Genomic DNA, 64,425 nt, shown 5'->3' with positions numbered 1-64,425 from the left:
GGCCCTGGCACAGACTGCCCAGAGAAACTGTGGCTGCCCCATGTCTGGAAGTGTCCAAGGCCAGGTTGGACTGGGCTTGGAGCAACGTGGTCTAGAAGAAGGTGTTTGTGCTCATGGCAGGAGGTGGGACTGGATGGGCTTTAAGGTCCATTCCAACCTAATCCATTTTGGGATTCTACAATAATTCTTTCTGTTTATCTAAATACTTTTCTGAAGCTGAAGGGAAGGTACTTGTGTTGATTGGTAGAAAATATTTTGTTGTAAACCATCCTGTGTCACCCTACATTAGCCAATTGTGTCTGTGTCAGAGGAGCCTTAAGCCCTGCTAGCTCCAAATCCAAACAGCGGAGAGGAGCAGTGACCTCAAAGCTGTCACAGCCTGGAGGAACTGGCCTCAGCCTCAGAAGAATGAGCTCTGTTATTTTCTCCAGCAGGTGTTTTCAAATGCCAAGGCCCTTACAATTTCCATTTTATTCATTGCCTGTTGATTTGATCCAACCCCCGTTCATGTTATAGTTACTTCATTAGTTGCCTGAGGCTTTAGTTCAAATTTTAATTTGGTTAGCAGGGTTCAATTTTAGTCAGTCTTGTCCTTTCTTTTTATGCAGTTATCTAATAATTTTTAGTGGAATTCACAAGGAGATGCAACTCAATCATAACAATAAGCTATGCTGAGAAAGTCAGGGGGAGTCCAAGGGAGGCATCTGAGAGTTTCTGGCTCCCCAGTTCTCTCTGTAACAGTTTATCTGTGACTCAAAATCAGCATGTCATGTGGGTGACACATATAGAGGTGGAATATTTGACTCCCACCTTGAAATACAAACACTTTACAGCAGGTCCTGCACGTACGGATACATCCTGTGTGAAAGTAAGTGACCATAATCCAGGTACTGAGGAGGAAAGAAAGGCCACCTTGGGCAAAGGTATTGCTTCATTCAGCAGTTTTCTCATACCTCTGAGGAGGTGGAATGAGGGAGTTTATTTTCTTGTGAGCTCTTCTTCCCATGCTGTTGCTTCCCAATGTGCCAACTGCATTGATTTGCACTTCAACACAGGCAAAATAACAGAGTAGTAAATAGTAAGATATGCTACAGATGAAAAGATTCAAAGTTACAGGTCCTATGCATGAAGCAGTTTCTCATTTTAAGCAGTTGTAAATTTTCATTGACATTAAAGTTAATTCTGTGAATCTATACCTGCTTAACCCCCCCAAATTTCCATCTGCTCAGAATGCTCCTATATAATTCTTAAGAAATTAATGACTCATCTGAAGTATTCTAAGGTCTGTGAAGGTTTGAGTGAAATACAGGCCTGTCTAGTGCATAGCAGTGGGAATGGGTGGGGGAAAGTGTTCTTCAGCAATGCTATTTCCCATTCGAATCAATGAATTTTTACAGTTAACTTGACAAAAAGCATCCTATTTCTTTAGAGCTTTTATATGCACAGAGCTAAAAGGAACCTCATCCAGGTTGTTTCAGTCTGTCCAGGGAATATGTGTTCATCTTGGTGGTGTTAATTCAAGATGATGAGTTGTTTTATTTAATGATTCAAGTGCCTGCCTGTTTCTTCCTGGGTTTCTGTAAAGCTTGCAGTAGTGCCCTGGGTCACAGGTGGAAGGAAGGATTTTCAGAATAAGCCTCTCTGTTATTTACTAACCTTGTCGGGGTCAGTCTAGGGGCTACAACAAGAAGATATGTGAGTCCGTGCCTGTGGAAGTGAGGGATCATGCAGGACAGGAAAGATCAGACTGAAATTCAGAAGGGAAGTCTCTGGGGAAGTCAAGGGACTTTTCAAGTTGAAAAGGTCAGCCTGATTGCACCTTTGAGGAGATATGGAACAAAAAGGGGCAGGAGTAGAGGCTGGAAATGGCAGCAGGAACCCAGATGTGTTCTCCACATGTGCCTTTGAGGGGCCCACAAGGGCTGGAAATACATCTGGTGGCTGTAACTGGAGGTGGGGGTGGAGAGACCTTGGTGAGAGTGAGAAGGGGCTGAGGGGATGGTTTAGTTTGTCACTGTTACCATGGAAAAGGCTGTCCTCAGAGCCCAGCCACTGCCTTATGTAGGTTGGCCTGATGGACGGTGGCAAACACAGCTCTGAACAGAGTGCCCAGTGCCTTTGCTTCCAGTCAGGGCTGCCAGGAGGCAGCAGCCAGGAACAAGTGGAAAGGGAGCTTGAAGTCACCTATTAATCTGGAAAAAGCAGGTGATTTTGGGCTGGTGTGTGCTGCTCAGACGGCAGATATGCAAAGGCTGCTACAGGACAAGAACTGATAAAGGCTGTCTGCAACAGATGGGGCTGTTTCCACACTGCTGCAAATATGGAAGGAGGTAAAGGTATTTCATGAAAACCCATCTCCTACTGAGCAAGCAGCATCCTTGAAGCAAGCACTCACAGGATTTTGTAGCCAATGTAGTGTCTAACTTTAATGGCAGAATGTTATTTCAGTGTTAAATATGATATTTTTCTTTGTCTTTGCTGGCACAGTGTCTCTGATCAATGAAAAATGAAAGACATCCAAAAAGAGAAATAAATATCTTTGCTACCACCTGCAAATGTTTTTCCTGCTTTTTATTAGCAGTATCTCTCTACAACAAAATATGAACTTTTTTATATTTTATGGGGTTATTTTTAGGATTGATGCTATATATTTCACATCAACTTTTCTGTGGGTAATGCTAGTCAGAAATTTTACAGAGGATAAGGTCTTTATACTGTCATTTTATACTGTCACACTTCTCAGGGAAACAGGATTTTAATGTAAGAGCTTAGGAGAGATACAATCAATATTCTTGCAGAATATTTGAGATACTATGTAGTAATTTAAGATACAGAACTTTTATGCATCTATTTACAAAAATGACTTGACAAAACAAAGGAATCTTTAAATACTGGGGGAAGTAAATTGTGTAAATACTTGAAGACTTGCAAAACATGGATTTATTGATGAGACTAGAAAAATGAATCCATGAACACTAATCAGTAAGTTAGTTTAGCTTTTGTACTGTTAAAAAAAAATACAGCAAAACTCAAAGATCTGACAGACTGTTGAAAGATAGGTAATATGTTAATTTTCAATTACAATTATAAAACCAAAACCAATGCAAAAAATGAGTCTCAAAGCAAAACTAACAACAAACACAGGAAGAAACTTAGGCCTGATAGTTACTCTCTTACAAATTAAAACAGATTTTATGGTACAAGAACGATGTCATGAATATTTCAAGGCAAATCCGGCATAAATTGAGCATTATTTATAAAGAATAAATAAATACATGCTCTTAATAACAGAGTTGCCAAAAAGCTTTTGAAGAATGAGTGTATGAACTTGTTTTATGCTGAATTAAAACTGATTTATTAGCTGTTGAAGAAATTCTACTTTTTAAAATTTAAACAATTATAAACCTCTAGTAATAAAGCTTGCTGCCTTTTTAAGGACATGAGCTTGCTCCCTTTTAAAAAATTTTTAAAATACTACATGTGACCTAGGTTAATTTAAATGCAATGACTCGTGTGAAGCTGTTGTTCCTTTATCTGTATTTTGGATAAAGGGGGAAAAGCATTAATAAAGGCCCAGGTGTGTCTGGGCACTTATTGAATAACTTAGAATTCTACAAGTCCCATTGTGACCAGGCTAACCTGTCTGTTTTCTTGTGCTATGGATAAAATACTTGGATTTCATAATGTAGGAGAATTAATTTGCAAAAAAAAAAAAAAAAAAAAAAAAATACAACCAACTGATTTTTTAAGAACAAGAACCCTAAGTATCACAAAAAAGAGCTCCTTGAATTCACTGTTTTTGCTCTTGGCTGGCATTTTTTTCCTGTGAAAAGTAATTATGACTTGGTTTGTAGGCTTTAATGTAATACACAGTTCATTGCCATGGAACTGAAGATTTTCCTCATGTAAGCCTGTACTATTTTATCCTCAGAATTACCAGTCATGGTCATTTTAATTTAAATAGCCTCAGAAAAGTACTTTGGTCTGCTGTCATAATACTCCTGAAAAGCAGAATAATCATTATGACATTATGCAGTGGGCTCTGTGATAAGACATTGGAGCATTATCTGAGTTTCATCAGGACTTGAGGGAAATACTGCTAGGTATGGCAGAAAACTGTGGAAACCGATAAGGGTTAAAGAGAAAAAAAGAAAAGGTTTTTACCTGCATTCAGAAATCATGCACTTATAAATAACAAACACTCAATTTTAAATTCACTGCTGTGAGACCAAATTACACTGCAATGCTTTTCTAAGAGGGTTTTCTTCCATGCATTTTTTTGTGACTACTTATATTTCTGTGGTATATCGATCTCTCCTTGGTGAGCTCCTGGTGAGCTATTAAAGATCTCATTTCTCTTTCTTCTTTTTCCTACCCACTGCCTGCTCCAAACTGAACTCGGTCATTAGGTGAGCATCAGTTTTCTTCACTGTGGTGGTCAGTAATTTTTCTTGGTATCCCTTGCCCTTCATCAGTTGGAAATTGTGCCATCTATGCCTTCTCATAAAGGAATTTGGTGTGCTGTTTCAGCACCAACAAACAGAAACCCTCAAGCCGTGGCTGGCAGACAGATCCTCCTTTTTATCCTAGTGAGCAGAATTATTTCTCCAGATAGGTGTGGCCAGTGGAATAGAAATATTACCCGCAAAGTCTTCCTTCAGGGCTGGGACAGGTGGAATAACCTGTTGAGAGACTTTTAGGTGAGGCTGCAGAGGAAGGGAAATCCTGCACTTGACTAAAGCCTTCCCTTGCCAGGCAGTTTTCGGTTTGCACTGATCCCACGCTGCGTCCTGTGTCACTGCAGTCATTTACTTCAGGAAACACTTTGCTTCCAATGATCTTCCATATTTGGGTGCTCTGTGGTAGTTCTTAAACTGCAGAAGAAGCAAGGAGCACCTTTTTCCTGCAAGTTAGTGCAATGAACTAACTAAATTTTTATGTTACTTTGGAGATGTTTGTTAATCAATATGGCTTGAAATGAGTAACAGAACTGACAGTGGCAACTGGTGCTGTGTGGAATGCCTGATATTCTTTTAGTTACATATTTATTTCCTGTGTTCCAAAAAGCACAGTTTACCTTCCTTGGCTTAATTCCCTATGGGAGAAGAAAAATCAATAGAAACTAAAGCCCAGTTTTGCAAATAACTGTATTTGGGTTCAGAATACTTACTCAAATTCCTAATAATTTGGAAGAGCAGATCTTCATGTAGAAAGAGAGTAGATAGTTTATTTTTATCTCAGCAAAAGCACGCTAGGCATCATTGCCTAGGAATACCACGGCCATGATTAAGTATAAATTATACTTCTGCAAGTAACTGCAGGGGGTAAGAGGCTCAAAGTATTGGCTTTTCAGCAAATTTATTTACATTTATTAGGAAAAGAATTCTTCTAGAACAAACCTTTCAGAGAAAGACTGCTCCAAGAAAAGGTTTCTTTACTTTGGTAATCATAAAGAAAACCACAATTTTTTGTTTATACTTTCAGATTTTCCTTTTATATTGTGGTATGCTGTTTTAGAAAATGGCAGTTTTAGGATTCAGAAATCAGGTTGAATCTTCAATTGTGATATATCACCATAGGTGAACTCTGGTCACTGTATTGTGAAACCTCATTTTATTTTGAATACTCACTGTGTGAGAACACCTGCAGCATGCCAGGATCTGGTAAAGCTGTAGGAACTTGGGTGAAATTGGGCAGGCTGTGATGCATCCTGAGCTTTTCTTTGGTTGTGACTGCTCCTGAGCTTTTGACTGGAATCATTCTGCTTGGTTTGTAACACTCCAGAGCCATGTGGGCCTGCTGGAAATCAGTGGTGACATTTAAAGTTCCTTGGAAACATTATTCATCTCTAAAAGCCCAGATCTGAGGAGGTTCAATAACGGTTAAACAGTACATCATGGCTCACTGGTTCATATCTGCATTACAAAAGGAAGTCTGAATAGTTTGTGGTGCTCTGATGTGCTTTTTTTGACACTGTGACTGCTCTCTGTGCTGCTTTTGGTAGTACTGGGATCATCCTGTAAATGGTGAGAAAGTCAGTGGTGAAATACATGGAATGACAAACCTGCATTCCATTTTCTGGAAGCTGATTTTGGAGAACTTCCTTGTTGTCCCTGCGGTCACAACCTTTACATAACAGGTAGGTAAGTGGTGTTACAGAGAAGACAGGTGTGTTTAGTCTCACAGACAACATCACAGGAGAGTAAACCGCTACAAATTCAGGCCAAATGTAATTAATTACTATGATGCAAAGTATTTGAAGAGAAGGTAAGAAAGGAAGACATTTCTACAGGTTTAGGTAGGTTTGCAGTTGAAAATCTTCACTTTAATGTTTTGCTTGCCTTGCCAATGAGCTACATGAATGGAACCAGTTCTTGTTTTGCAGGTATTCGTAGGGGCAGGCTGTGTGTGGTGCTCCAAGAGCTTCCTGTGTTAGTATGACCTCTGTGTAACATTTCACAGCTCTGAACACTGCAGCTCCTGGTGACCTGGCTGTGACCAAGGTTCCATGTGAAATGCAGAACAGATTATGTTAACAGCTTTGATATCACTGTGTTCTAAGGAGGGGGATTAATTCACATGGTACCTCCATTGACCATAGAAGCTGCTGTGAGTATTATTAATTTAACTTTGAGGAATTCTCACGTGAAAATTTTCACTTTTTGCAAGGTAAAAGAAGTCACTATTTTCCTGAAAGTATCAAATAGTATGTTTCCTGTTGGCATTTGTGGGGATTTTAATGCGCTGAAACTGTGCAGTGTTCTTCCATTAACTTTGATTATACTTCTGTATAGTTTATTTTGAGCAATAACTAGAAAGCCAGTTTTCATTCAGGAAACAATTGGAGCTCACTGTGTCTTTACCTCCTATACACTTGCATAATTTTAATGAAAATAGGATTGAACTTCATTAGGGATCAGATGAATGCACTTGGGAACAGAATCTGTCTTTCCTACTGTCTTGGTTCTAGAAGACAGGTGTCTGCTAGGGAGGGCAGGAGCCTCCCTTGGAATGAAAGAATGTAGACCCCCTCCCTCCAAATGATTGTAATTCTGAAATCAAGGGGCTTTCAGGCAGAGATCTGGGGATAGGAATAACAGTTCTTTACTAGTGTGTATAACAAGGCAAACAAACAATAACTACAGCATTAACAAGAAAGCAGAAACAGGGACCCCGTGACAGCTTTCTCGGCTGAGATGGGATGGAGGAGAGGCTTTGTTTTCACAAACCCCCTCGGGCAGTCAGTCTCAGTGCTCCTGCAGGGCTCCGAGGAACACTCAGCTGGAACAGCAGGGATGAGCTGAGATCCTGGGCTGGTGGATGAGGTGGAGCAGCAGGGATGAGCTGAGATCCTGGGCTGGTGGCTGAGGTGGATCAGCAGGGATGAGCTGAGATCCTGGGCTGGTGGATGAGGTGGATCAGCAGCTCCGCGGAGGTGCCTGGCACTGCCACACATCCCGGCAGGGCAGGGGGTGCGAGGCCACCAATGAAGAGGGGAGAAGGAGAAGAAGCCGCAGCTCCATCTGGGTGATGGCAAAATTCCCTTCTCTCCATCACAACAGCTCTGCCCCCAGTGTGTCCTTCTCTGAAGCTGAAGAAAAGCCCGCCAAACTGTTCCCACCCTCCCCTTTTCCTGCCCCCTTCCCACCCTGGGCCCAGCTAAAATTTTTGTCTTTTTTCAAGCACTCACCAAGTATCCACAGTTAGGTTGTCCCCTTAACTAATGGGTAAAAATTCCACAGGCAAGCCAGAACTAAAAAAAAAGACACCTAACCCCCAACACCTACCCCAAAATGACAGGAAGAATGATGGTGATGAAACTAGACAAAAACAATGGAAAATGAATATTTTCATTATTATAAGACTTTATGTAAGAGTGAGCAATCAGATGTTAATAGAAATAAAAGCCTTTGGAGGCATCTCTATGCTATGTGACAATATTTTGTCACATATTACATTTTCTTTTATGCCTGATAGACTGCATTAGTTTCTGTGCTGCTGCAGAAGTGGAAGGATAGTTATAATGGTAAATAATATAAGAAGGGATGGTGTTTTCTAAGGGTCCTGATGCTCAGTGCAGCACATCTGGTCCATTGAGGTCATTCACAGATATATTTAATAAGAACCTATAGAATGTGCACAAATTTTAGAAAGTGTTTTCATTCACTGTTTTATTGCAGTTACTGTTAGTCCTGTTCTGTTTTTTAGGGAAACCTTGGATTCTTTGAGTTCCACTTGAGCTTCTCTGGTCTTGCTAATGCTGTGCAGGCTAATGTTTGTCACAGTCAATTGGCGTTTGCACACCCAAAATCTCTCTAAAATACTTTTTTTTTTTCTTTTTTTTTTTTTTTTGGTCTCATTAGGAAAGACTCTAAGACGTAAGGAATGAACTTCTCATCAGAGGCAGTATAAGTCTCTGAAAATATCTGGATGCTTTCTATGTGGAAAGCAAGAGAGTAGTGAAATAGATGTCATAGTGTGTTTGGTACATGCACTTTGGGGACATAGCTGTGTTTTGATAAGTGATTTGTGGTTTTGGGAAAGGGAGGAGACAAGGCAGGTTGAAAAACTATATGTGTGTCATTCCTGAGAGGAAGAGTAGTGCTCCTATACTGTGAAAATTCAGTATAGATCTTTTATAGATCTAGATCTTTTAGTGCTATTATAATGAGAAGAATGTGCTTTTATGCAGAGGTCTAAAAATTTTTAAAAAACTCTTTACAGCGTCTCAGTTCTGAAGGATTGTCTTAGATTTGAGACTGTTATGTTGGTCACAAATTCATTTCAGGTCTAATCTTATCTTTTGGGGTCTGAGTTTGTTTTTTTAATTAATTGTACATCATACCTTAACCCATTGGTTAAAACTCAGAACAAAATATGTCACCCACCAGGCTCAGACCTGGCATGGGAAACAGAATTCCAACTGTACTTTGCTTGGTGGGCAGCTGCAGGTTGCCTCTGGACTCATTTCAGGTTGTTAGTGTTCAGGAACACATAATCACAAATGATTATATGAAGGTGCTTTATTAAAGAGCTCTGGGTGTCAGGGGTACACAAACCCAAATCTGACCCGGCTTGGTTTTGAGCTGAAAACTCATACTCTACCATTATATAACGTATATATTAATTATTAAACTTACATTGTTCTATTGTATGCATTGATTTTACCCAAGCACGGATTTCTCATGATCCCCTTCAAACCCCTAACATTGTTCCTCATGTTCTTTAAACAATAATTATATCTAATCACATCTAACAATTTTATCATTCATCATATACTGATTACACAGGTGCAGTTTCACATGATCTTAGCAAGCATGAGGCCTAACATTTCCCAGGGCCTACTTTTCCCAGGGCTTGCCAAGCCTAACTTTCTTTCTAACCCCCCGAATTTTCTATGATTTTAAAATTTTTTACTATCAAGGTGAGCTCCTGCAAAGGCCAGGGGCACTTCCTGAGTTCTTGTTAAAATATATAAAAATTTCATACTGATATTCTTTCTAAGGAACTATGGGTGCTTTTCCAGAATATGCTATCCTATTGCAAGCAACATTATTTACTTACTTAATTATTTACTTAATGAATCACATTAACACATGTGACACACATTAACATACATACAGCAACAACTCCAAACAAAATCTGGATTTATCCAGTGGTAGGAATATGGTTTGCTCTTGTCTATACTCCTTCTACCTGCTTCTAAGGTATATCAGATAGTCAACTTCTTGAAACAGTTCTTTTAAGCCAGATGGGTTGTTAGATTCAGTTTCCTTTGGCTACAGCAGATGATTCTTGCCTGCTTGATATCTCCTTTTAATTTAGATTTCTTGTTTTTTTTGTAAAATGGGATGACAGAATATAGGCCAGTGGAAAATGTAGTTTTTGAAACTGTTTCAAGCTGTTCCCTCTCTCACTGTGTCTGCCAAAGAACCCAGACCAGTATGGGATGGAAGGGACCTTAAAGGTCATTTCAATTCCAACCCTTGTGCCATGGCAGAGATACCTTCAACCAGACCAGGCTGCTCCAAGCCCCATCCAACCTGCCTTGAATACTCCTTACAGAGACCCCGTCAAAGGGAGATATGTCCTAAAGGGGCTGGGAGAGGGGGCATGGCTAGGACAGCTGACCTGAACTGGTTGGAGGGACATTCTGTACCACAGAAAATCCTTCTCAATATAGAAAATGTGGGGAGCAGGCCGAGGGGGACAAGTGACAGGGTGAGAGAACCAGCCAGGATGCTCTGCAGAGAGAGTTGGTCCTTTTAGAGATGAGAAATTGCCCTGTGGCAAATGAGAAATCCCTATGGCAGCACTCAGGACATTTCAAATCCCCAACAGAACCATCCCACAACGTTCCATCTCATCCACTCCCTGCCAAGGAAAGGTTCCCCTGCTTGGGGCAGCTCCTTCTTTCCTTGGCCTCTGGCAGCCAAACCAAGTGGGAAGCTTAGCACGTGCCCAGCGCCGTGCTCCCTGCTCCTGGTGACTCCGTGGTGCCTGTCCTGCTGCTTGATGCTCTGAGGACTCTCACCAGTATTGTTTCCCCCAGAGATGCCCAGCACCCAGAACAATGTCCCCATCCTCTTTGTCACCTACGCCAGCCCAGTGGGACCCACATGGGGCCCCCTCCCACTGTGAATATGAACCCTAGCAGAGAGAGGAGATGAAAAACAAGCCTTTAATGACTAAATGGGAATGAGGAGTGTAGGAGAGGGCTGGGGCTCTGGATGTAGGTCACTGGCTCAGATTGTCTTCTGGCCTTGGTGCTGCATCACTGCCGTCGTCTTTTTCTTGCCGGCTGGGCCATGGTCCTGCGGGAAGGTCTCTTAGCTCGTGGGGGTGCTGGCTGGCGCACAGCTCTTGGCCTGGCTGCTGCCAGCTGTCCTGTTTTTGGGGGCACAGGGATAGTGATGATGCCTGTTGGCTGCATCTGCAGTGCCTCCTCCTCCATCTGCACTGTGTGGGATGACTGAGGCTGGGAGGCAGTGGGTGGGCTGGCAGAGGGGGTCAGGTTGGGGATGGCAGGGATGGTATCCTGGCTATTCCTTTGCTGCACCTCCACCACCGGCTTCTTGGGATGGTCGTCTTCCAGCAGGAATTCACAGAATTCAATGAACTCATCGAAGTCCTCAGCTGTCAGGCTGGGGACATTGGCGGCCAAGACGGTGTCCTCATTGTCCCCTTGCTGTGCCAACTCCACTTGATTGTCAAGGCAGCCACTGTCCTCCAGGTACTCAGAGAGTTCTTCCAGGAGAGCATCCAAGGTGGAGCTGCTGGGGCTGTCAAGGGCGGTGTCCTCACTCTCTGCAGTGTCAGGCCAGGCAAATAGATGTGTGTCTGTGCTGTCCCCTGCCTGCTCAGGAATGGCCTCTGTGGTGGCAGCTGATCCGTCTCCAGGGAGATCCGTGGTCATCACTTCTGAAAATGGAACCCCAAGAGATTGAAGCTTTCCTCAGCTTGTCTGCTGGTGCGTGGGCTTTTGCCAGCCCTCAAAATTTACCTTCGGGCTCCATCGTAGTTGTGCCAGCTGGTAGAGCCAGGGCAGGTTGATTGTGGATGTGGAACACATTAGAGCCTATGGGGTAAAGGGCCTCTTCCTGGACCACAGCTCTTGGCTGGTAGGGCAGCAGTGTCCCCATCACCACCTGCTGTACCCAGCCATAGGCAGTGGGACAGAGAGCAGCCCCGAGGGGCAGCTGCACCAGCTGGGGAAGATGCACCACAGAGGGAAGATGCACCACCTGCCCCAGGGTCCCTGGGACCCCCTGCCTGGTGGTGACTGGGGCCAGCTGGTGGGAGGCGGTGTGGAGCTGGACAGGCCCAGAGGACAGTGGCAGCCTGGGGACAGAAGGCAGCTCCCAGGCAGCTCCCAGGGCAGAGAAGCTCACGCCAGGCACCTTCACCACTGTCACCTGGAGAGGGAACCTCTCTGTTGGGGGAAGCAGAGAGTGGTGATGGGGTGAGATAGTAGTAGGCACAGCCAGCTGTGGGTACCTGGAGGGCAAAAGCCCCAGGAGGAGTGCTGCTGTACCTGCCATGGTGCTTGGGCAGCCTGGGGGTTGCCTGGGACAAACACCACTTGGGGGTTCTGTCGCCAAGGCAACTGCTGGGGCAAGCAGTGTTCTGGGGGTTCCATTGCCATGGTTATTGTTCCCACCAATACCTGCTGCAGCCAGTATGGTGATGGAATGAGATTACTCCCTAATTAGTGCCCACAGCCTCCAGCCTGATGGTGACAGGAGGAGATGTGAGTGTGCCCTGTCATGGTGACGAGCCCCCTGTTCCCTGACAGCCCTGTCCCCATGGCCAGCACCAAAGCTGCTGTCAGCTCCAGAACAGCCTCCCAGGAATGCCCTGTTGTTCCCAAAGGGAACTGTTTCCCGTGGAACAGCCCAGGTGTACCCAGGCCTCCTCTGGGCCTGGTACAGGGAAAGCTACTCCTTCCCCATTCACCTGCTAGGGATCCATTGGCTGCTCTGGAAGTTGCCAAGTTCCAATTCTGCATCCAAGGCAGTTGGAGAGCCTCTTCCCTGGCCCAGCTGGGGCCCCACAGCCTGGTCACCCCAAACACCAGTGAGGCACATCAGGCACAATCTTGCTCCACAGCTGCTGCTTGGGAATGTGGGAATGGGTCCAGGTCCACTGAGAGCAGTCAGGAGCTTCCAAATCAATCCCTCCTTCCCCTCCTGGGGTTCATATGCAGCTGGGCAGGGGCTGACACAAGGCTGGGCTTGCTCTTAAAATGATCCTAAAGAGGATTTTCCTGTGGGATCAGCTATCAGATGGAATTGGTACTGAGAGGAATGTTACTTGGGTCCAAACTCATTTCTGTCCAGTTTTCACAGCTGCTATACACAATTTTTCCTGAAGTAAAACACAGGCTTTGGTGGTCAATTGCTCTGAAGACAACCACAGAACTGGTAACCGCTCTAATTATGTCCTAGGCTGCTGCTGTCAGAATTTAGGTTTAAAGTAGTGTGGAAAGGCATTTCAACATCTTCTTTCTGCAAACTTTTGATAAAAATGCTGTGGTATATTATGATAAAGTAAGTTCTGTTTTATTTGTGTCTTAACTTCTTACCTTTAATGAAATTAATTTTTAAATGGACCTCAAGGTTTAAATCACTCAAAGTGTGATTCTTCACGGCCAGAATATAGTAGGTTTTGGTCTCATCTGCCACTTTAAAAAATGGAGGATGAGCTGTAAAATACCTTGGGAGGTATAGATGATTTTGATTTTGCTGTTCTGGATGGTGCATTGGATAAATCCTGCAGTGGTTTGGTGCAGAAACCCAAGGTCAGATTTCTGCTCTACCTCTAAACTCACAAGACGGTTTGATGTTTTATTTCATGACAATAAAAGAGTTTTGTCTATTTGTTGGGGTGTGTGGGGTTTTAAAATTTATTTTTAGTTAAATTCTTCATTACTCCTAAATCTTGTACCTTTTAAAAGTGACTACAGTACTGCCAGTATTCTTGGTGTGCATGGCAGGGCAAGGGCTGCAGTTGCTGCAGCTCAGCAGCATCTGAGAGCAGCAGATCTCACCACAAGCTGCTGCAGTCTGGACAGCACTGGAACTGAACTCTTTGAAACTTATGGTGACCACATCTTCTTGATAGTTAATAGCCATCTGTGCTTAATGGCTAATAAGTGTGAAAACTTAGCTACTGAACACTTGCCAAGTATACAGAAAAAACAAAGAGAACATTTTGGAGTAGGTTTTGTGCAGCCGTGGGTCTGCAGGTTTCTTAAGTTTTATTTTCTTGGCTTTTGATTGTGTTGGTTTTTTTCTTACTGCCAAAGCTCTGTAAAAAGGGTCTGGAGCACAAACTTTATGACCAACAGCTGAGGGAGCTGGGGGACCTCATCCTGGAGAAAAGGAGAGGCTCAGGGAGGACCTTCTGGCTCTGAACAAATCTCTGACAGGAGAGGGCATCTGGAGGGGTCAGGCTCTGCTCCCAAGAAACCAGGACAGGACAAGGGGAAATGGCCTCAAGCTGTGCCAGGGGAGGCTCAGGTTGAAGATTAGGGATTTTTTTTTCTTGTGGTGAGGGTTGTAAATCATTTGCATGGGCTGTCCATGGCAGTGATGGAGTCATCATACCTGAAAGTGTGCCAAAAAATGTGTGGATGTGGCACTTAGAGACATGGTGAGATAATGAAAATGGTGGTGCTGGTTGATGGTTGGCCTTGATGACCTGAAAAGTCTTTTCCAGCCTTAAGGATTCTGTGATGATTCTAAAAAATATTCAGTGCTATCACAGTACCAAAGCAATGTTTGGATAGTTTATTCTTTGAAACACTTCCTTTGATTTGTGGAGGTGTGGAGTGGCAAGTGCTCAAACATCTTTGAAACCTAAATCTGGCAGTTTGAATATCATTAGAAATTACTCTGATTTTCCAATATTTCATAATAAATTCACTGGATTTCATAACTGACAATAGTATAAAAGTCCATTATGAAGACGACCTTGTAGGAATCCCTATATATTGTTTGACTGAGTTGCACATCAAAATTCATAACTGTGTCAAAAACATAACTGTAAACCACAGAACCTACTCTGACATCAGGTAATGAGCAAAAATACATCCAAATGCCATAAACTTTTTCTGGGAATGAAAAAAATGGCTGCCTGCTGAATTTTGCAAAGATCATCTTTGATGATGATGAACTCAGAGTGATATTTTGTATGTGTATGAAATATTGGACTTTAGGATATTGTTTCCTATTATTTCCTATTTCACAATAATGATATAAAAGCTGTGTTTGAAGAACTTCAAGTTTTGGAGGAAAAGTAATGTTAAATTCTAAAGCCAGTTGATAAGGAAATTGTGAAAATTTTTAACATCAGACCCTACAAGATTATATTTATATTGAGTTTATAACTTAGGATTTAGGAATGTGAGTACAGTATAATTTTCCTTTCCTACCTAGATCTCTGCTTTGTCTTTCAATTCCCATGTTGGAATTGTTTAGGAGCCTCTAAAAAATTGCACAGCATCCTGCTAAAAACTGAGGTTCTGGGTCAACTTCAGGAAAAGATTTGGATGTGAAGCTGCAAAATAGATTGAATAAATGAAAATCTCTTCAAAAGAACAAAATGAATACTCAGTCAAACAGGCAGCAGGAAGTGGTGTTTAGCAGCACATCTTCAAGTCTGGCAAATTAAATATTTTATCCTTTTTTTCTTCTTGCCTCTAAGGAGGCTTTATTCTTCCATTTTGTTTCCCTTCTCAGATTCTTCTCTTCCTAAAACTTAGCTTTTTCATGTCAGTGTTAAAGGCTCTTTGTAACAGCTCTGATTGCACATTGTGTGCCAGATCATCTCTGTAACATAAGGCAAACAATTCTAAATAGCACAGAACACTGGTGTGTAGCACCTTGTCTAACATGAGTGGCCTTCGCTGTGTTGTGGGGATTTAAAGTTTTGTACACTTGTAACAGTTAGCAGAGCAAGGCCCTATGTAAAAACATTCACAAATAGAAAAGGGATTAAAGCTATTTGGCAGAGATAATATTGTGTATTGTTTGCAGATAGCTTCTTACAAGGAAAGAAGTAAGTGACTTAAAGTTACAGCCTTCAGGCTTGCCTGCTTCTTCTGAAAAGATAAATGTGGGAAATGAAAAAATAGAAACTTCCACAGATACTGAAGGGTTTGACTTAGAGCCTTGGAAAGAACTTGTGTTAATGTGATGGTGAAGATACACAGACACTGAGTGGAGAAATTGTAGGCTTATGTTCCTATAGTTGCAAGTAAGAATATGCCTTAAGTATGAAATTGTATTGAGTAAGATGGTGAAGGGTTTTGAACTGTAATAGTGTGATTTTATAGAATGAGCTAGGAGTATAAAGGTTATAATAAGAAGCATATGTGTATGTGACCTAGTAGTCTAATGGATAAAAGGCAGATGCAGTGTGGCAGAACTTGGCAAAGGTGATAGGTGATTAAATAAAAACAAACTCTGTGTCAACTGTCCATTGGACCAGACTTTAATATATAAAATGTTATATATTGTTGTGTAACAAGGAGATCATGTCTACCTGTGAGCTATGGCTGACTTGTTGCTCCTCAAAATCACATGCCTCAAGACTGATGTGTTATCTGATAGATTTGTGCAATAATTGTCTTAATAGCACCAGTAATCCCATCCCTTGTTATTCATCTCAACAATAAATACTGTTGTGGTTCACTCAGCTGCAGATAGTTTTTTGATTTGGTTAATAAACTGAAGTGTATCCAAAACTCTGGTTGAAAGAAGAAGCAAGCCAACACCCCTCCCCAGCCGCTCCCAAACCCAAACCCAAATAAACGAAGAGATTCATGAACAGTTGCCAAGAAACCATTTATAATTTTTTAATTTATATTTATATTGTGATTTCTGCAAATATTTTGATTATTGAGGTGCCTGGATACTAGTTTTCTAAATGTAAATATTATGCCTTCATTAGGCACATTAAGCATTTTGCTCCAAACATTCAGATTAAGTATTTCAATGTGCTTTTCTAATTGCATTAAAAAGAAAAAGATCAAATGCCTGAGTCAGTTCTGTGCATACCCACACATGTAGCTCTCATTAGTGTCAGAGTTAAGTGTAGAGGAAAAGAGAATTAGACCTGGGATACACCTTATTAAAATGTGTGTAGGTGTTTAAACTTAAATCTGTAATGGTTAGTGGACAAATGCCTGAAGAATAGTGTCTGGTGCAGATCCAAGGCACAATAATAATTTCCCAAACTTGCCATGTGTGGGATTCATCCTGCTTCCCTTCAGACATGTTCATGGGAGGCTGAACAAGTAGCTTCCATTCTCCATTTTCCCTTTGGGATGTCCCTGCCCAGGAACTGGAGCAGCAGGACACTGGCACAGGTGGCATCACCTTGGCAGCTTTGGGCTGGTGAATTCACTTTCTAGTCACTCCTTGCCCAGACTGAGACTAGGTTTGACTGAATATTGTTCAGTGTCTCCCTGTTAAATCTGTGCTCAGGTGCTGACTGTGCATTGCAGTAGGGGAAAGACAGCACCCACTTACATTCCAAAGCTACAATGAAGGCACTCAGAGGCAAAGATGTGCTTCATCTCCCACTTCAGTGAAATTTGAGAACCCAGAATTGTTGCTGGGCCTGTGCTGGTGGTATAATCTTGTGAATGTAGTGGTTGATAGATCATGAGTCTTCTGTATTATCTCTTCAAGTGGGGCTTTTGAATCCTCACTAAATTCTTTAAAAACAAGCAATAAACCTTTTTAGACAGGATTAGTTTTGCAAATTCAAAATCAGGGGTTTTGTCTGTCAGAGTAAGACTTGCTGCAGATACTGAGTTGAGTGAGCCAAAGAACAGGAAGGAGCCTCTAACAGGACTGAGATCTGCACCAAGAACTTTGGTTATTGGAAAAAAATAATTACACCTTACCAAAGCAGTTGGAATTTGTCACACAAGAAAATAACCAATTCAGAAAGAAGCTGAAGAAATGTAGATTTTTACAAGGAATCCAGATTTTCTCCTTTTCACGAGGAGTCCAGAATGCTGTCTGTCTTCCTCAGACTTGTTGGTGTAACTGAAGTAGGAGCTCACAGGTGACCCCCAAAGCTCTTCAGCAAACATGGAATATATATCCCAGTATCTTGACAAAGTCGTGCAGAGTGCAAAGGGTGAGAAAAATGCCTGACTCAGCTCAATATTAGAACTTGCAAAAAGTACAGGCAAAGAGTTGTGCTGTTCCAGAAATGGCTGGAAAGAACAGGCCATCAGCTGGATGTTTGGGGGTAATTTTTGTTGCTATTTATTAATTATCTAGGCCGCTCCTGCCATTTACAAGGCTTCTACAGCATGGTAGTATCTGCACAGGAAGAAAAGAGTGTGGTGAGAAGAGAAATATGTGGAGCCTCCAGCTGGTAAATTCAGCTTTGGGGCAGGAAGGGATCTTTCAGCAGAACAGAAGGCAATGGCTGAAAATCTGAGTTCTTTGAGAGAGGCTTCTTAACTGAAGACTAGGACATTAAGAGTAGCAGTTGGATGCGTTAAGTTTAACTGTCTCATGAACTAAGCAGGAGAACCAGCCAAATGGATTTATTGCCTTGTGTTAGTGGAATGGAAAAGAAAGGATCTTTCTGCTTTCAAAATGAGAAGGGGAAATAAAGACAGAAAAAACAACACTTCTTCCTGCCTGACAGGGAAGAAATCTAGAGGAACATTGAGGACAACAATTTCTGGGTCAAGGATTTGGCAAATAATCTTAGAAAAATGAAACAAGCCTTTATTGGTGTTCAGTATCTGAATAGCCAGGCAGCCAGGCTGGAGTGTTAGCAGTGTCTGTTAGGCTTTGTCCAGCACTTGTGTGTATCTCCAAATCACACCAGTCATCTTACAGCGGAAATCTAGAAATGCTAGTATATAAGGAGGCTGAACACAGAGTTGGGGAAAAGAGTAGGAGCAAAGAAATTGATGGATGAATCCAGTTTGTCAAGGGAAGAATTACTGTTATGGAGCAAAAGAGTGAATGAAACAAAAGCTGTAAAACTAACAAGAGAGCTGTGATATAAGATATTGCAGGTGCTTTCAGGTTAATAAGCTTATTCAGTAGTTAAGAAGATGACCAAAAGTTGTTTACTTGGTAAATGGAGTAGCATTTGTCTAATTTGATAATTAGTTTCAGTGAAAAGGGTTCTGAATTCTCCACTACATTATGAAATGGAAGTGTAATTATTAGTCCTTTCCTGTATTGGAAAACCAAATTAGAGCAATTTTCAATATACAGGATTATTACAGGCCGTTACAGGCAGGATCTTTTGTTAAAGAAAATGTTAGAAAAGAGATACTAACATCATGTAAGGACTGTGACCTCCTCCCCTCCATTCTTCGGCTTGTTTGGAGGTGCACTTTAATCAGATTCAAAAGACAGAGAATAAAGGAAGATTAAAATACACTGTCATAGAACAATGCAAAGTTCACAGTTTTATTAAGTGGAGCTAGTACAAAATCTGGATATTTCCAGTTTCATATTAAAAAATATTTTGAAATCTTAGGTGGATATAAACAGCATCTAACTTTTCGTTTTGGACTTTGCTGAGGTACCATAAACTGCTGCTGTCTCCTCCATTCTTTGCTTTTCACATCACTATGCAAATGATGGAATTAGCAACCTGTTAACTTGCTGCCTTTCAAATGTAATTAATTATTCCGTTTTGGTACTCTAGTGTTTCATGCTGGTGCTTTAAATAGTAGTGGACACATTTTGTGTTGTTTCCCTGTATGTCATTAACATTTAATCTAACTGTAAGTACATGTAGAACTGACATTTATTTGCCATGGCCAATTTAAACTGTCTCTAGCCCCATTGTTTTGTTTATTAACAAGTGACTAAAATAATCTTTAAAAAAATACATAAACCAGTAAAGATTACCCTTAGCAAAGTCTCCCATGAGCTTTGACTAGGAAATTGTTATGTATAAAGCAACCCATCAAATCATATTTGTTTTTGCTTTAGTTTAAAGTGCAGTTGAGTAATGCAGTGGATATTAAATCCATTGATGTATGCTTTACATTTTATCATAATCAAAGTGGTCCATGCAAGAGTAGCCTAAGAATTATAGTATTAATTTAAATGCAATACTGTCTATTAGGGAAAAAACCTCAGAGACAACCTAATGTTTTCTTATTCTTTCTATGTAGTTAATTTAATGCCTAATAAAATTATATGTTTTTCTAATTTTCACAAATAGCAATTTATGATTTAGGCCCTACGTTTGCTCTCTGTGCTGAATCAAGACTGGAAATGGATCCCTAGAAGTAGAAGATGAGGTTTTATATAATTTTAAAATGCTTTAAAACACCAGTTTATTTGTTTATTTTCTTAGTAACTTGCTGAGTCAGCAGTCTTTAAATTAACCTAGTAAAATACGTGACTGTGATTTGCTGAAGGCTGATGTTTGGGAGCGTGGGACTCGATGCTTGTGAGAGCTGTCGAGCAGAACTTCTGACCCCAGCTGGTTTATGCAGCCTGGGTTCTGCTGGGTTCATGGGGACTGAGGATCCTTGGGGCTCAGCAGGGACAAAGCAGGAGCAGGACTTGCAGTGTCATGGCTGGCAGATATCTGTGTCAGGAAAATTAATCCACAAACACCAGAGGTTTATGTCCAGAAAGGAGACAGAGGAGTCCTTTTACTTTATTCAAATAAAGGGAGAGGCCATGGGGCATTCCCCTGGGGTCTCTCAAATTTTTGGAGGGCGCAGCCTCCTTTTTTATCCTAATTCCCAGCCGCTTGTCCCTTCTCCCTTTCCCCATAGGCTGAGGTACTTGACAGGTACAGACTGCCTGGAACGCCTGACACCTGGGGTACCTTTTCCCCCTCCACCCCCAATGCATAATCCCTTCTTAACTTTTGTGGAACTCATAGTGTTCTTTCAGTGCCTCTTTGATCTTCTACTGGAATCCATCCCATTGTTTCTGTCGTCTCTCACTGATAGCTGCATCTTATCAACTGACCCACAGCTTGTTTGTAAAGACAAGCTCATCATTCCTCTCATCTGTGGTGGGTCAAACCTCTGCCGTGCTCCAAGGGATTGAATTCCAAGCACAAGCACTGCCGGGGTAAGGCTTTGGTCCCAGGGCTGTCCCAAGCATTTATGCCAAAGAACCAAGTTTTTGGTGGCTCCATAGCCAGACCAGCTTGCACACACATGGCTCCTTGTATAAACAACTCAAATTCCAAGGAATGTCTCATTCTGTCCTGGAAATATGTGTTTTTCAGAACACTGTGCAGGAGATATCACATTGCAGCTTTGAACATGGTCACAGGAGAGGAGGGGAAATACAGACAAAGGCAATTCTATTTTTTTAACCTTGTGGGCTGATCAGCAATTCTGTTTCCTTTTCAGCTATTTAACAGTTACTTGTGAAATCAGAATGGCTGGAGAAACTGCTGTGGGATCAAGGTTTGTGCATCAATTTTGTAAACTGTTTTAAGCAGAGTAACATGCTGCATATTTCAGCATTCCCACATGCTGTTTTTAAATTCTTTTGCCTCTGTTTTAACAGTAACTACTTTTCTGAGAATGGAATTAAGTAGTTTTTGGCAAAAATGTAGTAAGGGATTCTCTTCACCCCTCCTCCCAGTTTGTTTTCTGAGAAATTTCCCTGTTAACCATGGCACAAGAGAATAAGATTTACCCTTAATAAAAATCAGATTAATTTCCCAGTTATGTTGGTATCTTCATCACAGATTTAATTTATTCTTTTTCCTTCAAAAACAAAAGAACCATGCTTTTCTTTCAAAATAAACTGACAAAATAGCTTTCTATAAATAGAAGGGGCATTTAAAGCTGTTAATTTAAACTTACACAGCAAAAGAGAGATGAATCCATCTAATCTTTTGGCAATTAAAAATGAATGCTACATTAATTAGAAAAAGGTCTCAAATTAATTATTCTGAATTAGAAATAGTAATCTGTACTAAAGTATTCCTTTAAAAATGTATGTATGTGGGAACTGAACCAGCTGGAATAGATCATACCTTGGACTGGGTTCCTGACATAGAGGGAATAAACCTGAGACCACGGGAGGTGGGATTCTGAAAGGATAAAATTAGGATGCTGCTGGGATCACTCCGTAATAGATCACGTCCCTGGTCTGTGTTGGTGATTGGACCCCCTGCCCTCAGGTACCCCTATTTATTGCTGGACTACCCACACCTCTGGGTCTTTGAATGCAGCCCTTTGGACCATGCAGTCCCAGTGAACACTAAAATCTATCTGTGGGTACTTCATCGTACCCATCCTGATTCATTCCACCACGCTGGATGATCGAACTGGACGAGAGGCCTCAGAACCCCATTGAGACATATGTATTTTTTATTACTTAATATTATTGTATTTTTAATAGACTGCATTCTAAAAAAATAATAAAAAAAATCCAAGTACATAATTTCTGGGAGAATTGAAACATTGCTCTTTATTCCCATTTCTCTGTTACAGAATATATGAGGATTTGTGAGGTGGATTGTGCATTATTTGCCCTGGTTTCAGACACTGAATTTTGGTTATTTCTCCATCCCATCCCTGGATTTTGGTCCATTCTGAAGGTTGTATTCAACAGGAGGTAGCAGCTGTTAGGTTAATTCACAAATGCTAGCAGGATGTGTACAACCAAGAAATCTGGGAAAGGGAGGTAATTTCCCTATATCTAATAGTGTCAGGATTTTGGTATCTGCTAAGTTCAACTCAATGTGGAAATAACACATTAGCTTGACTAAATCTCCTGACTAAGACCTTTATTAAGAAATAATATGATAAAAATAACATGAGTAAATTGGGAATTTCTGCACATATTTCAGGAAGGGAGAAATACAGCCATTTAATAGAATGTGACCTTTAAGAAATACAAAATACAGCTTGAGTCAGCACTGCTGTTTTTCTGAACCTTAGATTCAGCCCTTTTTTTAAATTTATGGATGAGGGCCCTGGGGACACCCCAGAGTTCGCCTTTTGAGTGTCTCTGGGTGCCCAGAACAGGGTTTAGGGCCAGCTGAAGAGGGAAGGCTGTGCCCAGGTGCTGCTTGGGAATGGGCCTCAGTATTGTCACTGTCATAATTTATAACTGTGGATGGATCTCTCCAGTGTCCAATCCTTCTGCCTTCCCCCCTGTTGGGGGTTAGGTGTCCTTCTTTAAGTTCTTTTAGTTACCTGTGGAATTTTTACTCATTAGTTGTGGGGAAAACCTAACTGTGGGTACTTGGTGGATACTTGAAGAACACAGAGTTCGGCTGGGCCCAGGGTGGGAAGGGGGCAGGAAAAGGGGAGGGTGGGGGCAGTTTTGGCAGCTTCTTCAGCTTCAGAGAAGGACACTTTGGGCACGGAGCTGTTGCTGTGGAGAGAAGGGAACTTTGCCATCACCCAGACAGAGCTGCTGCTTCTTCTCCTTCTTCCCTCTTCATTGGTGGCCTCGCACCCCCTGCCCTGCCGGGACGTGTGGCAGTGCCAGGCACCGCTGCGGAGCTGCTGTTCCACCTCATCCACCAGCCCAGGATCTCAGCTCATCCCTGCTGATCCACCTCATCCACCAGCCCAGGATCTCAGCTCATCCCTGCTGTTCCACCTCATCCACCAGCCCAGGATCTCAGCTCATCCCTGCTGATACACCTCAGCCACCAGCCCAGGATCTCAGCTCATCCCTGCTGCTCCACCTCATCCACCAGCCCAGGATCTCAGCTCATCCCTGCTGCTCCACCTCATCCACTGCCCCAGGATCTCAGCTCATCCCTGCTGCTCCACCTCATCCACCAGCCCAGGATCTCAGCTCATCCCTGCTGATCCACCTCATCCACCAGCCCAGGATCTCAGCTCATCCCTGCTGCTCCACCTCAGCTCATCCCTGCTGTTCCACCTCATCCACCAGCCCAGGATCTCAGCTCATCCCTGCTGTTCCAGCCGAGTGTTCCTCAGAGCCCTGCAGGAGCACTGGGACTGACTGCCCGAGGGGGTTTGTGAAAACAAAGCCTCTCCTCCATCCCTTCCCATCTCAGCTGAGAAAGCTGTCACGGGGTCCCTGGTTCTGCTTTCTTGTTAATGCTGTAGTTATTGTTGTTTGTTTGCCTTGTTATAAATACTAGTAAAGAACTGTTATTCCTATCCCCAGATCTCTGCCTGAGAGCCCTTGATTTCAGAATTATAATAATTTGGAGGGAGGGGTTCTACATTCTCATTCCAGGGGAGGCTCCTGCCCTCCCTAGCAGACATCTGTCTTCTAGAACCAAGACACCCCCACCATGTTGTGACAGAGATTTTATTATTTTAATTGTGTTGTATGAAAAAGTATTTAATTTTATTTTTGCTCCTGGTGGGTGTCTTAGAGCTCTTGTATCTTGAGAAATAGCAAATAATGATTTCCTGTTTCTCTTTTGTCCGCTACCATAACTTTATTGGTCTTTACAGTATTCCTCATTGTCTTCCTTCATGCTACAGGTTCAAAATTTATGTAGCTGCTCTAAGACCTACAGTTGTGCCATTCCTGTCCATGTGGGCTGTCTTTACCTTATTTCACCCTTTCTCAGTCTGCTCTGAACATGGCAGCAATGCTAACCTCACACCTCTCCCTGCAGTGCCAAAAAAGATATGTTTCTCCAAGGTCTCCTCAGTGGAATGGGGTCATTTTTGCTCAGACAAACAGCAAGCTTGCTACAAAAGGGGCTTTCCAATTTGTAGGCCAATGTTACCAAATGGCTCCAGCTGGCAGAAAATAGTCTTTCCTGGACTAAACTATCCAGTTGTGTTTTTTTTTTTCTTTTGTGAGCCAAATAGATTGAGAGGAGGGACTACTAAACTCAGAGATACCTAATGTTGAGGAAAAATAGGTTTATGTGAATTATTTTGGGGGAGGGCCTCTCATTTGCTAATGTTGAGGGCCAGAATTGAAAATCAGCTCGTTAAATATAAGTGGGACCAAATTTTCTGCTTTGAGGAGAATGTTGCAACCAGCAGCATGTCTTCTCTGATCCTTGGGAACAGAAAGAAGAGGGAGCTGACTCCCAATTCTCAGTGATATTTGATACAACTTTTTCCTAGGATAGTTTATTGAGGTTGATCTAGTCCATTAAAGTTTCATTCTATTCTTGTCCATCTTTTTAAAACCCAATCCCTATACTAACCTTCACAATTCAGAGATCAAAATTTTCAGGAGGTAATCCTATTTGACTTCTGATAATCCCATGTTGAGGCACAGGATGCAGTAAGGCTTGTAAGAAAGTGGCATGGAACAACTACATTTACTTTCTGGGATTATGTGCAATATACTCTTAGAGTATGGGCATTACATTGGGAAGCCTTTAATGTTGAACAGCCCTTTTAAGAACAGTTTGCAGATCTGAAATCAGATTTTCTGGAAAATAACCACATAAAAGCTTATTTCAATACCACCGTTCTCTCAAAAATGGAGTGAAAAAAGGAAATTTCTCCCCCTTCTGTGTTTCAAGTCAAATGATAAGTCACAAAGAACTTAATTAGCAGCAGTGCATGTGAGACAGGGACCATAGGCTCAATTTCCATAATTTCCAGACAGCATTATCTGTATGGACAGAGGCAACATCATACTCTTTAGGGGAGCTGGAGCATAAAACAAGGCAAGAAATTTTCTCCTTTTATTCCAACTCCAAGGTCTATTGATCTTCCTCTAATCTCTATTGCATAATTTAATTTAAAAATATATATGTTTTACTCACTTCCTGTGCTACCTAAGAAACAAGTGAGTTAAATAGCATATTTTTTTTAATTAAAAGTTTAATTTGGTGGACTGGCTTGATGCTGTGTTGAGTCCCAGCAGCAGTTCAGGGCAGCTGTGTCATTCATGGGCAGGTGTGTGCCCATGCAAAGAACTGAATAAATTCCTTGGGATTGGCAGACGTGTGGGTCAGACTTTTGAACTCTCAGTTCATACAGAAACTTTTTTGTGTTAAACCATTGAGCCTTAAATGTTGCACAGAACATGCAGTGAGATGGAAAAGACTCCTCAGGCCACAATGTGAACTCAATGAGATTTTTAAAAGTCTCCCTATTTAGATGAAAAATATTTTGAGATTTCAGTAATCTGATATTGCTGTAAATTTGCCAAGAGCTGCTGTAATCTCTTATTCTAATGACACATAATCAATTTTCTCTGTAATGCAGAAAAGCAGAATTATTGAGGTGTAAATGTTCATTATTTATAAACAGCTCAGTGAGTCACAAACATGTTCTCTTGCTGATTTAACATACTTTTTCACCTTACTGACTGCTGATTCCTCATCCAGTCTCTCCTGGCTAGTGATTAGGGAAAGAAGAAAGAATCAGGAGTCACAACATCCCATTTCTTTAGTGTTTTCTAACTTATGTGGTCTCAGCCAGCATTTCTGTCCTGATGGGCATTTGTCCCCTGTCATCTTCCTCTGAACTCGTGTCTGTCATATATCGTAATAACATTTAATTAAAGCCTGATGGGCATTTACTTGCTGAACTTCTTATACTTTCCAACAAATGACCTTTTTCCTGTCTTCTTTCTCCACTCTGTTGAGTTGTGATTTTCAAAATAATTCCTGTGGGTATTTAATATAGATACTGACCATATCTGTGCTTGCATCCTGACAGGGGAGACTTCATAGGAACATTCTAAACACAGTTTCTTAAGTCATGGACTCTAATAATTTGTGGCCCAGTGACTTTCTGAACCAGAGGCAGCAGTCTGATACCTATGAATCCTTGGATGGATTTTTTTTGCACGACTGTAACCTTTGTGAAAGGTTCATGGTCCTGAGGTAAGGACCCAGTCACCTGGTGTGCAATGGACGTGTATTTCCTTTTGTTTCTCCCAAACTGTAGCTTAATTGGGTACCTATCTCTTCCTCCTTACATTGGAAGAGGCTGTGATCAGTGATTCCCTCATATTCTCCATGGTAATTATAGTTTCTCAAATGTAATTACAGACAACTGTAGAGCTGGACTTTTTAGTTTGAATATTGTTGGATTTGCCTAATTTCCAGAAGTTTATTTTTTAGAGACCTGTTCTCTAAAACTTGCAATTTGTAAAAGCCAGGAATTACATATGCTTTTAAGGAAAGCAGCTATGTATCTCAAAGTAGGAATCATGGATGATTTGTGATGTTTCAGAAATAAGCACCCAGTTATTTAGTACAAATCTGTAAAACAGCTTAATGAGTGAAGAAAAATGCTGTGATGCAATTTGTAAGTCATATGTGTGCATTCCTCTTATGTTAGTGTTACTGAATGAATTTCTGACAATGTTAGTCTTTATAATGATTATACTTTTACCTAAACATCAGATAAAATGGAAAAATCTCTTTTTGATTGCAATTTTGACCTCTCAAGTTGCTGATATGTATGAATTATTTTTTATTTAGTAAAGAGTCCTTTGAAATGTGAGCTATTTGGCATATTCTCACTTCAAAATTTGCATTCACTTCCCTAGTTATTGCACTCAGGATGATGTTTATGCTTTCTGATTTCAAATGTAGTTTCTAGTTAACTTCATTATTCCAATTACTAGCTCTTTGTCACATATTCAAATCTAAATGGAAAAAAAGTTGTCAGGGAAGAGAAAAGGGATGACTGGAAGCTGACTAATGATTCATGCTGGTTCCAAAATCTCTATTTTGTTCATTTTTTCATTACTTATTCGGTAAAAATGTCTAGGCAAGATAAAAGTGTAATCTTTTTTCATGAGTATTAATTTATCTGAACCACTTATGGCCTATTTCTCACTTTTTTTTTTGGTTTCTGCTGTATTTTCAGGTTTGTATTCACTTTCTAATAAAATTTTCTCTGTGTTCCCCAGAAAAACATAGGGAAAAAGTGGACTTTATGGCTTTTCAAAATGGTAAAATCTTCGCAATCTGAAGTGTGAGCCATCAGCTGAACAATATTTTGCTCCTATAAAATGGGAAAAAAAAGACTATTACTCTGCATTTTTTTTTGTATTTCTGTTCTCTTAAGTGTGGACATTCATTATAACTGGCCAGCCACAGCTTTTTTTTTTTTTTTTTGGTTCTTTTCTCTTTTCTTCTCTTTTCTTTTCTTTTCTTTTCTTTTCTTTTCTTTTCTTTTCTTTTCTTTTCTTTTCTTTTCTTTTCTTTTCTTTTCTTTTCTTTTCTTTTCTTTTCTTTTCTTTTCTCTTTCTTTTCTTTTCTTTTCTTTTCTTTTCTTTTCTTTTCTTTTCTTTTCTTTTCTTTTCTTTTCTTTTCTTTTCTTTTCTTTTCTTTTCTTTTCTTTTCTCTTTTCTTCTCTTTTCTTTTCTTTTCTTTTCTTTTCTTTTCTTTTCTTTTCTTTTCTTTTCTTTTCTTTTCTTTTCTTTTCTTTTCTTTTCTTTTCTTTTCTTTTCTTTTCTTTTCTTTTCTTTTCTTTCTTTTCTTTTCTTTTCTTTTCTTTTCTTTCTCTTTTCTTCTCTTTTCTTTTCTTCTCTTTCTTCTCTTCTCCTTTCCTTTCCTTTCCTTTCCTTTCCTTTCCTTTCCTTTCCTTTCCTTTCCTTTCCTTTCCTTTCCTTTCCTTTCCTTTCCTTTCCTTTCCTTTCCTTTCCTTTCCTTTCCTTTCCTTTCCTTTCCTTTCCTTTCCTTTCCTTTCCTTTCCTTTCCTTTCCTTTCCTTTCCTTTCCTTTCCTTTCTTTCCTTTCCTTTCCTTTCCTTTCCTTTCCTTTCCTTTCCTTTCCTTTCCTTTCCTTTCCTTTCCTTTCCTTTCCTTTCCTTTCCTTTCCTTTCCTTTCCTTTCCTTTCCTTTCCTTTCCTTTCCTTTCCTTTCCTTTCCTTTCCTTTCCTTTCCTTTCCTTTCCTTTCCTTTCCTTTCCTTTCCTTTCCTTTCCTTTCCTTTCCTTTCCTTTCCTTTCCTTTCCTTTCCTTTCCTTTCCTTTCCTTTCCTTTCTTTCCTTTCCTTTCCTTTCCTTTTCTTTTCTTTTCTTTTCTTTTCTTTTCTTTTCTTTTCTTTTCTTTTCTTTTCTTTTCTTTTCTTTTCTTTTCTTTTCTTTCTTTTCTTTTCTTTTCTTTTCTTTTCTTTTCTTTTCTTTTCTTTTCTTTTCTTTTCTTTTCTTTTCTTTTCTTTTCTTTTTCTTTTCTTTTCTTTTCCTTTCTTTTCCTTTCTTTTCCTTTCTTTTCCTTTCTTTTCTTTTTTTAAGTGGAACATGTTTTGGTTTCTATGTTCTTCCTTCATAAAACCCCCACCCTTCTCTTTGCTGTACCCCTGATTTCAGAAGCAGTATTTGAGAACTGCAGAGTGCAAAGCTGACACACAGAAATGGGGAGCTTATTGGAGTTTTATAGAAAAAGCAGCCCTTGAAGTGTTACTTAGACACCCCTCTCTCACCAGCTGCACATGTAGAGCCTGTCACTTGATATCAACACAGTGCTGGGCCTGTGCTCCTTAGAATAAACAAGTGTATGCTTACTGGGGTGGGTTAATACTGGCTTTGGCACCTTCTCTGTTGAGTTCTTAACTGGTCAGGGTGTTTCTGCAGCATCTTGTAATTGATAGCACAATTTATAGAGTACATTATACCAATTATAAGAAATTATATTTTTCTTTGATCAAATAAAGTTCACTGCATGTAATTCAGAAGCTGCAAAAATTCCATTCCACTGCTAAACCACTAAAGATTGGTGTGGAATGATCTTTAGTAATTCATTTTTAGATATTTTTTCCCTTCAACTGCTCAATTGATGGAAAAACGATGGCATAAAAGAGAGCTATGATTATTGTGTAATGAAATGGCTTTAAATGGTGGGATTTAAAAAGTGGCAGTTGTACTGACAATCAGAAAATAGCAAGGGCTGAGGGCAGTGAGGAGAACCGGGGTAAGAATGAAGAAGACTCCTGGCAGAGAGTGGATAACCAGGCTGGCACTTTGCTCTGGAGAGGTGCTGGGAAGAGCTGTCAGTGCTGTCAGTGCTGTCATACCGAGTGTCCCCCAGGAGCAGAACAGACTTGGTGGGCAAGGCAAGCCTTGAGTCCCGCTCTTGTCGATGGGAGCAGGAGCTCTTGCTGTCCTGCACTCTCTGCTCAGGGACCAGGGTGGTTTGGCCACCTGCAGATTCACAAAAGTGAAAATGAGCTGTGCTGGTGTTAAGTGCCTCCCATTCTTCAGGGGGCCTCTGGCTGGATTTTGGGAAGGGCTCTGTGTGTTGGGGATGGCCCTGGGTGTCAGTTTTTATTCCTGCCACATTTTCCATTTTTCTGTTTGGGTTTCTTCTTCTTGGGTCTGTCTGTTTAATTAGGCCTCCACATTTCTCTTTGCTCTTCTAAAAGCCAGATTAGTGTGCAGCAGCATTGTAGTGCTGGGTATTTGTTCCAAAGTCTTACTGGAGATTCCTAAATAAAACCCAATTAATGTTGGAACTGGTGAGATTCCAAGTTGAGACCTCTCCCTTATGACAATTCTTTTGCTCACATTCAATCCACATTAAAATCACACCAAGCTGGCATAAAATGTCTAAGCAGTGCACAGCATCTTGCCACCTCTTACATCTGCTTTGGTTGCCCCACCAAATATTTTTGTAATAAATGATGCATTAAAATGAGTTTATTTGCCTTCAGCTCTTGATCTCCTCTAGTTTTATAGCACTTTGTTCCTTAATATTCCCATTTCTCCTTTAAGAAAAGCTCCAGACTTATCTTCCCTCACTCATCTGGTACTCAAAATTCTTTCAGAAGCTTGAGACCTATAGTAAAAATTTCTGATTTTGGAAATGATTACTACTTGCTAAAAAGGAACATTGAATAATAATAAAGTCAGCAAATCAATATGGAGAGTAAACAAATTACGAGATGTTGTAAATTGACTTAAGCCCTGATTCTGCAGTAATTTACATGTGGTACTGTCTAATTTTGTTAGGCCAATTTTTACAAAATCCTGATGGTAAGATAATCTACTTGGCTGAAGAGTTACTGGGGAACAGATTTCTCTCTGTTAATGTTTCTCAAAAAAAAAGTTTTTAATCTAAAAAAAAAAGCATTGCCACTGTGTCTGTGCTCCCCATTTGCTCAGGACAGTTGAATGTTCAATAAAATAGCTAAAATATCATATTTGAGTGTTATCCTTTGCCATGAGCTATTTCTCACAATGAAATTTAGTGACTTCAGATCCTGAAATAAGGCCAGAGTTGAGGTAATTAAATTAAAATATATACTTCATTATGAAATTAGCCTACTTCCTGTTCTTTTCAAAGTGGGTTTTTTTTGTCACTGAGGTGCTCTGGCCTTCCACCTCACTTGAGGTGTCGCTCTATTAGGAATGGCAAGAAGAACGGCCAGACTCTCCTGGAGTCGATTAGGAGAATTTCTCTTAGTTTATTACTTCAGGTCTCATTTATAGACTGATACGTGGAAAGTACAGAAAGGAAACTCTTATTGGTTAGCAAACTAACACATCACCATCATTGGTCAGTGGGGCTCACCACCCCCTGACTTTCTCTTGCAAGGAAAACAAGGGACAGACAAACAGCACCTGGCACGGCTCTTTTCTGTCTCTGAGGATTGTTTTAAATCCTCCTTAAAACTTCCTAGGCCACTTTCTCAGGCTGGACCGAGAAAGCTATGTGGCCTGCAATTCTACAGGTACTTTGCTGCCTGCTTCAGAGTTAGCATCCACATTGAAGATGTTTTTAGTGCACTATAGAAAATAATAGGCAATAGAGACTTATTAGGAGTTTTGCTGTAAGATGGGAGTTTTAGTAATTTTAAGATTTACTTTTAAATCTCTGATTTGTATTAATATCTCTTTATTATTTTGCTTGGACCATATGTAGTCTGAAAAGCATAAGCTTTAGAAGGGAGGGGGAGGGAAAAGCACTGCTGTTTCTTTAAAGCAAGCAAGGAAGCCCATTCAACCGAAAATCAATACGTACTTTTTTTATTACAGAATATTCTGTATACGTGATGTGTGTGTTGCAAAGGGGTAGCAATTGGAGTTAATATACTTTAGAGTTTGCTGCTAAATTCTCCATGCAGAAAACAGCTGTTATTCAGCAGCAAAACAGTGTTTTGCTGTATGAGAAAGAGAATTAAGTAGCTGTAATAGTAAAAGAAAACAATATTGAAAAAACAAAAACATTGCCAAAGCTAAAAAATTTCATTTACAGGAATACCTTTCCAACTTTAGGCCCACATTTAAGTATCCAGATTATCCTAAGAAAAGGTTCTATTATCAAATTTCGGCTTCTCCATTTCTTCACAAGCTCCTCCTTTCATGGTGATGACTGTTAGGCCACTGTATCTGAAAGTCTGAGTTCAGCACTGGGAAAATACTCACAGAACCACTCAAGGAAATAGCTGTCAGGCTGCTTTGGGGTTGGCTTAAGCAGAATGTTACAGCCTCTGAATAAGCTTGTAAAAATGGACCTTTTTTTCCTTGATACATTCACACTTCTCTTGCTTCCTTGTTTGATTTTTTAAAAGAATATTCACATGCTACTAGTGCTTGCAAAATCAAAAAAATGGGGGCTGAATTCTGCTAGAGGATGTAAAAACATATAAGAAAAAAATCTTTCTACAGAATGCTCATGTTTTTATAATTTACACTGAGAAACATTTCTTCTGTGTACCATCCTCCAAAATAAAAATACAGCTTCAACAAAATGTCAGAGAGCAAACAAAAGCAAGTCCAGAGTTACTGGTCCCATCTGTTCTAATAATGACAGACATCCTTGAGTGGTTCTTGGGCAAAGTGGATTCCCTGGTGAGAGGCCTGACAGTCCTGTACTGAAGGAGAGCAGTGTGTACACAACATTCCTGATTAAACCAGGCATGTAATAATAATTGATAATAATAATTATTAATAAATTCATACTATTTATTAATACTAAATTAATAATAATTATTACTAATTAATAATAAATGATGGCATTTCCAACTGTAACTTGGACTGGAATAAGACCTCTTTGGTTGGGGTTTTTAATCTTCAAAGTCCTGTTATTTTTCTCCGAAGATGTCTCTGGTTTAGTAGTTACTGCTAAGGAAAACAAATAAAGGGAACTGTGGTATATGCAAATGATTTGTCATAGCAAATTAATCAGAAATGACAGAAACTATTTTAATTGAGTTTTTTTTGATTGGTTGAAATCCAAACTGAGGTAAGAAATGTAATCCCTTTGAGAACAAGATGTGATTTCTTTGGGAATACTCAGTTAAAGCCAGCTGCTGTTTAATAGTCTATTCTGATATGTCAGTGGTGAAGTGAAGAGGCCTTTCTCTGCCATTAAACTGTGATCCCAAGACTGAAAGTACATTGATGCAAGATGAGAAGGGATAGAACATCAGGATAAAAGGGTGACATCAAGGGCAGTTGGGATTCATGACATCAGCTTCAGCCTGTGGTGATATCACATACTCATGCATGGTTTGTGTGCTGCCCATGGCCAGGTCCCAGGGGTTTTGTTTGAATGCCAGTTTAGCTAATCTTGGTTTAGTGTTGCTGTGTTTCTTCTGCAGCTCCTGACATTTTCCAAACATAGAATTGCATATCCTGTGTCTATTCTGATCAGTGACTGAGTTACTGATCTCTTGTTCAGGGACATTTTTTAGGATTTCCTGCAATTATTCAGCTTTGCAACTCCTTTTCTATAACAGCACCTGCAGGTGTTGGGTTTGGGAGTTTTTGCTAGTTAGCTAGTTAGTTTGTTTAGTTGGTTGATATTTTTGGTTTTTTGTTTTGTTTTATTTTTTTTTGTTTTCTGCTGTTGTTCAACCAAACACTGTGAAATGACCTTTCTCTTTCTTAGAGTGCTAAAAACCCTGACAGATCTTAGTGTTGGGTCTTTAACAATGTTTTTTGACATGTTGCTGAAGCTGTGCTATGTAAACTGCCCTGGGCTGTGGAGGAAATAAATATTTAAAATGATGATTACATTTTTTTATTTGTTTGAGCGGACATGACAGGATATTTTGTTGATTTTGGGAGTCTCCTTGTATGTTGCTAACTGTTTCAGGACTTCAGGCTACTGCTATACAAGTCCACAGTAAAGAAAGTGTTATTTTAACCATGCATGTGGAGGTAGCAGTAATTGCCAAGGCCCTGTTGCACTCCTCATGGATCAGTAATTATATTGAGATGAACACGTTTACTGTCAGCTTAGGTTGTCTCCTGAAGAAATTATTAATACTGGATGTGTATATGAGCTAAATGCAAAAGGCAATGACTTCATTGAAAACTAAGGCTGAAATTTTCAGGGAATAGACTTCCTCTCTTTTTACACTAAAAGGATATGTTTGGTATCATGCCCTTTTAAAGAAAGTGATGATTGTAGACAAACTACAGGAAAAAGATGTTAAAAGAAATAAAACAGAAATAAATAGCATAGGCATAACAAAAGGAAGTGAAATGTCCACCATGTTCAAGCATTATGAATATTTTTAAGATTAAAGAAATATTCCTATTCAAGAGAATGTGGCAAACAGGAGGGCCAAAAATTGGACTATGGTATTATTTTCATCATTTTCTTGTATAGGGTTTTAGATGCATCCTCCAAAAGTAGCATGGATAATTTTTTCTGTCTAGATACAGAGATTACATATCTCATGTTTGTAGGGGGAGTTATTTCCAAGGGGAAGGTATTCCAAAGGGGATTGGCCCAAAGATGAAAGAGGGCAGGTTTAGATTAGATATACAGAAGAAATTGTTTCCTGTGAAGGTAGGGCCCTGGCACAGGGTGCCCAGAGCAGCTGGGGCTGCCCCTGGATCCCTGGAAGTGTCCAAGGCCAGGTTGGACACTAGGGTTTGGAGCAGCCTGGGATAGCAGAAAGTGTCCCTGTCCATGGCAGGTGGTGGCACTGGATGGGTTTTAAGGTCCCTTCCGACCCAAACTATTTAAGAATTCTGTGACAGTGCAGAAAATGTGGCTGCCAGAAGTGACTTTTAACTGGATCCATATCTCTGTGCATTACCAGGTAGGATTGCAGATGGTGTAGCATTACTGTTTTTAAACAGGTTTTAGAAAGATTTGGGTCTTTTGGGCTCTGGAGAGTTAATTACTAAATTATCAAAAACATTCTTTGACAAACTTAAACAGGCCAGATCCGTGTTTCTGTTTGGCACTGATTTTGCAACAACCGTGATATGGTTTCTGTACAGGATTTTCTGACTGGATAATCATCTTGCTAAAGTCAATCAAATCCAGAGTCCTACCATAAAACCCACAGGAACAGAAGAGCTGATGAAGTTATCACAGTACTTGTAGCGTCTACAGAAATGACCAAAGGCAGGAGTAATAATTTCTGTCACAGTCTTGTCATATTCTTCTGAGACTGTTTCTGGTGAGGGGCATTATGCTAGAGGGAGAAGAATATACCTTGGAATTGTCACACAGATTACAAAGGATGGATTCTCTGTCAGAGCTGTGGAATTAAATTTGCTGTGCAGGAGCCAGAGGGCTGTGAGGTGTCAGAGAAGAGGACTGGCAGGCACGAAATGTGACCATGGCCTGCTTGGAGCACTTTCCCTCATTGCCTGAGAGCAGCTGGGGTTTGTATGATGTTAATGATCCAGTAAACTAGAATAAGCATCAGGAAAGTACAAGAATATTTAAATTCTGTCTCCAATAACATAATTTTGGCATGAAGCAGTAGGGATTCAGTAGCTGGCTGTCCTGACAAAATGGAAAAGGAACTTCCCTATTCATTGGCATGTTAAGAATCGCCTGAAATAATGAAAACTGCTTCTCCATTAGAAACTCTCCCTCATGTTTTATGTCGTTGTACTCCAAAACACTCTGAATATTTGCTTCCAGAGCAGTATGAGGGGTCCAGCAGCACAAGCTGTGCCAATCCCCCATGTCCTGCTGTGGGATGTTGGTGAGGAGGAGGAGAAGGGCTGTCTTATGCTGCATTTTTCCAGGTGTCACTAAGAGCCTAAACAAGAGTTCTATCTTATTAATGAGGGCAGTTTTCTTGCATTCATAAATACAAAGATGAAAGGTCAGATATGGAACAAATCCCTACTGATCCAGAAAAAGTAACCTTTATTTTATTATTATGTTCACACTTTCTCAAATTAGCTGTCTCAATATCATGAATTTTTGAATCTCATTGTAAATTATTTCTCATGGAGAACCTGAGTGAAAATCTCAATTACAAAGCCACAACTTTCTCCAGGATGGAGCAAACCAATCTAAACCATCCATGAAAAACTAATATTTTGGTGAAGGACACACACTATTTTCCTGGCTGAGTGTGATAATTCCTTTATAAGTCATTGTGAGGACCAGGCTTAAAATGACCCCAATATCTGTAACTAGAGACATCTTTTTTTTCCCTCAAAATAATGTAATACTTGCCTGCATTGGAGTTTTAGTAATATTACAAATAACAAACCCAGCTGTATTTTTATGAACATTATAGGATTCAAAATTAGAAAAAAAACCACTTTAATTTGTAACCCAAACAATTTCTCAATGTTTAAGAGAGAAATATGGAATCAGAAATATGGAAACCAGACTAATGTCTCAAAAGTCACTCTTCAGAGAAGAAATGAACTATAAATATGGAAAGAACCCCTGTTCTTACTCTAATTATCACATAAATTGAAACATTTCCTATCTTGCCTACCCAACTGAGAGGCCAGCAGCAGTTAATAAGCTATATGTAGATGTAAATTAGTAATACATTTTAAATTAAATTTTATTTCTTTCATTTTGAATAAGCAATGTCATTTTATGGAATAATCACATTTTGTAGTTAGCAAATTGAAGACATGTCAGATTGAACATGCTGTAAAGTAATATTGAAACTAAGTATTCTCATTTAATAGGAGCAGTGGGGATGTGGCTCAGGGTCTGAGGCATTCTCTAATGTAATATATAAGTTAACTCTTAAAAAAATAAGTGGGAGCGCACGTTCAGTTCTTCACACATTTCAATGTTTTATGAAAATGTAATGTAGGACCACCTACTTCAGATATATAAGAAAGCCTCCTAAAAACTGCAGCTGCAATTATGTTGAAATACACAGTTCTTTTTCAGTATTTTAGACTGATAAACAAAATAAATATTCCACTGGACTAGAACTGCTTGAATGAAAAATAAATTTTTTCTCAAGTGTATTCTGCATTCAGTCCATTATTTAGGTTCTCACGGAATGATGTGAAGTATACAATGGAATATGTTATGGGATGTCCTCAGGACACAGGGAGATTTGACTGTTGCTGTCAGAATGTGCTCCAAGTTGTCCATTTTGCTCCAGCTGGATTCTCTTGAAGCAATAACAGAAATCTGAGCTTGGAACCATTGGTTCCAGCAGCTGGTTTGGGGAATGAGTAGTGCAGTGGTGCCCTCCTCTGTCTGTCCTGTCCAGAGCTCTTCTCCAGTTTAATACAGAGGATGTGAGGTTGCAGAAGACTTTTTTTGTTGCCAGACTTTCTTTGATCTTGAGGGTTCTGTGCTGTATATATTGCAAATAAATGCTCCAGTGCTCCTCATATAGGAAATGAAAAAATTCTGCTCTCAAATGGTTCTTCAGGTATTTCTTTTTGAAAAGCACACAGCTCCAGTTGGGAAACTGCAACAGGATGTTAAGGTGAGGCAGGCTGATGTATGAGACCCATCCATTCATCCATCCATCCATGCAATCCAAGGATATCTATGATATTAGAGATTGAGTGATTACAAAAGACTAAATTAAGAATTCTTGCTCAGTGTTTACTTGGCCTCTCTATAGAAAAAACACAGAACAATCGGGTAGCAGATTAATTGCAGAACTTATTGCAGGTTTTTATATTTGTCTTGTTTTATGACTAGACCAGTGTTTAGACAGAGTAAGTGGTGCAGCTACAGTTCGGTTTGAGATGGATTTTCTTGCCCTGAAATCATGACCACCTTTAGTGAAAGGGACATTTCCTTGAGCAAGGATCACTTTAGGATCTAAGGGCATTTGAGCCCAGTTTCTGTGGATTAAGTTGCTGTTACTTGTTATGCTCCTGAGTGTGGGAGGGCTGTTCATGTGCAAGCACTGCAAGCACTCGGTGTCCTGTTTTCAAACTTTAACTTTCAAGATTAATTGAAAAAAGTTCTTGGAATCTCTAATTAATCTTGTCCATTTTTTCTCTTTTTTTTTCTTTGTAGGGTGAGAGAGAGGCCAGCAGTATAACTGGAGATTGGGGACAGGGATGGGCTGGCTTTGTTTGAAGCAAGACTGCACACGATTGCTGTCATTGATGCAAAGGCATAAAGTCTAAGATCTTTGTCACAGTGTAGCTGTTTATTAGGCCTGACTTGTACCCCTACTGAAGCAAAACCTTCAAGTCTTCCTTCTTTTTGCTGTGGCAGCTGAGTTCCAGTGATGTGTTGGAGGAACCCAAACTATTTTTTTATCAAGTCTAATCAGTGACATTCGATTTGCTGGGCATTTTTCCCTTGTTGGCAGACTTGCCAGAATCAATTTCAAAGTGTAAAGTCATAGGACTAGTGTTAGCATTGGAGACACAGAGCTGTGATACACCATATACTGCAATATATAAAAGAATCTAGAAAATGTAAGTACAAGTGTGAATTCCTATTTCTTGTTTTAAATACCTAATTAACTTGTAGTCCTCTCTTTTTTGTTCCTTTTTTCCTGCACTTCTTCAGCAATTAAGTTGTAGAGTATCTATAAGTATTTTATTGATGATAAATGTATAGCTTCTGATTTAACTTCTAAAATTATTATTGTCAACTGTCAGGACTGAACACTCATACCACAGCTATGGAAATATTTTTTTATTTTTGCTTTCTGATTTTTTGAGCCTTACAATTATCTTCTTGAATTTAAGTGTGTTCTGGAGTGAATATTCTTTACACAAAGCTTCCTTATGTCTCTTCCCTTAAAATGATTGAAATGCTGTCAGTTTTTTGAGGGACAGGCCACTCTGTGATGGCAGCAGTGCTTGCCTAAACTTGGCTCAGTGAATGTCTATATTAGCTTTTTTACCACTATGTTTTCCAGTTGAATTGCTCAACTCATTTTGAACAGATAAATTGTACATTTTAAAGTAAAATCATGGCATGGAACTTAGTGATTTACAATGGGGAGTATTTGGTCCCACATGGGAGAATCTGTAAAACTAAGCTGCCACGTCTCACAAAATTATTTTCAACCTTGTGTATTGTACAGAATTATTCTCCTCAAGAATTTGCATTTTTAAATCCTTGTTTTAATCATAAATACTATCTGAAAGTATTATAAAACTTTCTAGGTGGTTTGAAGCTACTTGGTTTTAGTACTTCCCAGAGTACTTTCAGGATCTGTATCAGGAGAGATAATTTTCAAGAATTAATATGTGTTGTATTGAGCTTCTGTGATAAAAAAAAAAAAAAAAAAAACCAAACAAAAATACAACCCCACTCAGAAGCGGCATTTTAGCCCGAAGGTAACCTTGGTTTAAGAAAATATCCTCCTTTGGGCTGTGGAGAAGCAGACCAGGCAGTAAATTGCTGTGGTACTCATCTTCTTGCAAGAAATAAATATTACAAAGTCTTACAGCAGCATCAGACTGAAATACAGTTGGAGCAGGGGGCTGCATGTTCACAATTCAGTTAAACCAAAAAAAAAAGCTGAATCATTCTAATAAAACATTTTATGAGTTGATTTTATCTGAACATGAACATATGCATGAACTGGTAATCTGCTGTTTCCTTGTAGCTGGTGATCAGAAAGAGCTCCTTCAGGGACCTGATGCGCCACCCATGCTCTGCTGCCAGGCACAGGCTACAGCAACAGTGCCACAAAATGCTGTTCTTTTCATTAGCCATGCTGAACTCTTTATTGTCTGACACAGTTTTTGTTTATCCTTAGTGAGTAGGCAGTAGGCCTTTAGTTTGTCCAGCTGGGTGATTAGTTCTTTCTTAATAAGCAAATATTTCTGTTTGGTACCTTACAGCATCATTTTTAGCAGAGCCATGAGGACTGGATCTATCAGATGTGATATTTTGATACAATTATTTTAATAGCTCAAGAAAAACAGAAGTTCATGCTTCTGTTTGTGCATTTTCAAGTCTCTCATTAATTAAAAATACTAATTACTTTTTCTATTACATCAATGGATCGTACAGTAATTGAGTCAAAGGGCATTTCATTTAACACAATCATGACTATGTGAATCAAGACCAGAGAGGTTAAAGACTAGCTTCATATGGTTTCTAGGGCTTCTAATGCATTAAAATTTTCTATTGGTTTGGCATATTTTTTTTTATGTTAAGGGGCTAAATATTAAAAGCAATATGTTTAACATTGTGAATTTTCTTAGTTCTGTCATTTCAGACCTTGCCAAGTTCTTACTCAGCTTGGAGAAATCATTTGTGAGAATCAGTCACTCCTTTGGATGAGTGGAAACCAATACCTACAGCTGCCACTATGAAATTGGAGTCTTGGTACTTGGTTTTTCCTGGTTGCAGCTGGGCTGGCGGAGCGTGGGGGAGGTCCACTGCTATTAATTATTTTATTCAGGGGAACACAGCCTCATTTCTTCCCCAAAAGCCCTGCAGAAGTGTGTTCCTGGTGAGGAAAATAATAAAGGCTAATACTTCTTAGCCTGTAATACTCTTAAGGGGAGTAGCTGACATATCACCTTTCTCCAGGGGAAAGAGGACAGCATTTGAATGGTCTCCTTCCTTTTCAATGTGGCAAGGTCTTGAGAGGAGAAGGACGACCAGGCCAGGAATACAGATAGGACTGTGTCCATCCTGGCATGTGGGAGGTTCCACATGTTGTGAATTCATGTTGTGAATATTGGCTTTTCACAATTATTCTGATAAATATATATTATATGCTTTTGCTATATTCTTTTCTCTCTTAGCAAGTTACAGGCTTAGATAGGAATTCTGAATGGTAAGGATATGTCTCATCTGGAGAAGGCAAGATAACTCCAACAGGCAAGACCATGGGAGGATCAAGCTGTGGAAAACAGGCTGTTATCAGCAGCAGGAAATGGAGAGCAAACTGTTACCAAAAAACTTGTACCAGGACGTTGGCAAGGGGGAAAGATATGAAGCCCATCTGCTCTCTGAGGAAGGATGACAGGCCCAGACTGTTATCAACAAGTGACCATTTGCAGAAGAAAGGAAACCAAACTTCAAATAATGCTGACCAGCTAGAATAATGATGACCAGCAAAAAATATGCTGACCAGCAGAAAATAAAATTGTGCAAAAGCATGATCCAAGAAGGAGGAACCAGGGAGGGGACATGCTTGAATATGCATTAACCCCTCACAGCAGGATGGGATAAAAAGGGTATTCCCAAGATACCAGGTGTGCTCTTGGCAGCGCGCCAAGGCACCCGGCCGTAACTCTTTGCTTTATGTCTCTTATTGTCTTTATTAAACCTTTTTAAAATTTTACAGGAGTGAACTTCGTTTTTCACACACGGGATTAGATCTGTTATGAGGAGGTTATTTTGGTCTACCACTGCTCTGGGCTCTTGAACTGAATTGGCATCAGCAGCAGATGAAACACACCTGGTTTAAGTTCCTACAAAACGTGTCCATTCATGTGTTCTGAGACCTTTCCCACAGGTGACCTCAGGGTGGTGAGGGAGGACTGAGGGGATTATCCTCAAACCACAATCCTGTATGTACACACAAGTATAGTGTGCATATATATGGATAGACACATATATGTATGTTTATAAATATGCATGTATAAATGTGTGTATGTGTCTGTATATATGTATATGTGTGTGGGTATATATATCTCTCCAGACAAGGCAGAACTTTTTAAACTCTCAGTGGCTAGCAGAAATTTTATGGCAGAAAGATTGTTTCTGAACTGCTTCCAGTACTTTTAAAGTTTTCTGCATTTAAGTAGTTGTGCTTTTAGCTGAGCTGGATAGAAACAAGTTAAGTGGCCTAGTGGGAAAATGTAGAACTGCAGCCCAGAACAGCAAGCAAAGGAAAACCTGTGTCAAGTGCGATCATAGGAGTGACAGCTTTATTTCTGCCTAGGTTTAGTATACGACAGACCTCAGAAACTGGACAAAAGAGAGATAAGGACAGACAAGTGTATCAATTGTAGATTCTGAAAACAGTTCAAGGGTGTGTTCCATGCTTAATTAGAGCTTAAACTCTCCCTTGAACTGAAGCCTAGCAAAGACATCAGACATAATGACTGCTGATTTCTTAAGAGTTGCCCTTTGCTGTTATCTCTTAAGTGTTTTTGTGGATATGGAGCTTAGAAGCTGAAAAGCAATGCTGCTTCCTGTTTTCCTGCCTTTCTGTGGAGCCAAGTACTGTAACACATGAATGACAGCAACATGCATTCTTCTGGAGAAGAACTGAAAAAGACCTTATTGTCTTCTGGCCCACAGCTAATTATTGAGACCAGTCAGGGCTAATTAGCCCTAAGTGAGGTACTCTTACTACGAAATTACAACTTGGCATAAGAAGAATACTTTGGTATTGTTGTACTAAGCAGCAGAACAGTTGCAGTAAGAGCCTTTGCCCCTGTGAGTTTGGGTGTATGACCTTCCCAGGGGTCACAACACCTGCATGGTGCTTTGCTGCCTTGTTTACAAAGTGTGTTTCACTCCACATGGTACAAATGGAGATTAATTAGAAGAGCAATGTAGGAGATGTCAATAGGTCTAGAAGATGAAGTAGTCAACCTGTGTATTAATTTGCCTTCCTAAAAATTAATTGCCATGCTTGGTGTTAACTCTTCCCTGGAGTGGCACACTGCTTTAGGATTCCATAAAGTGAAAGCTTGTTTGTGGCAAAGAGCGACAGTCTTTAGTGACTGACAGGTGGGACTGGAGATGCAGAAATCACTGGCCTTTCTTGGTCACATTCTCCTGCCTGGCTTTACTTTCTGTTGGAATCCATTCCATCCCAGACAATAGTAATGGATCTCACTTAACCACAGCAGTGTTAAAAGATGTCTCCCTGACCTAACTGTCCACTTGGGTCCTCCTTATTTATAGTCGACAGGGAGAGATCAATGCATACACAGTGGTGAATTGTACTTGAATACAGAATTGTTTTGGATTGTAGAGGACCCTGCAACCAACTTAGAGCAGACTGAGGCAAGAGAGTTAGAAAGTTAGGGAGTAATTGACTAGGGATAGCTAAATTGGAAATGTATATCGCCTTTAAAAAACATATTCTGCTTGGTAGAAAACGTATATTGTCTATGTAAATTCTGCTATGCTTTCAAAAGCAAGATGAACACCTGCTGTGCTAGCAGAACAATATGAAAGAATGCAGGACTCTTGCAATAAGGAATTATAACCCAAACACAGGATGAGAGGAGACAAGAATGCAAGGAGACTGGGATAAAAGGGTTGGTCAGAACCTGAAACTGGCCAGCAGTAGTCTTGAGGCTTGGACTACGAGGAGGCAGGGAGCATGCGTGAAGAGGAAAGGTGAAAAGTTCAGATGCGAAGAATAGCTTAGAAGCCTTCATCAAAAGACCATTGATGACCCCCAAATTGGGAGGCACAAGTGCAGACAGGACCTGAAGCTAATTACCACATAAAGTGAGGCTAGGGGGAGCTAGGGAATGAATTAGGCATATTGTGTAGTCCTAGATTGTAGAGAATAAAAGGGAAAGCATCTTTTCTCTCTATACATATGCCTTTGGGAATGATCCTACATATGCCCAATGCTGAAAATATATATGAACTTTACAACTTTAACAAGTTGTGGAGTCTTTTCCGTGCATCAAGACAACTTTTAAATCGTTGCATTTAGGAGACATGAATGTTTCCCATGGTCCTTCTTCTGCTTTCAAAGTGGTTTACAGTAGGTACCTTCTCACTCTTCTCTGTTTTGGCAAGTTAATGTATCTGGGAAGATGAGGTTCTTCTTATCACAGAAATTTACTGAGAATAAACTAAAAACAATACAAATTGTTCAGTTAGGCTTGTTTTGATTAAGAAAACAAATAGCAAATCAGAAAACATGGGAAACAGCAAGCTTTGCTGTTGTCCTGGTTATTGCTGAAGTGCTATAATGTATGTGAGAGCACAAAGAAGTGAGAAAATACAGCTGGTGAAGGCTAACAAATACGTGAACTCATAACAGACTCTGCCAGGTTCCTTTTGTACACAGCATGCCCAAGAGAGTCATGGCACCTCAGAATGTCTGTCCAAACTTTTTTTTTTTCCACTCAGTTCAGTACCATTTTCAGCACCAAACTTAACACCTGTCCAGGCTAAGTTCCCTTGAGCTTACATTTGAAACTGTAATTAACTCCCATGCCTCTTTCTGGGTGCAAAGTGGATTAAAGTTTCTGTAGAGTTTAGCACTAGAACAGCAGCTCTGCTGGGATATCTGCAGAGGATTCAAAAGCTGTTTTTCAGCTTAGTGGTTAATGGTTGCTCACTTTGGGATCATTTCTCACAAATTCACCCTCATTAAATAAAGCCTTGTTCTTGCTGCTGGTTTTCCAACTTTTCCTCAAGTCAGACATTCCATTATAAAGAACAAATGGTACCCAACTGTCAGTTCTGAAAATAATGGCTAAATTTGACAGGAGAGACCACGATGAAACTTTTCCTTAACCTACTTAGTGATAGTTGTATTCCACAGAGCACTGAATTTAAGTGATTTTTCATTGATTTTTAAAAAAACTTGGTCCTGTTTTTACTCTTGTCTATTTATATGCAGTACTAGCCAAGCCCAGAAGAGAATCATTCAAGTTTTTAATGATATTTTTGTCAAAATGAGGGAATTTAATTAGATTAACATCCTAATGATACTTCTGTGATGGAACATGTCAAAATACAGACGTACAGAATTTTGCTGGCCCTGCCTGGAAGGGAAGGATCATCTCTATCAAAGCACATATTAAACTGTAGTGCACAGAGAAAAGGCTGTGCTGAAATACTTTTACATGGATAGACAAGACATAAATACTCCAGTTTTTATTTTTTTTCCTGCAAATCCATAGATGTATTTTATGACAAATCTGTAGTCAGTAAAGATTGCAATAGGAATGGTGGGGAGGAAAAGATGTATTTTTGCTTATTAGCAATGAGGAAGAAGGGTAAAATAGATTGATTTGATCTTGGAATTGCTGTCCTGTCTGGGGTGTGTTGGAAATCCAAAGGGCTTTTTAAATGGAACTGGAAATCTCAATTTTGCAGTGAAGAAAATGAAAGCATGAGGCCAATTGGACAAAAGGGCATCACTCAAAAAAACCTCTGAGAATACAGGGAGTTTGAAAACTCAAGCAGATTTCTTCATTTTTCCAAATGAGATAGGAAATAAAGTGGATAGATTACTGGCTTACAGGCTGATAATAAAACAGCCAAAGCAGATGGTACAAATTACAAAAAAAAAAAAAGAGAAGGTTTATGCATTGCTCATTAACCACAGTTTGTAATTTGTTTGCAGATTTTTATGAGAAACTCTGCAACAAATAAAAATCCAAGCTAAAAAATTAGGCAGAATTTAAGGAGGCTAAAATCAGCCCAATTAAGACAAATATATAATACATTGTTTACTCAGAAACTTATTTTTTTTACAGTAAATGTAAATGTTTATCAGTTTCTTGCAAGTCTCAAAGGTAATAAAAATATTTTATACATAAAATAAAACCTAGTGGTTCTTTTTGAAAGTTTTCATGACTAAACTAAATGTGTAAACTTAAGGGAAAATAATTTTATTTTACAGAATTTCAAATCAGATTTATTTCCTTGGTTGCTATTCATTCTTACATCAGTGTAATTCCCTAACACTCACAAACACTTGAACATGTGTCCCCAAGGGTCTGTCTGGGACTCTTTGTGACATAAAGAGGAAGGGATGCTGGAACAGCTCCTTTTTGTGTCTCTGGGGTTCTTCTAGACTGGGAAAAATGGTGGTTTATGTTTTTTGTGAGTCAGTAGTTGATAGGGGTCGGTGCTTTGCTTCAGGGATTGCTTCTGCAGAAATTCTGCAGTTGTCCTGCCTGAAGGAGCTGAGGAAAGATGGAGTATTAGAGGTTAGGATTTTTCCTTTTATTTTTAATTTTTTTCTCAGGGAATTTTCTCTGGAATTTGTTGCCTTAAAAATGGTAATGACAATACTTGTGGCTAAGAGGAGGAGAAGGGGGAAGGGTGCAGCTGACTGCAGTCTCCTTACTTGGGAGCCTTTTCTTGGGAAGTGCAGAGATACTGCAAGATTTTTGCTGGGGGGTGAAGGAATGGGCTCAGCTCCTCACTTGCTCTTGCTCTCAGATTGGAGGGAAGATGGCCAGGTTGCTGTGGGAAGAATTTTCTGCCACTGTGGAGTTCTGTCTTTTATTGCTTCTCCTACTGTGGGTAAGAGCAGCCTTTTCAACACCCAATCTCACTGAAAAGAACCCTCACCATCTACTCAGGTGCCTCAAAGGAAAACCCGTGACTCTTCCCCCCTGCCCTCTCTGAGGTAGCACCTGTCAGCTGTTTTTGGGAGCCTGGCTGCTACTGCCCAGCCCCACTGTTTTCTGTTGCTGCTTTGGGTTTTTTCCTACACTTTACCCCTACATCCTACGTCTGCCTGGACCCCTGCTGCCTCTGCTTCTGCCACTGCTTGGGGCTTAGTGCTACACTTAGATTTGCTGTTGTCGGGGGTCTGTTTGCCTCTGCCATTCCAGCCACTGCTCCAAGGTCCCAGCTCATTTTGCTATCCAGAGTGGGCACCAGGGTCACCTGCCCCTGGGGGCTCATAAAAGAAGCCCCTTCCCCATCCCTTTCTGCTGGCTGTGCCCGCCATTACCGCACACACGCGGCTGCGCTCCTGCCACAGTGCCCCCTGCAGCTGCGGGGGACTCATCGCACCCACTCTGCCTGGCCAGGAGCCACCAGCGCCTCCGCTGGCTGTGACCGTAACTACACCCAAGGGGAAAGTTCCTGCCGGTGAGAGAAGGGTGTAACTGGGTTGCTCTTCTGTTTGTTGTTGCTGCCATTTGCTGTGGTATGTTTGCCTTGTTATACATGTACATGCTAGTAAAGAACTGTTATTCATTTTCCCATATCTTTACCTGAAAATTCCTTAACTTCAAAGTTATAACAACTCAGAGGGAAGGGGGTCATATTTTCCATTCCAAGGGTTCCAGCTTTCCTTGGCAGACATCTGTCCTTTAAACCAGGATGTGGAGAAAGATATTTTGGAAGGGTCTAGTGTGCAAGGACAAGGGGGAATGGCTTCCCATTGCCAGAGGGCAGGGTTGGATGAGATATTGGGAAGGAATATGAGGGTGGTGAGGCCCTGGCACAGAGAAGCAGTGGCTGCCCCTGGATCCCTGGATGTGTTGAAGGCCAGGCTGGATGGGGCTTAGAGCACCCTAGGATAGTGGAAAGTGTCCCTGTCCATGGCAGGGGGTGGAACACAGTGAGCTTTAAGATCCTTTACAACCCAAACCATTCCATGATTCTGTGAATTTGTAGGGATGTACAAAATAGGATAAAAGATTAAGACTCTTCCCCATGGAGAGGGTTTTCATCATGTATAATCTTTGCTCAGCATGAATTCATCCAAAAATTCCGTTTATAAAGTAAAAATTCTGATTTCTTTGCCAGAGGCCTCTGTTCAGTCTTCCCTGTTACAATGATCATGTGTCCTGTTGAACAGTGTATTTTTGTCTGGACTCAGTTTCACCATTGCAGAGTTACTTCCCAGAAGTCACTGCAGCCTCTGTTATTCTTGAGTGTGTGTCTAAAGGCCAAGTCAAACACGGTATGATTTTCCTGAAGCTGGGAGATTTACATGCAGCTCACTCTGAAGCTGTGCAAATTCCTGCCTTGGCAGCTCACCTGCTACAGAGAGAAGCCAGATGGAAGTGAACTGCTCTATGCTCAGCCTGGCAGCTTTCCAGAGACAGGGGCTTGATATTAATTAAACCTAAATAAGAGGTGAAGTGTGCTGGTGGGAGCTACTGGGAGCTGGGAGCTGCTGCCACCTTTTAGGAAGGTGGGATAACTGGTGATATGTGGTGTTGACTTGGAGCCCAGGGCTCACTTCTGCGGGACTGTGCCTCCCACGCAGCCCTGCACAAGCTCCACAGTGGCCTGCACTGGCTCCACTGTGTATGCTTCTGTAAGGCCTCAAACAATTCACTCAAAAGGGTTTTTAAATAGGCTTATGATTGTTCATACATTCTGGGTTAGAAACACTGAAGAAATACCCACAAGATATTCTCAAGAAGTCAAATAAGAGAAAGAACATTACCAAGCAACTTCAAAAAAACTAGAGAACTATTGCAGAAGGTTTAGTGCAATATTTAATCAACATCAAACACTTATCAAAGCATTAACTGGCCCCATCCAACTTAGCAAACTATAAGCCAAATCAACTTTAAGTTACTAAAAAAATTCTGAGAAGATAGAATTAGAAGAAAAAGACAGAAAAGACAAAGCAAAGGACACATATAGTTACCTGCTCCTGGGTTCCAGGGGTGTTCAGCTAACAGAAATGCCCAGAGGAGATAGGGTTGACATCTGACTGTCCTGTGTTTGGCCCTAAATACCCCTTGGATTTGCTGAGCCCTTCCCCCACGCGGGACTTGCAGTCATTTGGTCACTCAGCAGCTGGCTTAGGGGCTCCAGAGGTGGCTTGTGAGGCATCACCTCCAGTGTGCCAGGGGCTGGCAGCTCTGCCAGTCTGGGACACAGGCTCTAGGGGGCTGGGGGTTACAGGGCAGAGCGCTGCTTCACCAGGGCAAGGCCTGGCCTGCCCCTTCCCCCACACACATCCACCCCAAAATGTCTCAAGACATCAATCTTTCTGGTCTCTCATAGCTTCACAGCCGGGTCTTGACCTCATCCTGGAACCTGTGTCACATGGAATCTGGGTCATCATCGTGAGAGGAGACCTTCAAGACAATCCAGTCCAACCATTCCCCCAGCACATCATCACCCCTAAACCATGTCCCAGAACCCACATCCAGATGCCTCTTGAACACTTCCAGAGATGGTGACTCCTCCACTTCCCTGAGCAACTTATTCCAATCCCTGACTATTCTTTCAGGGAAAAAATGTTTCCAATATCTACCCTGAATTTCTCTTGGTGCAAATTAAAGCCATTTCCTCTCATCCTTTCACCTAAGACAGAAGTGATCAACCCCAATACAATGGATAAAAGAAACACCAGATGTGACACTGCTGATTTTTGAACCTAATACTGACTATATATTTTTTGTCACATAAAATTCACTGTGTGTGACCTCAGTTTGGGTATGACTAAACATTTATTTTGCTGACCACTTCACAAAAACCTTTGCTCCTTAAATTGCCCCATAATATTGTACTTGATATGTCTGCTGGGGAGTAGGAGTCTTCCTGCTCTATTCAAGTGGTTAAGAAAGGTTTGGATCTCAATTTAAAGGCAGAATTCTACTTTTGTTCTTGCCTGACTAATATTGCACTTAGAGCTCCCTCTATGCAAATATATAAAGATATTAAAGTCTTTATGGTGGTGCCAAAAAAATGAAGGGCTTGTGATAAGCTATCCAGTTTAGTCTTAATTTAGAAGAAAACATTGGGACAGGATGTGCAACATATGTGGAGAAGGGTTAATTTATGTATCTGTAAGAAACAAGAAGGTGATGGGGGTACTTATGGCTTGTATTTCCAGTGCCTCTAATTGGTCTCAGAGTCCAATCTAAGTAGTTATGAAAAATAATTTGAATCGAGTACTTGATTGAAATGTGGGTAAAAAAAAGACATTTTGATTAAATAGGAATGTGTAGGAATTTGTGTCCAAATTGGTTGGTTTGAAGCTCTCAAACTCATAAGCAATGTCAAAAAAGTATTGTAAAAATTATGTGACTACTATACAGAACTCTGTGAATAATTAAAATCTTCAACCCCCCAAAAAACAGGAACTTTTTTAGATTGAATTAAAAAACCAAATTATTCACTACTTTTTTTTGTCTTTTGGTGGAGACAGAGGTGTAATCATCTTGTTGTTTTCCTGTTGAGAACATCCCCCCATAGTAACACAGTTTTTGGACAGGAGTGTATAAATTCCCAGTTTTCTGTGGTAAGAAATATCACAGGAGTTTGGGAATAGGGCAGTGCAGGGGAAGGTATCTTTCACCTGATAAACCTTTTTATATTTACCATCAAAAGTATATATTATTTGGTGCCATGAGTATATTCTGTTGGCATTTGTAGCTGCTTTCATTGCTTCTTGAAAGCAGATCGGTGTAAAAGATCTGCAGTATTTTGCATGAGAGGCTTTCTGATAAAAAAATCAAATATTGATATAATCTTTGATAAAATCAGTGAGGACTGATAATTCCCTCTAATGCTCTCTTATTTTTTCAGGGGAGAAAATATAATTTGCTCTTAATGAAACTTGTCAACAGTCTGCAAAATAGTTGTTTAATCAAGATAACACAAAATCACATTCACAATTACCTTGATTAGAAGAGCTACCATTGTTCTCCAGTAATTTATTTTTTCCTCAAAACCACTTTTAAATATTGAGTAACTACAGGATTTGTATCATATAGCTTAAGTTCAGCGGCATGTACAAAATCAGATCACTGACTGTTGTTCTGCAGAGATTAAAATAAAACTATTCTTTGGAAATTATCCTTCCTGGGCTGTTCTAATGGTTTCTTCTTTGTTATTCATTACACCTATGAATATCTCCCCATTTCTAATTGCCAGGAGGTTTAGGTTCTGTGAAGAGTCATTCTCTCTCACTTTTTATTTTATTTTTTTTTCCTGAAGATATATTAAGCCTCCAGCTCTCGAAGTTGGCTTAAATTTATACTTCGGTTCCTATAACAGTGTTTGATAAATCATTGTCCACAGATGTTGTCTGCATTGATTGCTTAATTTTCCAGCTAATGGATCTAAATTTGAACAGCTGATGTACTGGTTTTAACCAAAGGGGGGAAGAGAAAAAGTAGGCACAGGGTAAATGAAGTCAGCTTGTGGCAGGATTGAGAGCTCTCACTTTTCCTTTCTAATTAGTCTCTGTAGGTCCCTGGGGGCTGAGGCCTTGGGAAGTGTTTAGAAAGGCAAAATGTGAGAAGCAAAACCTGAAGGATGGGAAAGAATCAAACAGAAGATGCTTGGATATAGAATAGGTTGAAAGTTACCTAACTGGAACTGATCAAACACCTTGAATCCTTGGTGAGCATAGCTGAAGCTCACCTGCAGTGCCCTGGATTCCTTAAGGGGCTGGTTCCAGGAGCCCCTCTCATGGCCTGCAATATTTGCACCCTTCTTTTCCATCTTTATTTGTTATTTTGGTAAAGTACAAGGCTATATGACCTGGTAGCTATATTTCCAGGCAAGAAATGCTCATTCGAGCCTGAGTTATCTTAAAACTTTTCAATGCCTTCTACTACTCTGTTTTTCTGGGTATTATTCATTTTTTCAGTTTTGTCTTCCTTTTCCAAACATTTTATGGGGTTAGGTCTACATGAAAAATTCCCATTGATGGTTTAATGAGTGCGTGTCTCTGTCCTTGCTCACCTTAGTTGTAATCTTTGCTCAGGTGATTGCCAATTAAAGATATTTTCTGAGCTTGCCAAATCTAAAACATGAACCTCTGAGAGCTTTCATAGCTCATGGCTCTAGGAGAGCTGAAGTCTTCCATGTTGCCATCTTCTTTCCACTTGTCAATTCTCATTGGAAACCATTGAGGCACATGTGTTTGCTTGCAGATATTTTGAAGAGATTTGCATTTATCAATGTAATCTAACTAGGTCCTTTTATTAGGGTTCAACATTTAAATGCTTGTAGAAATGAGATTAAGAATTATCTTTTCTTTATTCTAATGCACTGTAATAGGTGCAGCCTATTAGCAAAAACATTCCAAGTCATGTGTGTACTTCATCTCCTGGAGCAGCAAATGATATAATTGCTATTCTTTTCCTTTTGTGATGAATCTAACTGATAAAGAGTTCTTTGCTAGTAATTTCTTTGTATTCTTCATGTATTTTTCTTTTCTGGTCAGAAATTTTCCATGAACAGTTCCATTTTACTGACTTTATCCATTACATAAAGTACTTCCCCAGTGATTTCTACAAACAATATTTAGCTTCTAGTTATTTCATACACAGTTGAGTAATTTCAATAACATGTTTTCCATGTGCTGCCAGACTGTGCCAGCATGCCAAAGGGCTCGAGGTGCTCATCCTCTGCTTCAGCTAAAGTTAGTGGAGTGCAAGTTGTATTGTGATGTTACAGTCTCTGTAGCAAGACTGGAGGAAAGAGCCTTATTGTTCCTAAAAAGAATTAATTTCTCAAAATCTGGGGGTTTTGAAGTTTTTCCTGTCTTAAGTGGAAAAAGAAAAATATAGATATTATTATTTAAAGCCAACACTTTTTAGCTTGCATTCATAGCCAGGATGCAATCCATAGAAAATGTGGTTTAAAAGACCAATTATTAAAATAATTTTAGAAAGCTGAAGAAACAGAGGAGGTAAGGAACAGCTACTGAACTGTGTTAACTCTATTGTCCTCTTAAATTATATCGAGCTTTTTCATAATTTCAGTTTAGCGTTGCTATTTTTAACAGGGAAAAATACATTCAAATTACTTTAACAGATTAGAGAAAAAAAAGTGTGTTTTTTCTTAATTATCCGAACTTTGTTCATATCCATAGACCATTAAGAGAGCAACAGTACTTCTGATATTTCTTTGACAAATGCTGTATTGAACAATACAAAAAGGAAATAAATAATTCAGAATTACAGAGTGTTGTTCATCAGCTGAGTCTGTTTGCAGTCACATTGGATCGGACACAGAATAACACAATACTTTTTTAATCAAAAGACTTGGGTGATCAAAGTATCGAGAACACTGCAAGAGATCATTCCTCTCAGTTTATTAAAAAATAAAAGTCCAGTTGAGGACTTAGCTTACTTATAAAGGTTTGCATTATTTTCCAAGTATATCTGTACAATTTTATTTTCTGTATGAAGAATATTGCAGTGCCTCTGTGACCTCTCTGTGAGATTTAAAAATAAAACAATATCAAAAACTAGATTAAGAAGGCAGGGAAGCATTGGTGAGATTGGGTTCAATAGGGTCTGCTCTTTTTCCATAGGTTCAGACAGAACAAAATAACTGTTATCTTTGGAAGGAAATTAGATTATTCAAGGACTGGATGAACAGTGGCTAAGATATAATATTACAATATTTCAGAAAGAATATGCCCTTTGTAATTTTGCTACTTTTTAAAATATGCATTATACTTAAACTGGGTATTATGTAGAGCTCTGAGAAGGTTCAGTTCCCCATTTCAGTACTTAGTTTTTTTTTGGTGTACATCTGTGAGAATATTTAACAGTGAATTTTCATTAACTGGATACAGTTGGAAATAAAGAAATATTTACCATAGTTGTTTTTTTAAAATCTCATTCCACTTCAGTGTTTGCAGTTTATGAACTCTCATTTTTCCAAAACAATTTACCTTTCTCTGAAATTCTAAATCCTAAGGAGCTGATTTTTTTCTGCTAGATTTCATCCTGTTTCCTTGTAACAGCAAAGATTTCCGGTACCTCCAAAATATTCCTTAAAATATTTTCTAAGGATGACCTCTGAGTTTGTGTCATACTAGATTTAAGTAGCTCTCCTCTTAGGCCATAAAAATTAATTAAAACATTTATTAGGAGAAATTTGAGGGCTCAATTCACAGACTCAATTCAGCCTCTGGTCAGTTTCTATGTATGTGACAGATCCTAATTAAGGAGGGTTTTTTCTCTATCGATAATTTTACCATATTTTTATGTTCTTGTGTTACATCTGATCTTTTTAGTTATAACAAAAATCCTGCAAGGCTCTGGGTAAGCAAATCTGTTTGGTTTTTAGTGACATGCAACTTAATGTATGTTACCTAGAGTAGTTTTATATGTGTCTCTCTGACTATAAATATTTCCTTAAAAACATACTTTTAATCTTCCCTTCCTTGGGTAAGGGAATTGAAAGTCATATGTCCTGCTTGCTTGGAAGTTAAGGTAGTAAAGGCTTCCTGTGGGGCAAAGGCACTCAACATGGACTTTCAAAGCTGAAGTCCTGTCCCAGAGACCATGAGGGGCTTGTACCTGCAAAGCAGGGATGAGAGAGCAGGAGAAGCAGTCTTTTCTTCCAGATAACACTCCTGGAACATCTATTCAGAAAACTCAGTAGTCAACCTGGAAATAGTTGCTGGAATCCAGTGCTCTGTCCTAGTACTTTTCTATAGACTTCTCCAGTAAGAACCTAATGGAAAACCGCTCAGACTATTCACTGAGTCCTCATAGAGGTATAATGAACGTTGTTTATTTCCATCTTTAGCACACTTTTATGGCATCCTACAGGGTTTGCAGGCTTAACAAGCTGCTATTGGTTAGTACATATTGTTTTACATTCTTTTCTAAGTACACAATGCCATTGTTTCTTTATTCTTGCTGTTCCAGGAGAGTTTCAAGGACACTGCCTTTAATATTGTTACCTGGACTGAAAGCTGGTTTGTGCAGACAGGCTTTTGTTCAAATATCATGCCCTTGTTCTGCTAAAATATTCTCTACAAGAACCCAGATCACAGCACAGTATTTTGGAACAGAAGCTTTTCAGAGAGACTTCTAGGCTCTGGATCAGAACACATGGAGGTACCTGTGCTGTGTCAGTGCCTGATACGGTGTAGGTGCCTTCTGTCTAGTGCTCAGGGGTTTTGGATCCTCCTTGTGAGAAAATTTTGCAGTCTGGCTCTTAGAATCTGTTCTAAAAATGGGGCATTTTATTTTCTTTGATTTTACTCATTTGATGTATGTGTTAAATCACTGAGCTCCTCTGCAGGTTGTTCAAAACCTAAAGTAATTACTTGACCATATATCTAAGGTAAAAAAAGTGTGGGGCTTTTTTCAAAATGGGGTGTCGTGGTTTTAAACCAGTAACTAACAAAAAAATTACTTATTTCTTGCTGTGAGATATGGATTAGAACAAGAGCAAAACAGGCATAAAACTTAAAAGGAATAAAGAAAGTTTATTGACAAACTACAATAATAAGAACACCAGAATAAACTTCCAGAAAAACCTTTTCATCTCTTATCTACCCACTATTCCCTTGTTCACATGACAACAGAGACAAAAACTTTGCAACTTTGGTGGTTAAAACAGTCCAAATTCCTGCTACAGTCTTTTCACCAGTCTCTGTAGAGAAACAGAAGTTTCTTCCAGTTAATTTATGGAGTTTCTCACAAGAAAACTATTTTAGTTATAGTTTTCCATTGCTCTGATGTTAGTTTCCCTGAACTGCTGTTATCAGAGCTCACTTCTCTCATTTCACATCACTCTGAAGTGTGTATGGGCCATCAGTCTAGGGATGGCATTTCAAGGATAAGTAATTCAAAAGCAAAAAAGTCTTCTTCATCTGTTTCTGTGAGCTTCACTAGAAAACAGTTTTCTCATTGTCCCCCAAGGCTTCAAATTTTCGCTTCACTGTTTCCAGCACTTCACTATATCACAATCACTCTACTTTTTACTCGAAATTTTCACTTTGAACACTCTATTCCTCCCTATATATGGTCATGAACTAAAGGAGTTCTTTCAGGACTTTATTGTCCATCTCCATAGCTTTAACAGAAAAATATTTCAGCTTAATTAAAGCATCTTCTTAATTCTCTACCTTTCTTGAAGCTTCTTTTCTTTCTTGTCACTGGTAGTTTATAAAGTCTCTTTTCATGCTGATCACTCTCTTTTTCCTTTTCTGGATAAAAAAAGATTAATCTGCAAGTCTCATCTGAGAAATGAAAAGTTTAAAATCTTGCCCAGGCTTTGTAGATGGTTCTGTGATTTCTGCCGGTGCAGGAGCTGGAGCCGTCTGCGATAGAAAATTCCTCATGGCTGCTCTGGAGAGTGTAGTCGCCGCCCCAGCCCGCTGCAGGTCCAGAGCCTCTCTCCTTCTTCACTCAGCAGTCTCTAGTAAATTTAGTCACAGCAAAACCTGCAGCCGAGCCAGAGATCGACCCGGCCCAGTGTCATGGTTTTAAACCAATAGCTAAGAAAATTACTTATTTCTTGCTGTGAGATATGGATTAGAACAAGAGCAAAACAGGCATAAAACTTAAAAGGAAAAAAAAGGAAAGTTTATTGACAAACTACAATAATAAGAACACCAGAATAAACTTCCAGAAAAACCTTTTCATCCCCTATCTACCCACTATTCCCTTGTTCACATGACAACAGAGACAAAAACTTTGGAACTTTGATGGTTAAAACAGTCCCAATTCTTGCCACAGTCTTTTCACCAGTCTTTGTAGAGAAACAGAAGTTTCTTCCTGTTAATTTATGGAGTTTCTCACAAGAAAACTATTTTTGTTATAGTTTTCCATTGCCCTAATGTTAGCTGCTCAGAGCTGCTATTATTAGAGTTCACTCCTCCCATTTTCACATCACTCTGAAGTATGTATGGGCCAGGAGTCTAGAGATAGTATTTTTAAGGATAAGTTATTCAAAGGCAAAAAAGTCTTCTTCATCTGTTTCTGTGAGCTTCACCAGAAAACAGTTTTCTCATTGCCTCTCAAGGCTTCAAATCTCCCAGCACTTCACTGTACCATAATTACTCTACTTTTTACTCAAATTTACACTTTGAACACTTTATTCCTCCCTAGATACTGTATCATGAATTAAAGGAGTTCTTTTCAGGACTTCATTGTCCATCTCCATAGTTTTAACAGAAAGATATTTCAGCTTAATTAAAGCATCTTCTTAATTCTCTACCTTTCCTGAAGCTTCTTTTCTTTCCTGTCACTGGTAGTTTATAAAGTCTCTTTTCATGTTGCTCACTCTCTTTTTCTCTCTCTGGATAAAAAGATTAATCTGCAAGTCTCATCTGGGTAATGAAAGAGTTAAAATCTTGCCCAGGCTTTTGTAGATGGTTCGGTGATCTCTGCCGAACAGGAGCTGGAGCCGTCTGCGATGGAAAGTTCTTCATAGCTGCTCTGGAGAGTGTGGCTGTCTCTGCTTGCTGCAGGTCCTGAGCCTCTCTCCTTCTTCACTGGACAGTTTTTAGTGAATGTAGTTACAGCAAAACCTGCAGCCGAGCCAGAGATCGGCTCGGCCCGGCCCGGGCCCGAGGAAAACCTTCCCCAGGCCCCCCCATCTCCCGGCCGGGAGCCGCGGCAGGCCCGACCCCATCCCCGCCCGGCCGCATGGCCTGGGCAGGGACGGGAGGCCTGGAGCTCCGCCACCCTTCACAGCCAGAAAACAAAGAGAACCCAAGTGCCCTGACTTTACATCTTAAAGTAGGGTTCACAAGTTGATCTCCCTTTTCAATGGTTAAAATTGCTGTCAATCCCCAGTAATGACCAATAATTGGTCAGGAGAAGAGAGTCCTTTCAGTCCCCAGCAACTTTAACTTCCTTAGCTCTCACAACTACCTTAAAGGTAAAGTCTCCTCATGACATGGGAAATTAGTTTTAGTTAAATATCAGTGTTCAGTTGCAATACCTGACTACAACATGAGATCCTTGAACACTGCAAATACCCTGCAGATAGAGCAAGGGGGTACCATTTTTGAGCAAGTGTTCGTGATGATGTTGCTGAAATATGTTGTTTTATTTTAAAATACATACTTTGGAAAGGCCTGCCAGAATGAGTAAATGCTTGAGAAACTCAAGCTATGAAGTTGACCCAAAGTGAATATTGAAGTAATGTGTGCTAGTTTGAAAGAAAACCAGCAGGAGGAATCAACTCCACACAAATATCTTGCAAGATATTCCAAGTCAGAACTACAATTTAATAGGAAAACTTACAATAAAGAGAAACACTGGCTTAAACTGACAAAGTCATAATATGACCTAACACCCTGTTGGTCAGAGTGGTGGCAGCAGTCTGAATGGAGTGATGGATGTGGTCTTGTTGAAGCAGTGATCCTATAGAAAGGTCTGGTCCTTCTCTGGAGGTACATTGGTGGTTAATGAGAGCTCTTGTCCTCTTGGAATTCAGTGGTGGTATCATGGTGTCTCCAGCCCCAGATTATATGGAATGTTTGGTTCCTCCCCCAGGGTGGGGTATTTCACACTAGGATGATGTACTTCTATGAGTCATGCTGGGGAGTCCTTGATGGCTCATTGGCAGAGATGGCCTTCCAGTGTGGCTGCTGCTTCCCCAGAGGGAGTTATCATGGTTGAGTCATGAAAAAGATAAAGTACACTGCTCCACCCATTTTAACAGCTCATGTAGGTGGTAGTAGAATACATACTTTTGGTTACACCTTACATGGTAACACAAGACATAATGCAATCATGGCCTCACATCCGGGTACACAGGTAAGACTTCTGATAACAGAGGCTTGTTAGATAATAGCAGAAGGTGATTGGGAGTGATATCCAGATAACTGGACTGACAGTAAGACACATCTTTTTATCAATGGGAATAATAAGAGAATCACAGAATCACTGAGGCTGGAAAATCCCTCCCAGCCCATGGAGTCCAAGCTGTGCCTGATCCCCACCTTGTCCCCAGCCCAGAGCACTGAGTGCCACGTCCAGCCCTTCCCTGGACACCTCCAGGCATGGGCACTCCAAAGCTCCCTGGGCAGCCCCTGCCAAGGCCTGAGCTCCCTTGCCATGGAGAAATTCCTCCTGGTGTCCAAGCTGAGCCTCCCCTGGCACAGCTTGAGGCCGTTTCCCCTTGTCCTGTCCCTGTTCCCTGGCAGCAGAGCCCGACCCCCCCTGGCTGTCCCCTCCTGTCAGGGAGTTGTGCAGAGCCAGAAGGTTCCCCTGAGCCTCCTTTGCTCCAGGCTGAGCCCCTTTCCCAGCTCCCTCAGCTGCTCCTGGGGCTCCAGCCCCTTCCCCAGCTCCGTTCCCTTCCCTGGACACGCTCCAGCCCCTCCAGGGCTCTCTGGCTGGGAGGACCCAGAACTGGACCCAGCCCTGGAGGTCCCTCAGCAGGGCCAGCCCAGGAACCCCTGTCCCCCCTGTGCTCCTGTCCAGCAGCTGGCACAGCACCCCCAGGGCCTCTCCTGACGGGCCCTTTCCAGCCCCTCTGCCCCAGCCTGGAGCTGCAGGGCTTGAGGTGACCCCATGGCAGCACTTGGCCTTGCTGAATCAGTAGTTGCAGTTTACCTGAGAAATTAGGATGATTCTCCACCATGTGGAGTCTTTCAATCAAATGTGGATTTCTCTCTAGGAACAGCCATTGTTCAACAGCAAGTTGTGGATTTGATGAGCAATAAAATTGGCTTGTTTTAGACAGCACTTGACACTAAATGATTACAATTGTCTCTTTTGGAAAGAAGATAAAAGTTTGATTTATTAAAATTCAATCTTTTTTCTACAGGGAGAGTGTTTTTTGGCTTACATGGCATTTTGCAGTGTTGTTTTCCACAGAAAGAACAAAATTTTCAAGAATATGTAATGAATGTTCACTTCTTTAAGGATAGGATTCCCTTCTACTGTATTTGAAGGTGTTTTATTTTCTCTTCTGCATTTCTAACTTCAATTTGTTCTTTTACATTTATTGCTTAGCTTCATCCCAGAATTTCCTGTCACAAGTCTTTCTCTTAGCAGTTCTTGGAAAGTTTGGTTTATTAAGAATTGGTCTCTGCCCACTCTGTGTATTGAGACAGTACCTATTCAAAAGCTTGGATGTCTTTCTGAGGATCAGAGTATAATTTTACTTATGTTAGCCTCGGGGTGATTAGAAGCCATCCTGCCAATGATTTTAATAGTAGGAAGGAGTAGGCTGAAATCACGAGGTATCCTTCTTTAGAGTAGCGCTTTACACAGCATTTGGTTGAGCAGCCATGTGGACTTTAGGATATAATAAACTACTAACAATCACTCCATCACTGGAGAACACAAAGCAACTGAAGTAAGAGAAAAATAAATGTCGTATATGTATTTGGGGGAAAGATTATATATTTTTAGCAGATAATTTTTTTCTTTGTGGTTTACCTTGTTTTCAGTTTTAAGTGAGCTCTGTGCCACTTCCACGCTTAGGCTTGTGCAACATCTAACTAAGCCTGTGATATCCTTAAAGACTGGCAACTGCAAGGCAATACTTTACTTGCTCGCACAAACAACTCATTGTCAAATGTAACTTATTTTGATTTTGTTTTCCTTTACTAGCAATTGCACTCCTGTTTTGGCTTCATTAAGCAGCATTATCCCTTGTCGACTTGTGCTTCAGCATAGGAACCATTGTGTTGGACATTATCACTTCCATGAATTCTGTGTCAGCATCTGCAGGTTCAGAAACGTGTTCTAACAGGGCAGTAGCCCTTACTACCATAACATGGTCATGTGCCGCCCTGGAAGTGAAGAGTACTTCTTCTCAGAAGGTGGGAAGGTCATTTCCCTTCTACCATCCTGCTGCAGTTCTGCTGAAAAGGAATTCTCTGTATTTAGTTATGGAACCTCCTCAAGTGTCTCTGGGAAAATTGTGGAGCAGATAAAATCTCTCAACAGCTGTATTTCTGCATCAGCATTAACAAGTGGTACAGAGAAGTCATTGTCCATATTCAGTGTTAAAAGCAAAGCTGTTTCCTGGCTCAGGTAAGTATCCCCAGAGATTGGGATTCCTTATTTCTGGGCTCTCACCTCATGGAGGCTGCAGGGGGAGGGGTGCACAGGGCCTTTGTGAGAATGCAGCAGCCTGTTGTGTGATGTGATGCACACTTGTTAATTGGTTCCTTGTCACATGCCCTGAGTGTGATCATGTGAGGGATTAATGTCCAGATGTGCACTGGGTGTGGATGTGTGGCTCTGGAGGACCTTCAGAGGTCAGCTGAGTACACACCATTTGTGTTGTGTTTCTGGGTACCAACCTCCTTTGCATACTAAAGGAAGCAACCAAATATAATTGCATAAATAAGTGAAGATAGGAGCTTCCTGGAGTGCTTGAGGAAGTTGCTGCATCTGGCAATGCCTGCTGAGAGGGAGGGCTGAATAGTAATGAAGGAAATGGATTCAAAATGCTTCCTGATAGGAATGTCTGTGAGTGAAATGCTGACAGCAGACATGTGCATGGAGTCACTTCTGATGCTAAGGAGAGCTGCAGGCAGGCATCTGAGGCCAGAGCTGAGTCAATATTTCTCCTCGTGGTGTCTGTGTGAACTTGTCACACTGTTGATCCCATTAACCCTTTGGCCAGATGATTGCAGAAATACTGTCAATACCTGACAGCAGGCAGGCTTTGAATCATATATACACAGTTAGCTCTTGGACTAGTATCCTCTCCAATTTATTTGCTGCTACTTCAAGAGTTTCTATCTGTTTTAAAATCAGGCCTGAGTTATATTGCTACTGGGAGATATATCATGGCTTACCTGTTCTGTGGCTCCATGTTTTCTTTCACTTATGGCTTACCTTAATCATTAAGCTTCAGTAATATGCAAGTCACCATTTTGGCTTCATTTTCATTAAACTTGTGCCCATGTTATAAAATAAGGTGGAAATTTTCTGCTAAGATAGATGCTAGGCAGAGTCAGCTGTACTTATTTAGAATGAAACTGCAACCTCGTTAATCATAGCATTAATTTTCTTTCTGCCAGCTACAACATGTAATGAGTAATCCATCATCTGCTTTTCAGGCACAGCCCTTGTATGGCTGATTTGTAAATGCTCAGGCGAAGTTCCAGAGCAAGAGAACATCAGTGAGCTCTTGCCAGAAACGTGAAATATGTCTGTTCACTACGCTGGCCTCATGATGGGACCTCAAGTCAAACATCATCTGGTGTGGGACAGAGTGGGTACTGGACCTATTTTAAGCCTAAGGAGATAAATAGTCAAATAAAGGTAAGTGAGGGAACTAGTTCAGCCAGAACCAGAAATACCTAATCCCCTAACTGGAGTTGACATTTTTAGTGCAGAAAAACACATGATTAAGGAGCAGTGCCCATGAAATATTTTCTCTGGGGTGATGCTAAAGTTCAAAGCCTGATAGATGAAACATTCTGGTTTTCATCCCACTTTTTGAATGCTGGAAACATTAAGCCCTTTTGTAATGCTTCTCTGTACCTTCCAAAGGAGAAAAGTCTTGGGGTACAGTGACTCTGACTTCTCAGGCTTTGAGACATAGAAAAGAGCTATCTTTGCACTGCATTATTTAAGCAGGAATAGCTGAGGTTTAAGTACATTGTTTTTAACTGGGATCATGGATAGGTTTCTGTGTTCCTGGGAGCCTTTGGGGTCAGAACATAGGGGGGACTTATGCCTCCTCTGTATTGTGTTCCATAGGTACCTGAAAAACAAAACTATTTCAAATGCTGAAAATGTTAGGTGTTCCCACATCTCTCATGGAACAGCTTTACTGAATAGCTGCTGTTTCTGTGCATATGTCAATGATTGGAACTGGTGTTTTACCTATGGCAGTTTGATAGGAGTCAATGTTAGGCAAGTGTCACTCTACATTTCCATGGGGTACTTGCTGTATTCTGGTCACTTGGATCACAGGGCAGAAGTAGGAAGAAGGCAGTGAAGGCTAAGAAAAATGTAACAGCTTCTACATAGGGTAAAAGCTAATCTGGATTGGCATCCTGGAAAAAACAATAAGAGGAGAAATGAAAATGGTCTAGAAAGTCATTATGAGAGGAGAGGGACAAGATGATTTATTTGAAGATGGTTTCTCATTGTTGCTTGGAGTTAACACATATGGGAAACCTGGTAAAATTATCAAGCATGAATTTAAAGCAAATGAAACCCCGTCTTATTTTGACACGTTGTAGTTGCATCACATAATTCATGTCCATGGGATATTTTGAGGCCTAAATATAAACATAAAGGGAGGCCAAACATGCTTATGAGGTGCAGGTGAAAGAGATGTTTGTAGAGAACATGTACAGTTGAATATTAAGTGCAGTGGTCTGTCCTTCCTAAGTCTTCAGCTTCAGAAACCCTCAGGCTACAGAATGCAAGGAACAGTAGTTCTGTCCTTGTACTAGTCTTTGTTTTCCCTGGGTAGTCACTTCTGGCTGGTGCAGAGGTGGCAGCATGGCTTTACTCAGTGTGTCAGTTCTCACTGGAATCATGTGGAAATGTACTGCTGCTTTAGGATCTTCCCACCTAAACAGACAAACTCCAAGGTGAGGGAATTTAGAGGGAAAGTGCTGTGTAATGGCTCTACAAGAAACAAGCTCCATGTCTATTTGGAGAAATGACTGTGGGTCTGTGAGATTGGTTTTGACTTTGTCACAGGAATCTGGTCTAACAGGAAACAAGAATATCTTACAAATCCATGAGGTTTTATCTCTTCAGATGAAATAAGAATAATTTGGGAGATTTTTTCTTTTGAGAAATGACTTGATAAAGCCACTTTTCCTTTCAGAAATGCATTTAGATGTGTCCAAACTGTCATTTTGGCATTAGAACTGATGCTCTTTAATGAAATCAAATCCCACTTCTCAAGCTGATTATTTTACTTGGCTTTAGGATATGTCCCCTTTGAATGGGTTAGTTTTAATGTTATGCACCTCTCTGGGCTTGGCCACCAGATCACTCTAATTTTGAGTAGGGGTCTTGAGAGCTCTGCTATGCTGTTTGATTTAAATTAAATGCATTAAAATAATTCTTCTTTATTTCTAAAAAGAGAAAAGTCTCGATTTCAATGAATGAGAAAGTGAATTGCCCACAGCTGGTGGTGAATTGTTATTGTAAAGATGGTAGAAACATAATCACTGTCACTGCAGATACCTTTCATCCTGCTGCAGTTCTTCCTCAATTTGATTACTGCTTAATCTTTTGTATGAAAAATTGTAAAGATAATGACAGTAAGACATAATTATAAGTCAGTAGGATTATTCATAGCACTTCTGCTACAGTTTTCCGCCTACCAAATCCAGTGGATTATTCCTCAGTTATCACCAAACAAGAAAACAACTGAGCTACACTGGCCAACATCCTCAAGTACAAAGATGTATATGTTTGTTGTATGTATGCACTTGATGTAAGAAGGTCTGCATGAGATTAGATGTTTTTATATGGCAAATTATTCAAGACTATGCATGTCAGATAAAATTTCTCAGAATAAAATCTAATTTTAGATCTAAAAATGAGTGTTAATGTTGTAATGGAAATGGTTTAATGATAAGTTCCTTGATTATGTGTCTGGTTTTGTTTGCTTGTTGTCCTGCCCTACACATTTCCAGAAGAAAGCACATTGTATATTATTTTTTCTGTCTTTTTTGAGAAGGCAGGAATCTCTTACCTTCTGTTGTGAGCTCTTTGAAATTAACTATTCAGTATAAGTTCTCCAAAATATTACCAAATCAGTTTGGTGAGGTGAGGCACAAGTGTGTGCCTTTGTGTGAGCATATTTAATTTTTTTTTTATTTTTATTTTATATAAAAAATATTAAATATTTTTATTTTAATTTTCTTTTTTTTTCAAATCAAAGGGGAAAACAAATGTGAAATCCCTCAGCTTCTCATACAGCATGGAGAAGGATTTACATAAAATATACGAATAAAAAATAAATAAAGTAAATAAAAATAAATATTTTTACACTGAAATATTAAATAAAATAAAATAAAAAAATAAATAAATAAACAAACCTAAATATTCTACAACAATCAGTTTTTTAGTTGAAACTGAGAACATTTCACTGGTTTTGGTTGAATGAAGTTGCACTTTTTAACTAGAGTTCTGTGGAACTGTTTCTAGTGGTGATATCATTTTCTCTTCTCAGCTAACTCTAGAGATAGTATAGATTCTTTTTTTTAGCTTCTTCTTAGGAAATGGAAATTATTACTGGCCCGCTTTCACATCTCCAGTACAGGGAGGGTACTTAATATATGCTTGTTTTCAGTAACTTTTTACCTTGGTGCTTAAGGGTGGACAGGTTTGAAATCTCAAATGTACCAAAGAGAAGTTCATATTGAAACCCCACACTGTGTCTTTGATATCATAGGTTGGCATGAAAATGCCAGTTTTATGCATTAGGCTTTTATATTGTTTTGCCTCTTTAAAAGCAGGAATATCTTTCCACCAATTCAGATTTCACGAGGGGTGTGTGTATGTAGGAGCTGTAATGAACTAAGAAAAATGGTTTGATCCAGAGATATACCCTCTGAGTGTTGGTCCCTTCCCATGACGC

General features: G+C 40.1%; 1 protein-coding gene and 2 long non-coding RNA genes across 3 annotated transcripts; 2 read left to right on the top strand and 1 right to left on the bottom strand.

The window, feature by feature from the left end:
* Nucleotides 1-10,667: 10,667 nt before the first annotated feature.
* On the bottom strand, nt 10,668-12,101 carry LOC111931646 (uncharacterized). The gene is made up of 3 exons (XM_023930351.2): nt 12,035-12,101; nt 11,504-11,932; nt 10,668-11,421 (listed from the first exon to the last, which is right to left on the bottom strand). The coding sequence occupies exons 1-3, from the start codon at nt 12,039-12,041 to the stop codon at nt 10,775-10,777; spliced, it is 1,083 nt and encodes a 360-aa protein (XP_023786119.1). The 5' UTR covers nt 12,042-12,101; the 3' UTR covers nt 10,668-10,774.
* A 51-nt stretch (nt 12,102-12,152) lies between these two features.
* LOC111921988 (uncharacterized) lies at nt 12,153-40,825 on the top strand. The gene is made up of 4 exons (XR_015289778.1): nt 12,153-12,250; nt 20,882-20,938; nt 37,576-37,985; nt 39,735-40,825. It is a non-coding gene; the product is annotated as an uncharacterized LOC111921988 (long non-coding RNA).
* Nucleotides 40,826-56,321: 15,496 nt separating this feature from the next.
* LOC111931616 (uncharacterized) lies at nt 56,322-63,382 on the top strand. Its single transcript, XR_002865690.2, has 3 exons — nt 56,322-56,775; nt 59,463-59,888; nt 60,926-63,382. It is a non-coding gene; the product is annotated as an uncharacterized LOC111931616 (long non-coding RNA).
* The last annotated feature ends 1,043 nt before the right edge of the window (nt 63,383-64,425 follow it).

Source organism: Cyanistes caeruleus, chromosome 8 (assembly GCF_971803275.1).
Source record: "Cyanistes caeruleus chromosome 8, bCyaCae1.hap1.1, whole genome shotgun sequence".
In the NCBI taxonomy this organism is placed as follows: Eukaryota; Metazoa; Chordata; class Aves; order Passeriformes; family Paridae; genus Cyanistes; species Cyanistes caeruleus.
This window is presented reverse-complemented; position numbering and strand designations above follow the sequence as displayed.

Coding starts and splice junctions, on each gene's coding strand:
- LOC111931646 (XM_023930351.2), bottom strand. Junction 11,422..11,503: donor AACTACGATGGAGCCCGAAG/GTAAATTTTGAG, acceptor TTCCATTTTCAG/AAGTGATGACCACGGATCTC.